This window comes from Thamnophis elegans, chromosome 9 (genome assembly GCF_009769535.1).
Source record: "Thamnophis elegans isolate rThaEle1 chromosome 9, rThaEle1.pri, whole genome shotgun sequence".
Classification (NCBI taxonomy): Eukaryota; Metazoa; Chordata; class Lepidosauria; order Squamata; family Colubridae; genus Thamnophis; species Thamnophis elegans.
In genome coordinates this window covers 2,788-64,635 of record NC_045549.1, presented here as the reverse complement: position 1 = coordinate 64,635, position 61,848 = coordinate 2,788, and the positions used below count along the sequence as shown (strand labels likewise).

Here is a 61,848-nt window from a genome sequence, read left to right as displayed (position 1 = left end):
CCTCCTCCGTATTCCATCCGCCAGTCAGTGCCGACTGGCGACTACTCGGAGGAGAGCCTTCTCTGTTGCGGCTCCGACACTATGGAACAATCTCCCCGTGGAGATTCGCACCCTCACCACCGTCCAGGCCTTCCGCACAGCCCTCAAGAACTGGCTAGCCCGTCAGGCCTGGGGATAATCTTATTTCGCCCCTCCCGAATGCTGAGTGAATGTTGAGTTTTATTGTCTAATTTACTTTGGGCACATTTCTTTTTTTGTATTGTCCCACACTCCCCTTCCTTTTTTGATTGTAAGCCGCCCTGAGTCCCCTCAGGGAAAAGGGCGGCCTATAAATAAACTACAAATAAACTACAAATAAACTACAAACTACAAACACACCAGGGACCCCCTCCTCGTCCCCTCAGTCAGAGCCAGGGCTGCGTTTGGAGGCCGCTCATAGGGGGGCTTTGTGGCGGGGGAGGAAGAGACGCCTTTTCAGGCCCTGGTCCTCGGTGGGGCACAGAGGAGGGCAGCCACCTCACAGCCCCCCAGCTCAGCCAGCCCCGCGGGAAAAGAAGGCCCAACTCTCGGCCTTCTTTCGCCCGGCCTTCTTTTCTGCCAATCGGCGGGGCTGCTGCAGGCCCGCTTTCTCGGGATCGGCCTAAAAATACCAGGGCTGGAACTGAAGGGGGCTCCGGAGGAAGGCCCGGCGGGAGAGGCCCTCCCCTCCGCTGCCCTTTGTAGGACCCGAACCCAGGAATGGCGGGAGGGCCTCCTTTCCACCCCCGGGGAGGGCGGCTGGGCAAGCGAGGCCGGAGACCCCCCCTCCTCCTCCTCCTCCTCCTCCTCCTCCGGGGCTGGGCGGAGGGACGAGCAGGGGAGTTGCGGGCGAGGAAGGCCCGGCGCCCCCCGCCCCCCCCTGGCAATCGCCTCCCCCCGCCGAGGCCTCCCCCCCGTTGGATGGGGCGGGGTGGGCGCCAAGGATACGGCCGGGAGCGGCTGCCGGAAAGCGGGGACGGGGCTCTGACGGGGCCCCCGAAGGGAAGCCCTTGAGCTCGCAGGGGGGAGGGAGGGGGGAGGGAGGGGGGGGCCCTCGGGGGGGGGGGAGGAAGATCCCCGCAGGGGAAATGATTGACAGCAGCAGAAGGTTGGGAGGGGGGGAGGGGGGGAGGGGGAGGCCTGGGAATCCCAAAGAGCCGCGGCTTTCGGGGAGGGGGGGGGGGAGGCCAAGCCCCTCCTGGACGCTGGGCAGCAGTTGGCCCAGGAAGGTCCCGGTGCCTTCCAGGATCCCCGGCTCCCCTGGCCGTCAGCGGTGCTGGAAAGGTGAGCCAAAGCCCTTCTGGGCTGCTGCAAGCGGCGTCCCAGGAGCCGAAGCCTCTCGGGAGAAACCCTCACGCAGTCCTGGGGAAATGGGCCCCGACCTCCTGGAGGTTCAGGCCCCTGTGGGGATGGAGGGGGGGGCTGGTTCAGAGCCCTTGCAGAGGGTGGGGGCGCAGGGCAGCCCTGAGCTCCAGTCCGTTGGGGCTCCTCCTCCTCCTCCGCAGCAGCAGCAGCAGCAGGAGCCAGCTGGGACCCTCTGCCTTGGGGGGGGGGCGGGGGGAGGGGATGGGGGACCTTCCTCTGCCAGCCAGAGGTTGCGATGCAGCCTTCTTCCCGGGGAGGGGGGGGGGGGGCTTTGGCCAACCACCATGAATTCCAGCTTTTAGCTTTGGTTCCTCACTGCCTTTGCTTCATCAACAACACTGCAGTGAGGGGAATAACAGGGCGGGGGGTGGGGGGGACTGAAGTTCCCCTTCCCGAGGCTCTTCCTCTGAAGTGGGGCTCACCCACACTGACCAACCTCCCACTTCCTAGGAAGGCCTGGGGGAGAGGAGGGGAGTTGCAGGGCTGCCCTGTTGGTGCTCAGAGATGGGGGACGGGGGGGGGGGGCAGGCTGTGGGGGCGGCTCTGGAGAGGGGCTCTCCCCACGTGCAGGTGACTCTGGAGCCAGAAGGCCCTGGAAGAATGTGTTTGCCTTACAACTTGAATATCCGTGACAGGACTTGAATTAAAACATTGAGTGAAGTTACAGTGGCACCGAAGAAATTGATTTATGGCCAATTTTCACATGTGCCACCATTAAAAGCATCCCCATGCATATATGACCAAAATTTGGGCACTTAGCAACCGGCACGTACTTGTGACAGTTGCGCTGTCCTGAGGTCATGCGACCACCACCATTTGTAACCACGGGGAGCCCTGAGAGGCTTCCAACAAGCGAAGTCAATGGGGGAATTTGCTGGATTTGCTTAACCACCAGAATTCACTTTAAGCCAGATGATTAACAGCCACGGGATTCACTTAACTGTGGCAAAAAGGTCATACAATGCAGTAAAACTCACTCAACAATTGCCTTGCTTAGCAATGGAAAGTTTGAGTTCAATTGTGGTCATAAGTTGAGGACTACCCATATGCTTTGTGCTTTGTTTTGTGTAAGACCAAATTTTCTTATTATGCCGGAAGCTTTTTTGTGTTCAACTTTAGCATTTTAACCTACAATTAGATCTCATTTTTTAAATGTGTATTGAACTGATAAGGTCTTGTTGCCATGTTGTTTTTGTCCTTTTGCTCTGGGCATTGTTCCCACCTCAACCCAGCCACATCGGAAGCCCCTTGGAGGCCTTCTGACTTGGGAGGGATTATTATATTGATAGTTTCCTGGATGTTAATATCCACCTGATTTTCTTGGCTGAAAACTGAATCCGTGTCCTTTTCTGGTGGATCATGTTTGATCTCGACTGTCTATCCTTCTGGATCATGAAGACTTTAAATCGCCTTGTTTGTTCCCTCTGCTCTACGTATTGACCTGTTTTTTTCCTCGTGGTTTGAAGCCACTGTTGTTAATCAAAGCAAGTAGAAGAGGATTTTGTTGCCTTAAATCGGCTTCCCCTGAAATTGCTGCATTTTGCAAAATGCTAGCTGGCAGAGTGCTGCTTCTGGCACATTCCTCCCATCACATCTGCACCGAGTTTACAACCACAACCATTTCTTCCTCTTTGTTTTCTCCTTGCTATTGCCTCTCGTCTCTGCTCTCGTAACTCCCTCTGTAGCGGTCCAGGCAGCCAGTGCTTCGCAGAGCCTCGCAGGAACACTTGCTTGTTATTTCCAAAGCCTTTCTCACCTAAAGCAATCCGAGCACATTGAAGATGGATGATTTTATTTGCAAGCCATCAATTATCCACGGCCACAGCAAAGCTTTCATGGCTACGAGCAACAACAGAACACAGTTTGTGAGCTTTCAGCTCCCCCTGCCTCAAGGCAAGGAAAGGCCATAATGGCAAAGGAAAAAGTAGACACTCAGCTGGACACCAGAATGTTTTGGATGAAGCCACCTGTGAGACGTTGTTTATCTCTTCTGACTAGGTCAGCATGTCAGCCCTCAGACTCTTTCTGAGCTACGGTCAGTGAATAAAAACTAGTTGGTTTACTGGGCCAGAAATCCCCGATTGAATTTTCTCCCTGATGCCACCCAGGATGACCTCAGCTTGCTGTGAATATTTTCCTAAGACTTAAGTTCACCATCCATCCCACAGATACTGATGTCACCCAAGGGAACAACGGCCTCCGAGGGGCCCCAATGTGGTGGCGGCAGTTGCCGCTTTGGGAAATGTGGGGGGGGGGGAGGCTATGAGTTGTTGGAAAGGGACACACGCAACCCACGCAACCCTGGAGGAGTCGTTTACCAGCCTGCGATGGAATATAGAGAGGGGGGATTTATGTAGGACCGGGCAAGCGACAGGCTCCGTGCTGAATTTTCCCTGGGAACCCACCCCCCCTTTAAAAAAAACATATATATTAATCTCCCCCTCTCTGTTATGGATTTGATGAAGCCGTCCCATGCAGTGCCGCCTCAAATACTTCGCGGAGTGCGTAGTAGATTTCTCGGAAGTGATTTTGGGTGGGTGGGTAAGGAAGAGCTCTCGATCACCTCGCGATCAAACCAGCTTCCTACCCCCACCCCCAAATTCCCCACAAGTGCCTCCCCAGATTCCAGCCTCCTCATTCTGCAGAACTCACAGCCCTCCCCTCCCCTGCAAGAAGGAATGCATTAAAGGCTTAACAGCATCTCCCCCCCCCCCAATTAATGCAGGCCTGGTTATAAGTACAACACTGTAAAATAGGGGTGGATTTGGGGAGGGTGGAGACGGAGAGAGGCGAGAAAGTTGGTGGCTCTTTGCAAGGCTGAGGAGGAAAGGGAGCGTGGGGGACCAGCCTCACAACCTTCTGCAGGCCGTAGAAGGGGCATCCCGGCAGGGAGCGCTCCGCGTGCGGCTGGTCCCGCGGGGCCAAAGGAGCGGCCGTTGCCGGGGCGACCGCTGGACGCCCGGCCGGGAGCATGGCGGCGGCGGTGGCTCGCAGGGTGCCGCTGGGCAGGGAGGCGCACGGCGTCTACAGCCTGTGCTTCGGAGCCAGCAGCGCGCAGCTGGCCGCCGGCTTCGGCGACGGCGCCGTGCAGGTATCGGGGCTGGGCGGCGGGCGCCCAGAGTGAGGGCCGCCGCCGCCTGAGCTGACGCCGCTCTCCCCGCAGCTGGTGGACGCCGGGACGGGCGAGCCGGGACCCTGCCTGCGACCGGGACGGCGTCCGCGGCAGGCCGTCACCGCGCTCGGGTTCCACCGCGCCAAGCCCGGGCTGCTGCTGGCCGCCGGCGCCGACGGGGTCGTCGTCCTCTACGACCTGCGCGCGGGGAGCGCGGCGGCCTCTCTGACGGGTAGGTCCGCGACTGGCGGGCGGGCTGGATGGCCTCGTGGGCCCCCCCGGCAGGGCTGCTGACCACGCGCCCCTCCCTCCCTCCCGGCCCCGCAGAGGAGGAGAATGAAATCCACGCGCTGGACTTCTGCCGCGACGGCAGCGCCTTCGCCACGGCCGGCAAAGACCGGCACATCCGCCTCTACGACAGCCACACTCACCAGGTGAGGCCCCCCCCGCCCCCCGCCCCCCCCGCCCCCCCCCCCGCGCCTCCCGCGCTCTTCCTCCTCTCCTCCTTTGCAGCTCGTCCACGTGGTGCGCGCGCCCGACTTCATGGCCGGGGATGAGTTCACGCCCTTCAGCGGCCACTCCCGGCGGATCTTCGCGCTGCGCTTCCACCCCAGCGAGTTGCACCTCTTCCTGACCGGCGGCTGGGACAACTCCGTCAAGGCAAGTGCTGCCCCCGCAAGGGCGGCTGCTCCCCCCCCCCACTCCCCCCGGTGCCTGGGTCAGCGATGGGCTCTCTGTCCCCTCTGCCAGGTTTGGGACAAGCGCGTGCCCAAAGGGGCGCAGAGCGTGATCAACGGGCCCCACATCTGCGGTCCTGGCATCGATATCAAGGTGAGTGAGTCCCGTAGGGAATGGGGCGGATTTCCACCTTCCCAACAGAAAAGGCTGCGCTTGCTGCAGGCCCAAGGGAGTGGGTGGGAGCCCTCTGGGGTAGGCTTCCCCAAGGCCTGGCCTGGCTGCTGAGCTGGAGCCTCGAAGCCAGATCCCCTGGGCTGAGCAGATGGCAAGGGGAGTGGCGCCTTGGGCCGGGCAGAGAGGGGGCCTCTGGCATCAAGCGCCAACTGATCTCTGCAGCTGATGGAGAGGCCCAACAGCACCGTCCCCCCCCCCAGCCTCCATGTCTTTGGGTTTAACACTCCAGCAATTTCTTGGATACTCCAGACAGAAGAAACTCTTGTGCCAAAGAGGGAGAAGTGAACCAATCTGCCTCCCCCCCCCCCCCAACTAGGGAGAACATATCCTGACTGCCTCCTGGGTGCCTCACAATGCTCTGCAGCTTTGGGACCTACGGATGTCCCGGCTGTGGCAAAACGTGCCCTTTCCTGGCAACCCCACCCAGGGAGAATTCCTCTACTCAGCCCAGTTCTGCACCGAGGACGTGGTGGTGGCTGGGGGCAGCGGTACCAGCGGGGCCGGGATTATCCACACTGGAACAGGCCAGGTAAGGGTTGAGGGGGGGGGGTAGAGTCTCGGGAGCAGCTGGCACAGGGGCGGCTGCCGATCACGGCCAGGATCCCCCCCTGCAGCCCTTCTTGGTTTTTCCTTGCTGCTCACAGGTGATCGGGGAGGTCCTGCTGTCCAACAAGCCAGTGCATGCTGTGGCTTCAGCTTCCGAAGGGCAGCCCGTGGCCGTTGCTGGCGCAGCGGGAAACCTCTACCTTGCAGAGCTGCACTGATTCACTCTGGCTGGGAGCCAGGCCGGCAGGAGACCGTCCTTTATAGCGGGGGCATCAGTTGCGCAACTGGCAGCTTCGCGGCTGTTCCGGCCTCTCACCCTGCCCCCACCTTATGCCCATTTGGCAACCCCTTCCTCCCCCCCCCTGCATATTGTTCTGACCCGCCCTTTGCAGTGTCAGAGGTGCTCCTGTATCTTCCCCGGGGATGGGACTCCACTTGGGCCTGAGATGTGTGGCGCATGGGAGATGCCACCTGCCAAGGGTCTGTGCAATAAAGCTTCCTAATGGCCGGCAGGACCTGTGTCTGAGAAACAGGTGCTGTGTTGCCCACGACCGGGATGCCTGTAGGAAAGGGGGAGGAGGAGGAGGAGGTGGAGGTGGTGGGCTGGGCGCTTCAGCTTTGCTGTTGTGTGAAGGTCCCATCCAGCCGTGCAGAGCCAGAGAGCCTCGTCGGGATCTGGACGAGGGAGAGGAACAAGTATCGGTGCAGCCTGGAAGATCAAGTGAGAAATGGCTCCACAGCAGGAGCGGCATTGTTTGAGCTGATCCCAAACCGGCTGGGGCTCAGCTAGTCTTTTCATGGCCGTTTCCCTGCTTTCCTGATCCGTAACTGAACTCAGTGGGGGCTTGAGGGGGTCTCTCTGTTTTCAAAAGAAGATGATGGTGAATAAGAGGGCCTGGCTGTCTTCGTGTTCTGAGTGCAGATGCTGCTCTCTCTTTCCTACCAGGCATCAGGTGTTCTCTAGAGCCGACTGCTGGCCTACCTGGCACCAGGGTTTTCCCTGCCTTTTCGGTCTGTTCGGGGTGGGGCAAAAAGGAGAAAGGCTCCCTCAAGGGCCCCCTTGCCCAGGGTGGAAATCCAGGTGGGTGCATCCTGGCATGGGGCTAACCCACCTTGCTCTGGCCAAATCACCATGGCCAGCTCGCCGCAGGACAAGAGTTACACTAATATCAGAGAGCTAGTGGAATAGAATCCTAAAGAAAAGTTGCAAAAGGAGGGACAGAATATGAATGGCGAAAATTAAAATGTTTAACTTATTTTAAATAATGAAATAGAAATGTTAAATTGTCCCGCAGTGTGTTGCCCCATGGTGAGTTGGCCGTGGTAAGTTGTCCCATTCCGTTTCGACATGGGGGACAATTAGCCCCTGAGAATACCAGCCCCACCCGTTCATCTGGAGGCACCATTGAAGGTGCTCCTGGTTTGAAGGGAGTAGCCTATGGCATCAGTGCTGCCCGGGAGATGCCCGTGGGGCCTCCCTTTCATGGAGCAAATGAGGACTGGGCTGGGCGCTTCAGCTTTCCTGTCAACCCAGGAGTGAGCTGGCTGGTGCCTGGTGGCTCCGGTGGGAAACCATCCACTGGGGTTCCTCTTGAGTCCACAGGGAGGATCTGGAGTCATCTAGCCTCAGATTCCCAAATGCACTTGAAAAGCTCAGCCCCTTAGTGGCAACAACCTAATTCTGGAGGAAACTTGGAAAAGAGGTTTTCGAGCATTTGCTTCTACCTCAGTTTACGGACGAAGCACTCCCACCCACCCCCCTCCAGTCCCCAACTCTGTCGCTTCCTGGCCGGGTTGAAGTGAGCCCATTGCCCATCTGTGGCGGCTGCCCAAGTACAGGCCTCCCTCTCTAAAGAACTTAGACCCCCTGCAGGGAGACTGGAGAGAGATTTATTTTAGACCAGGAACACCTGGATTTCCAACGTCTTCGGCAGCCTCACCGGCTGGGGAACCATCCTAGAGAAGGCCTGAGCAGCCCTGGTGTTCCTGGCAGGCTCTTCTCTTGAGGGGAAAAAGAGAGGCTTCCCGCCCCCTGGCCGTAATGCCTTGGAGGGTTCACTTGGCGGAGGGGAGGAGGGCCCGCAACAGACTCCTTCAAGCACCAGGCCAGCAATGTCCTTGGAAGGCAGCCTCGGTCTTCTCGGCCACCCGCAGGGCCGGCTCTGCAACCGTTTGCTTGAGATCAGCCACCGATGGCTTCTCGAGGCGGTGCTATCTGGCCGGTCCCCGCACTCATTTGGAGCTGGGGATCCTATGGCCTCACCTATCAGCTGAGCACAAGGAAGGGGATTTCAGAAGATTATTACTACTGCAATCCTGAGTCCAACCCCCTTCCTCCCCCTCCCCCTCCCCTCCCTCAGTCAGGTCTAGCATGTTCAGACGTCACATGGATGACAGTAACGCTTCTGATGAGCGGTCCCGTTTTAGGCCTTCGTTTCCAGGCTTGCCTCAGAAGCTTAGAAAAATGGCCCGGAAGGGGAGGTGGGGAAAGAGTTGTGGCTTCCCCGGGAGACTCTGCCTGTAAGCCCTGTCCCCTGGTGGGAAGGCCTGCAGGGCTCTCCTGGCGACTACCTTCATAGATGCTCGTCCAGCTGGCTCAGAGGAAGATGCCTCAATGCCGCGGGCTCCGCTTCCCACCAGTACCGGCAGACGTGGAAGGGAAGACCCTCGGGGGGGCTTCAATGGCGCGCACCCTCTCTCTCTCGCTGGCTTCGCTGTGCTGCTTGCCTGCGGTGGGTCAAAGGGTGTGGAGACGTTTGCCTTAGCGATGGGTCTTTTGAACTCCTGCCCAGGTATTGCATGAGAGCAGAACGGGATGACCGTCAGCACTTAGTGCCCGGGTGAGTTGGGCTGGGGATTTGCAGGCTGACCTCGCTGGGCAAGCGTCCGTCTGGTTTGCCTGGGGGTGGACAGGCTCAGAATGCCTCTCTCCAGCGTGGACAGGTCTGGGTGTGGGGAGTCGGGGGGCAGCAGCAGTGGGCTGGGAGCTCTGCTGTCACACTCCAGGAGTGATTTCTCTGTGATGGGAGGGGAAGACAGGCAGGGTTAGCTTTGTGGCCCCCCTCCCAGTACATTTGCTGCTTTGATGCACGAATCACACGCCGCCCTTCAGCCAAACCTTGCGATGCACCGGTCTTTGGAAAGCTGCTGGAGAGAATGAAGCCAGCCCCGAGGCTGTTCTGGAGCAGACTGGGAATAATGTGGGGTCCAGCCAGGGTGGCGCTCTGCCCTTTGTGCCCCTCCTATGATGGTAATTTGGGGAACAAGTGATCTTTGCTTGGCATGGCCATCCATGTGTTTTGCAATTATTTGGATGTTTCCCTCTCATTTCTGTGACGTCCTTTTTCTTTTCTTTTTCAGCAGTGTTTACCCTTTGTGAGATTATTCACATCTTCTACCCAGCCATTCCTTCTACCGGCCTGTGGGGGGCGTAGTGGGCAGCTCCAGTGCTTCCCCCGTCCAGCAGGCTGCTCAAGTCAAGGGCAGAAGTGGGGCAGAGGCAAGCTGGGGCCTCTCCTGCTCCTCGGAGGGTGGACATTGTGCACCCACGAGAGGGACCCCCCCAGTAGACCTAATGGCTCTGCCTCTGTGTGTGTGTGTGTGTGTGTGTGTATGTGTGGTGTATGTGACCGTGAGATGCTGCAACTGGTCATAAGGAGGGAAGCTTCTGGCCATCCGGTTATAACCCAGCAGGTGAGCTCCCCCCTCCTTTACCCTCTTTCGATAAAGCTTTAAAATTACAAAATAAGTTTAAGCTTTCAAGTGAGAATCCCCAGGCAGATCCAAGAGCTGGAGAGGAGCTGTTGCCCCTGTGTCTGGCCTGCTATGCTTTTTCCAAGTGGGGTTCTACTTGGGTGCCCAGGAATTGCCAATGTAGAAAAGTTTCTGTCTCGGAATTGGTATCCCTATTTCCGTGGTCCTGGCAAAGGGATCCTCCGTCATGGGGAAAGTCAGAATGAAACTGGGAGGGAGGCTTGGAGGAATAAATAGATGAAAAAGCAGTCGGTCAGGTGGGTCAGAGCACAGTCTGGGTGCCCAGGTAGCCCACTTGTCAACCGCCATTGGGAGTGACAACCCCCATCAGTCAGGGTCAGGAAGGTAAAGTGACATGTTGTTACTATGCCCAACTTATGTCAGTTTGTCAGTTCTGCAGTTCTTTAAAATATTTTCTCAATTTCTATAGCTGCCCAATTTCATCCAACTTGTTGAGCGAATACTGACAGTCATTGAGCAGGTCACTCAACTGTGATTGTTGACTTCCTGCTGGCTTCCCCATTGACTGTGCTTGTTGGAAGCTACCCGTGAAGGTCACAAATGGTGATCGTGTGATTGTGAGATGCTGCAGCCATTGTCAATGCTCGCCAGTTGCCAAGTGCTGGAATTGCAATCACCTGACTTCAGGGAGGCTGCAGCAGCTGCATCTTTGATACAAGTCTCCTTTTGAGCGCTATCATAACTTCTAGCAGTCACTAAATAAAGAGTAAGTTAGGACCATAAAGGGCCCACTGGCAGCCCATAATAGACTGTGGTCTTATGTACTTCAGTGGATTTTACTGTATGCAAAAAATCACCTGCCCCAAATACCATTTCATCAGTCAGTCTGTTTTTAATGGGGACTAGTTAAACAAACTTTCTTTCAAGGAGTAACCAGAGTGCCACTTTCTGGAAAAGTAGTCTGTCTCTGTGTGTGTGTGTGTGTGTTGTGTGAGCATACCAGTGATCATCCAAGGAAGGAACCTGGACCCTGACTCACCTGGAGGGTTGCTGTCACTTGTGTGGGGGTCCTTCTCTCCAGCTCCGGCCAGCCTGTCGGGGGCAGAAGGTTCTTAAGTCTTTGCTGTTCCCTCTGGCTTCTGCTCAGGGCTACCATCCCTTCCCCATAGCTGTCTCCTACTCTTACTGCTCCATTGGAGCTGACATTTGTTAAGGGCCTCCAGGGACCTGCAGGCCCCACATCCACCTCCCCTGGCTTTGGTCCTCTGTGCAGAGACGTATCCCCCATCCTAGTGTCGAGACCAGGTATGCCAGGAGAACGTGGCTTGCGTTTCCTTGCTTTGACTAAGATTTGAAGTTGATGCCTTCTCGTTCCTCACCTCCTTTTCACAGACAATTTCTGTAAAACTACCCGGTAGTTTTTTGCAAAATGGACCATGCTGGTATCCGAACCTGATTCCATCTTCTGAAAAACTAGAACAAAGGGAGTGCAGAGGTTACAAAGAGGGATTTCAGTAAACCCAGAAGGTTGCAGTGAACCTCAGTTCTGCTGAGGTTGCCGGGCATTTTCAAAATCCCAGCACCAAGTATTTTCTGGCGTTTGCCTAACCTCACAAGAACCGGGAAGAATGTTTTTGGAGAACAACAGGGCAGCTTATCGGAAGGGCTTTAAACTAAAACTGGAGGGGAAGAAAACCAAATTTTGGGACCTCTCCCCAAATATGAACCCGAAGGCAATCGGCCACGTGGTAAGAAGGCAGGGAAACTCGGATACAAAACAGGAGAGCCGCAGGAAGCAAATGCAGGGCCAGTCGAAAAGGACTTGGGCGCCTACACAACTAACACTTGAAGTATGAGGAACAAACAAGCTAGAAATCCAAGTGCAGGAGGGCAGATACGAGATTATTGCCATTACCAAAACTTGGTGGGATGAAACCCATGACTGGGACGTTCTGCCAGAAGGATTTATGTTGTTCAAAAGAAACCTAATAAAAGGAGGTATTATATATAAAAAATCAACTGCACCTGTACAGAAACGCAAAAAACGAAGAACAAGCAGCCCAACTCCTGAGTGCATTTGGGGTTAATGGAAAAAGGAAGAACATTGCCATAGGTTTTTACCCTACAGACCACCCAAGCAAGCAGAGAAAATGGATGAAGCCTTTGCTGGTGTGTGCAGGAAACACACTGCAATAGGAATGGGGGACTTTGGAGACAAACGCTGCCTCAAGTGGGAGGCCAAGCAGGTTCCTGAGAAACGTAGCAGGGAACCTTTGTCCCTCCAAAGGCAGAGGAGGGAACCAGAAAGTCGGCTGTCATGGACTAATTTGGATGAAATGGTTGAGGAGTTGAAATTGTGGGAACTTTGTGGGAAGACTGACCAAGTTCTGTTGGAATTAAACTCTTTGTTCATTATTTATCAAATTTATTGGCTACCCATCTTGCCACAAAGTAATTCTACAAAATCAGATGAGCATCTTGGACTAAGAGAGCTGATTTCAACAAACACTTCCATGAATGGAAATCTTAAAGGGAAAACCAACTCAAGAAGCTTGCGAAACTGAATAATGAGATTATAAAAGCCTGGTCTAGCATAATACTATTGAGAAAGAAAAATAAGAGATGCCGGATGAAACCAGAATGGTTGCATAAGAATTGATAAACAGAGTCAAAAGAAGGGACAGATAAGTAAAGCAAAATACCAGCAAATAACTCAAATCTGCAAAGATGTCAGGTTTAGGGTACAATGGTGTGTCTTCAGCACATTGGTGTCTCACTCCATGCTGTAGACGGCCCCTCCCAGCAGCTCTAGGTAGATGCTGAGTGGGAGGGAGGGTGGGCCTTCATAAACGAACTTCCCCTTGGATGGGGTCTGGGAGAGTGGCCTGGTCAGTGGTACTGAAGGGGCTGAGGGTTTCAGCAGAACCAGGAGAGTTCCCTTCATCTTGGAGCTGTCAGCAGGAGTGACTCATACAGTTTCTGTCCCATGCTGAGGCCTGAATCCTGACTGACCAAGGGCCTCGGTGGTATAGTCCAAGAACCTGATTAAGCATTTTCCCTAGGAAGAGAATAGGAATCTGGTTGATATTTTTCTGAAATTTGCACCTGGATGATGGTCTCTCGAGGAGAAGGAACTCTTCCCCGTCTCATTTCCAGGGTGCCCTAAAGACACCAGAAGATTCCCTCTGTCTGCTCACCTCAAAGGGCCTTGCTGTCCACCCACCCGCCAGGCCCCTGCTATGGCATATTTTCATGCAAGAAGCATAGTTCTGCTTCTAGGTTTGAAAAAAAAATGTTTTATTTGTTGAGATATTAGTTTTGTAAAAAAAGTTATGCAGATGAGCGGACACTGCAAATGGCAAGACTGTGATTGTCAGGAATTCTGGCTGAATGTCTGTCCCCCTCTTGCAAAGCGTGTCATGTGGGTGGGTTATCTAAGCAGAGATTAACACCACCAAGGGTGGAGCTTTATGGACCTCTTAATATTAAGGAAATTAAAAGCATATTTTTTGCCCCATGTAATATTTATGATAATACCCCAAAGCATTTTTCCATGGCAGATGAACCCAGGTTAACAAAAGAACCAACACAGGTGGGGTTTTTACAAAGGTAGATCCAAACTTGAGGTGTAAAGTAATTTTCTGACCGTGTGTGAGCTATTGTGGAAGAGATTCCTGTGGTTGGGGTGTGTGTGTGTGTGTGTGTGGGTGGGTGCTTCATCCTTGGAGGTTTTCATCATCTGAGATGATCTGAGGCTTGGACCAGAAGAGCCCTTCTAACCTAGGCTTCTATCTTTTATACTCTTAATTATTTTCAATATTTCTTGTCAATTACTGTATCATTATCTATGAACCTATTATTGCTGTAAGCCAGGGACTTGAAGTGGCATAAAAGCAGGAAACCATAACTGTGGGGGAGCCTGGTGGCATTTAGAGGGCAACCCCAGGCGCCCACCTCCCATGAGTCTTCTGCAGAGGGGGGGATGCGTGGGGGTGGGGGAAAGCACCTGGTCCCTCTGGGCAAAAGGGGAGCCTCCGGGTGAGCTCAGGCAGGGCAACCGTCCCTCTTTTCCTCTCCTACCTTTGCTCAGGTGGGAGAGGTCCTCCTGTTCCAGGTTTTTAGACAGTTCTGAGCTGTAATAGTTGAGTGTGTAGCCTAAACAAAAACAATTTCAGAATTTTGTTTGTTTTGTGAACACCTAAATAACCTCTTCCCCAAGGCCTGCAAAAATATGCCAGGCAAGAAGGGTTTTTATTAAAAAGTAGGGCGCTAACCAGTTAGGCGAGTGGCGAAGGTTGGGCGGTAAACATGCATCCTACATGCATCTTGGCAGGGTTACGGGAAGGGAAGGTACAAACCGAAGGCCACTCCTCACTTGCGCTTTAATTGAGCAAACTCGTGTCTTGCCAACACCAATTTCCTCTTTCCTCCCCTGCCCTCTTTGTGCCCAGAAGAGACACAGAGCTGTCCCGGCATCCCAGATTGGCAGAGGATTCTCCTCCTGCTGGAGGTCACTGACCAGTGGGACCATTCAGCGGAAGGGAGGGGCGTCTCGAAAGCTGACCTGGCCCCTTGGGAATAATTCGGGCAAACAATGCGGACTGAAACTGACAGTCAGAATTGTTTTGCTGGCTGGCTGGGTGGCTAAAACAGAAGGGAAACAAAATTGCAAGTGGTGTCTGCCCCAAACCTTGTGAATCCCCAAAGCTTTGTGACTCCCCGTTTCACCTCAGTTTGCTTATTGAACAAGTTGGGAGCAAATCCCCCCCCCGCCCCCCCCCGTCTGAAAGGAGTTCGGAGACTTTCTGCTGATCAGACTGGCTGATCTCTCTTTTTCAGCCCGGCCATTCGGGTGGGGGTGGGGGGGCTGCGAAAGCTTGGCCTCAGCCTCTCCACAGGCTTCCCGTGTCAGAGCGGGACAATCTCTGGAAGGCTGATGCCAACATGGCCGCCCACTGACCCACTTCCAACATGGGCTTCGTTTGCAGCAAAATGTCCACTCTGCCCTCCCCAGCGACCTCTGGCCTTTCTCTGCCACTTCCTTGGGGAAGTGTTCCCGATTCAGCTCTCCCTGGGCCCCTCCACACCCCATCCCTGCCTTGGGAGGCATTGCGCTGCCTGTCCAGCAGGCCCTCAGTTGGCCTTCTGCCCCCCCAGAAGCTCAGGGGAAAAGGACTGGGGAAGGGGCTGGGATTCACGGGAGGGAAAAGCATTTCCTCATATTTACCCATGAACCGTGCGGCACCGTTCCTGATTTCGGTCTGGGCGTGATGGAGGAACCCCAAGGACTGGGATATGAAAATGTGGATATTGTCATGATTGTTCCTCATCTGCAGAGGGAAAAAAAGCACAGGGATTCATGGTAGAGAGGGGGATGTAACCCATTCGGCCCTGTCCTCCTCTGGGCCAGGTCTCTCCATGCCTCCCCCTCCTCCTCCTCCTCCTCCTCCTCCTCCGATTCTCTGAGCTGCTCTAGGCTCTGGCTGGGGTCAGCTGTGAAGGCATCCAAGCGTCGCGTTCTTTGACGGCCTGATTTCCTTTTACCACTAACACTTCCAAGCATCGTTGCTTTCTCCAGTGAATTTCACTGCATGACGTGGCCAAAATGGTCAAGATATAATTAAAAGTAGTTCTCATCCTGCAACGGTACATTTAGTGACCCTTCAATGTTACAACAGCACTGACTTAAGACCATTTTTCACAAAACCGGAGCAGCATCTCCATGGTCACATGATCAAAATTCGGACGATTGGCAACCGATTCATATTTATGGCGGTTGCAGTGTCCCGGGGTCATGTGATCCCCTTTGCAGCCTTCTGATAAGCAAAGTCAACGGGGAAGCCAGATTCACTTAACAACCATACTAACTTAACAGCTGCAGTGATTCACTTAGCAACCGTTAAGTGATATACTTAAGGTCATAAAATGGAGCAAAGTTCACTTAACAAATGTTTTACTTAGCAACAGAAATGTTGGCTCAATTGTGGCCATAAGTAATTATTTGGCCAGACCTTGTGCTTCTATTTCTCCTTTTTCTGATATCCCTCGAGCTGGGTGAGGGGGCATTTTCCTAAAGCAGGGAGGCCTAGCGGCCTGGCTTCAGACCCCCCCCCCCCCCGGGAAGAATTGGAGGGAAATGAAAACGGCCTGCTCTACTTCTCTTGCTGTGCTCAGGCCAGGCCAGGTTGAGAGCTGGGCACATCAGTGCATGACTATGGAAGCCTCCATGCAAGAAGTGCATCCTCTCTCCATGGATGGCAGACTTTTGTCTCTTTTTTATGTTTTGCTCAGTTCTTTGGTTACACCTCTTCCATGGTCAGTGCGGCTTGGAAGGAAACCTTTCCTGTAATTCAGGCACAGAAGCCGTGGAGAACAAGGGAGCTGTGGAGTCGTGAGGCTGACGCAGAATTTATCTCCACTCCCTCTCAAATTCAACCTAGTCTCACTCCGCATTTTCCTGTGTGTACAGGCAGTCCTTGCTTAATATTGTTCTAATAGCCGTAACACTTAGACTTTTTACAGCCCTCTTTGAGCGGTTTACAGAATCAGCATCTTTCCGACTGAAAGGGGCTGATGTCATGATGGCACGGCATGCAATCTTGGTGCTCCGTGATCACAGTCGATATTTCTGCCGCTGGACGGTCCATTCGGACTTAAATTGTCCCGCAGAGATGGTGACTGAGAAGGGCACCTCCTGCTGATCTCAGGCACACTGCAAAGTCCCTGAAAGACCCAGGAATAGCCTTTTTTTTCCGGTGACAGAAATACAACTAATGAAGCTGCTGAAGTTGGGACAGCTCCGGAATGGGAAGAAAGCAAAAAGAGAAAGTGTGTCGAATTGGTGAGGAAATTTTATTATTAGAAAAAGAGACTACCCAACAAAAAATTAAATTAAAATTGAAGATAGAAGACTGTAAGTGGCAAAATTAATCTACATTAAACTTAGTGTGTTATCCTGTTTCTAATTTTTTTTCATGGATGGAATTTTTGCAAAGGATCCCTATTTTTTAAACTGAATGGATTAATTTTTCTTCTTTTTTCACTTTTGCTTACACCTATGGATTAAAATTGTCCTTTTTTTATAATGCTTGATTGGATTGATTGGATTGTTTTTGATCTCTATTTAAGGGTTTTTTTCTTTCTTAAGCTTGGAATATAAAAAATATAATAAGAAGGATTATAAAGAGGGTTGTAACAGCAGAAGGAAAAGCAGTTACACTGCCACTTAGAGGCTGGAGGCTGGATACATTGTTTTTTTCTTCTTTCTCTTTGATCACTTGAGATTCAAGGTTCTTTCAGTTTGTTTACTGAGAGAGATAGTAGGAAGAGCATGTTGTTTATAAGGTGCTTTTTGAGAGTTCTATCACTAGTTATTGGAGGGAAGACAACATTTTGACTTGAAAGATAATAAATGAATCTGTTTGAAGTTTATTAAAATAGCCTTGAATCCTATAGTGTCAGTGCTTGCAAAATTGGAAGAATGGCGCAGCAGGAAAAAGAAGCTGCAACATTACAAATGATTATGTTTGAAATTCAAAATCTATTAGTTGTGACAGAGAGAATTGAAAAGAGATTGGAGAATATGGAATACAAAACAGAAAAAAATGATGGAAATGTTTATCAAGTGAAGAATGTGGAGGACAGAGTTCAAAAAATGGAAGGAAAAAATGAGAAAAGAGATAAGAAAACTGGATACGGATAACAAAGTGACTGTGGTTGATAATGGCAAGAGCGGAATATGGAAAGAGGAGATAGATGGATTGGAACTCTACCCCAGACTTCAAAGCACAGTAGAAGAAAAGAGAGAAAAATTGACGGAGATAAGGAGAGAAATTTTGACAGAAGCACCAGTGATAATAAAAGATAAGCTGATGGAAAGAACAGATGCTGGCTTTCGAGCTTTTATGAGATACGAAAGAAACAACATGTTGCGAAGAGAAGATTTATTATGAAAGTAACTAGAATATTAATGCTACAAATGGCAAGAGATATAAGACTGCATTATTACTGGAAAGATACAGGTTGATGCAATGAAAATGTATAATAAAAACTAAATAATGATTGATGATAACAATACATATAGATATATTAGTTTGATAATATGAAATTTTATATAAACAATATATGGAGAATATAAGAGGAGGTTTAAAAGCTTATCAAAATATGTTATAAAGATGTATTGTGATTGGATGATTTAAGAATGATATAATAGAATGTTATCATATAATCCTATTCTAGAGTTTGAATATTATATATAAAAGGATATAAAACAATTATAGTCAAATTAATGTTGAGATATAATAATTGTGATATACATGAATATATGTGAATTGATGTGGAAAGCAGATGATGACTATGGAAGAGATGCATGGAAATACTGTAACCAACTGACACACTTTCTACAATTTGTAATGGAAGATTTTTTTTTAATGTTTGTTTGTCTTTGTTCAAAAATAAATAAAAATTGTTTTTTTTTAAAAAAAGAATCAGCATCTTTCCCCCAACCATGATCCTCATGTTACTGACCTCGGAAAGATGAAAGGTTGAGTCAACCTTGAGCCGGTCAGAATCGAACTCCTGGTATGTGGACAGAATTGGCCTGCAATCCTGCACTCTGAGTCACCAGAACTCTTAGTTGCAACATACTCGACAAAATACACCTCTGAGCCACCCTCAAAGTCTCGGCTGCTGCACAGAAATGATGGCATTTGGGGTGCTTGGCAACAGGTCTCCACTTGCAGTTGTTGCAGCATCCTGCAGTCACATTTCTGGCAAAAATGGCCATTGGATACGCCGGGTTTCCTTAATGAGCACAATGACTCTCATATCCATTATGGAAAAGATCGTAAAATTGAATTAGGTCATGTGGTGACTTTCTTAGCAACCGCTCTGACTTACAATCCAGATATTGGGTCCTTTTGTGGTCATAAATTGAGGTATAGATGTAAGGGCAATCCTATCGGTACAATACAAATATAAATCACATAATCAAATAATTATTCTGCTTTTTGTCTCGGAATTCAAGATGACATTTCTTCTGCCATTTCATTCCTGCCCCTTTCTCGGGTTGTTGGGTTGTGGGAGGGAGGACAATGGAAAAGAGCCAAAAAAGGTCACTAATTGTGATTGTGGGCTTAGGGGACACTGCAACCATTTGTAAATACAAGCCATTGGCTGAGCACTGCAAACATGGCCTCCTGACCAAGGGGGTCTGTGTGAAGTTTTATGACAAACGATGGTTCCAAGGCTGCTGTAACATCAAATGGTCATTAAGCAGCTGGTTATTAAACAAGGACTGCCTATACCAACTTCGTAAATGGCTTCCATTTAAGGAGAAAAAAAAACATCTGCCAAGCAACTCTTCACTGACCAAGTATTTCCAAGCATTCACCAAGCAGCTCCGGAGATCATCCCAAGCGAGACTGCGGAACATCAGCTTCAGGTGGGCCCACCCAAGGAAGACTCCGCAGTGCAAGAGAGTCAACTTGCAGCTCTGCAACCAGGAAGAAAGGGGTGGCAGGTGGGTGAGTTGCCCCCTGAAGAAGAGGGCATCTTCAGACCCCCCAAAGCCATCTCGGCCTAGGAGGGAACGTGCTGGGGCACTGATCAATGTCCCCAAGCTCAACGACATCCCACCCCTTAAATGACAGAAGGAGCCACTCTTTTCTAAACCTTGAATGCCTGTTAGAGTCCTTGCTCTTCCTAGTGGTGGGACATATTCATGCGGCAGAAGGACGGGGACGAGTGACCTGCGTCCAAACTCTCATGTTTGCCCTCTGTCTGCTCTTCCAAGGTTGCGGGGCTTCTCTCCTCAGTTATTGTGTAATTGAAGCCAGGGGTTCCATCGCGATTATTGGCTCATGACAACAGACGCCACCACGTTTGTTGAGTTTTACTGTGCCCCCTTTGAATCCTCTTAATTCTACATTAATGTTGGTGCTACTGAACCCAGTTCAACCTTCACCCTCTCAGAAGGGGGTTTGATTTGTTCATAGATGCAAGGCTGTACAGGCAAGACTTTAGGACTTCCTGTTTGCCCTGATGATAATCAGTGTTTTAGAAGGGATCCTTCCCAGGCCAAGCTGGAGATACCAGCCAGGATTGAAGCTCTGTGCCTTCTGCTAGAGTAACAGATATTCCACCCCTGAACTTCCACCCTTCCAAGTGCGAGAGGAGAGCCACCTCTGCAGGTGTCTGAACTTGCCATGGCCACCGTGGTCTCCCGGTCTTTCAAGTGGAGCAGCAGAGGGAGGAGGCTGTAGACCACTTCCTTTTTGAGGAGGGCCTTCTCAGTTTCCTTGGACCTCATCACCAGCTGCCCAAACAAGGAGATGGCCGTTGCCCGGACGTCCGCTCTTTCCTGATGGAGACACACAAAGAAAGAAGCTGGTATGAAGTGCAGCTTTTCTGTGATGGCGGTCCAGCTTTGACGCTTTTGGGAATACCAAAGAATTTCACCTGTCAGCAAAAGAGTAGAGAGATTTTAGTGGATTATCTGGGGATTGTTCAAGTTCTTTCAACACCCCTCCCCCCCCCCCGGAAACATTCTTCCATTCAAAATAGAGATTTAGAAAATTGCCTTTACTGGTTTCAAAACTCCTCCCCACTTTAAAGGTGACCATTTCAGAAATCCAAGTGGGTTTTTTTCTTCTCTGAATTTACTAGCCTTCAAGGGCTTGATACCCCTGGGGGTGATTCAGCAGGTGCTCATATGTTTTTATGGAAGCCCCAACCCCGGTTCTTCAAAACTTACATCCTCAAAAAATGAGCGGACATTCAGAGCAAGGTCAACAGAGATGAGCCCAATTCCCTGGCCATCCATTTCATAGAGTGTGGTCATTATGTCATTCAGCCCCTCCAGAACGTCTTCACATCCACTGAAAATAGAGCTGATCATTGTGGGAAGCTGGTCTCGCAGGGACTTAACCTGAGCAGACAAGAGGGAGGCAAAGACATGTTTGAGAGGGAAGTTTGCTGTGGGTCTCAAATCAGGAACTGCAACCTCTGCCTATGATGACCAGGATGGGACCTTCCCTGCCTCTTCTTGCCGCCTTCTTTGAAAAGAAAGAGCATGGAATGGGGCTCTGCAAATCCTCTGGTTTTCAACTATGACAATTTGCATCTGGATGGCAGTGCAATTGCCTGCCCATCACAGCCACCCAAGACTCCTGCCTCCTCCTTATCAGGAGCAAGGGGTCTGCCTTCAAAGTTAGGGGTTGCCGCTTTTGTGGGTGGCCGTGGGGCGAGGCCTGTGAGGTGAGCAGGACCATAAAGACTTCGAGGGGAACTGGTGGTGGCCACTTTCCAGGGAGCGAACTCGGGGAGCCTGGCAGCAGTTGGGCAAAAGAGGGGAGACACAGATCCTAGCCCACCCTGGTGATCCCCTCAGGCCAAACGACCAGAGGAACCGCTCTGTAGGCCCCTCGGATACAAAAGCTGGGGTATAAATCAGATCACCCCCCTCACTAGGGACCGTTGCTTCCTGCCCCCGCCCCACTTTCTACCGTGGTCCGAGGGGGACGCGGTGGAAGCGTTCCAGGAACAGGAGCAACGTCTGGGAAAGGAAGCCCTGGAGGAGGCAGGGAGGCTTCTGAGAGAGCAAACCCCGGACCCCCCTGGCTGGGCCTTGTTGTGCTGAAGTCCCTCTCTGGACTGTTCTGGGGTGGGGTGGAGAAAACATCCTTTCTGAGTGGGGAAGGGATGTCCTCAGCTTTTTTACACCTTGGGTTTTTAATATAGTTTTTATTAAGAATTAAAAGCAGGGGGAAATGAACAAATCTAATACAAAAAAGCAAAGGAGAAGGAAGAAAAAAAGTCAAAAGTGCTAAAAGAAAATTTCTGTTCAACTTCCTTCAGGGCAGGAATAATTACAAATACAAAATCCCCCCCTTACTTTACGGTTACAGGAATAAACTCTCTTTTTCGTATTGTCTGTTTTTTTCTAATCCTAAAAACAGTAAGTCAGGTTCATTTTTTTCTGTTTCACGGAAAAGCCAAACAGGACTTTCAATTAGCAATAAACACAGAAATTGTCTTTTGTCTAATTAAATTACAGAATCTAATCGACTTGGTTCCATCATCTTCACCAAATATCCTCCCATTGCAGCTGATGTCAAGCCTTTGTCCATACAATAATTTCGCTGTGGTTGTGTGTGTGTGTGTGTGTGTGTGTGTGTATGTGTGTGTGTATGCATGCATGCATATATATGTATGAATGTATGCATATATGTGTGTGTGTGTGTCTGTAGTACGCCTATGAAGGGAGCCTGCTCCCACCCCCACCATCCTGCGATCTTGCAGCTCCAGCCGGTGTTCCCAGGACCATCCTTTGCCCCACCTCAGGCCTCCCTCACACGGTACGCAAAGGGAGCCTGACTAGGCCAGTGCAGGGGCCTATGAGTGACCATGCAGCTTCCGCACACAGTAGGCCTTTGAGGCCTCCCTCACACGGTACTCGTCTGCCAAGGGCCGGGATCGTAGACAGGGCGGGAAAGAGGAGCGCATGGGAGGGGGAGAGGGCAGGGATGATGGGCATGGGAGTAGGGGGAAGAAAGGCCCCTCTTAACGGCTCCCTGTCAGACAAACGCTTTGACGCCTACAAATACCCGGTCAACGCTGGGTCCTCAGGTGGTACTGTTAGTATTTCCATTGGCTGTACGTTTGCTTCCGATATGTTCGCCATGCTATTTGGTGCCTTGTGGATACAGAGGATTTCCGGCCTTCTCGGGCGGTCCTGCTCCTTTCACTTTTAGAGGTGCGTCTTCTCTCATCAGCTGCCATTCCTTGTTCCTCTTATCAACGCGATGATCCCACTCCCACCAAAGGCAACTCCTGGGCTGATGCGGTTGGGGCTGATCGACAACCTTCCTCTTTTTCAGTATCTGCATTTCATGTTCAATTTTCTCTCAGGCGTTGCGGCCGCCACCAGTCAACGGCTCAATGGTGCCTCTGGGAAAGGTTCCTTCCCGATGGTTTCTGACGGATGAGCAATTGTTCCAGACGCTCTTCTTCTTGTCTCGTCCGGCTCAGGAACTGTATATGCAGAAGGACTCTGTGGCCCCCAAGCTATTGCAGATGCCATCGAAAGGGGACTCTTTCGCTCTCGGAATCTAGGTGGAAGCCTCTGAAATGCCTTATGTGCCAAGGCTTCTAGCGCTTCTTCTCAGCCAAGGACTCGGAAAGGTCTGGCATTCACCTTCTTTTCCCGTATTTACAAAGTGATTTTATTTCTTTGGCTGGCACACATGGATACAAGATTCTTTAGGTGATTCCTGGCCCACTCACCTTCTGGCCTGAGGGCCCCTTACGACTCATGCCTGTAGCAGTGGTGGTGGGGGGGGATGGAGAGCCAACTGGAAACTTAAATTTTTACTGGGCAATTTTTTACTAAATTTGACAAGAGCCATAGGCTTTGCCTCTTGTATGTTTTCAATTGAGAAATAGACACCCCCCACCCACCCCCAGATTTTGGCCTGTCTTCACATGAAATGTTTGGTCATCTTCCTTGTACAACTCAAGGTTTGGATGCTCCTTCCTTGGCCTCCATTACAGGAAATTACTTTTTGAATCCATGTATTTTGCCTCTGAGCAGGCAAACCAGGCTCCTTGTAAAAAAGGAGGGAAGCCTCCCTTTTGGATGGTGAACTGCCTCCACATCGACCAGGAGGCTGGGTTAGAGCTGTTCTTTCTGGAAGACCACATCGTGGCAGCCCAGCTGAGGTGGGCCCTCCCAAGCCCCATGAATCGCCTTTGGGAAGGTGGCTGAAGGGCCCTGTGGTCTGTCACACCTGCCTGAAGCCGCTTTGGCCGGTCTTGACTGCAGTCCGAGCAAACCTCCGGTACCAAAGACTGGGTCTCAGCCTGCCTGATTTTGGGTTCAGGTTAGTTGCCCTTTAGAAATGACTTTATGCACTTTGGTGACAGGGTAGCATTGGCTTGTCTGGTAGCCGTTATGTTTGTAATTTTGTGGATTTTGTCACTTTCAATGTCTAGGTGATTTATCTATTGTACGTTCCAAGTTTAACTGCCTTGTTGAGCTGGCTCTGTGCTTAAGCACACGCAGATTCAGAAAATTAAGCAGGTAATTGTAGGTGAAAGAGGTGCCTTTAAAAGGAATTTCTTGGGAAGCAATTCTCAGAAAGCTTCTAATGCCGTTTTAGAAGGGAGGTTAATGCACAAGTGAGAGGAACGAAAAGGAACCACGATGCCCTAGGAGGCAGACCATGCCTGGCAGGAAAAGTAAAGGATTTTATAGCTAAAGGTGTGCAAAATACCTGCGTATAGAGGGGATTGCACCTGGCCTGGGTCACCCTCAACGCTCTTGCCTTCTGTGCCCGTCCATCTTGGACTCCGATCTGTGGCGCCTGGTGTTTGGCCTGAGCAGGGCAGGAATCACAGAGGGGCAGTTTCTCCAGGCAGCTCTTACCTTCCCTTGCTGGAAGACGAAGCTGTTCAGCCCTTTCAGGCAGAGGTCTTGCACTGCGGGGTTGGGTGCTGCCAGGCCCTCCTCCAGGTGCTCCCGGAGGCTGAACCTGTTCATCATCTTGATGGCAGAGGGACTCTTGAGGAACTGAGGAGGCAAAAGGGCCTTTGCTTTATTCGCAAATGGTTCTGCTAGAGGACCTTTAGAAAGGCTAAAGGTCATTCGGCTCTGGGATATGGGAGGACAGGATATGGGAGGCTCTGGGATATGGGTGGGTGGGTGGGTGTAATTGTGTGTGTGTCTTCTCCCCCCCCCCCCCCCCGGGTGTGTTTGTCTGAACAAGCCCGGCTGGAGGTAGCAGCATCCACAAAGCTCCGCCTTGCTTGGTCAAGGCTTGAGGACAAGAGACCCACCACCACCACCACCACCACCACCACCACCACCACTCTGAGGCGAGTCCTCACCTCGATCACGAGCGCCAAGGCCGTCACCTTCTTCAGTTCATCCTCCTCACTGCTTAGAATGAGAGCAGCCTCCCCAAAGATGCCCGGGATCTGGGCACTGTTGCACTCAGTCATGGCCCTGCTTGTTGGGGGGACAGCAGAGTCAGAGGAGTGATGGCTGTGGTGTGAGAGGCAGGGGCCAGAAGGGGGCAGCTGAGAGAACTGCCTGGCTCTCCCCCCCCCCAGCCCCACTCACTTCCCCATCCCCCTTTCAGGGGCAAAGCCCCCCCCCCGAGAGCCTCATCTGGCACCAGAGGGCTTTGCTTGATGCTGCTCCCTTAGGGGGGAGGGGGAGAGCGATGACCATTGTCCTGTTGTGGCAGGGCACCCAGGAGGGCCCCAAGAAGAGCCCCACACAGGCTATCCCCCCACCAGTTTCCCAGGTGCTTGGAAGGACAGGGAAAGGGTGCCCTCCAACTTGTCTCGCTCTTCCATGCTGGGCTGATTAAAACGGATCCTTTCCCTCAGTCCAGTCCAGGGGGGGGGGGGCTGCCGAGGGAAAGGGACGCTCCCCACCCCCAAATCCTGGGGAAAGGATCTGAGCCCAGAGACCCTGTGCCTGGGAGAGAGGGAGGACCCCTGGGTGGAGGAAGGGAAGCCGCAGGAGGGGGGGGGGGCAGTGCAGGACTCAGCCATCCTTGGGGGAGGGGTGCAGCGCTTACAGCCAGGCCTCTTACCGTGCCAGCAGACGTGTGCCCTGCAAAAAGCGCTGGGGGTTGCTGAGCACCACCCAGCCTTGCTGGAATTCGATGCAGGCATAGACTGCCCAGTCCCCGGCCACGGAGAAGAGGCTCTTCACAATCTCCACTGAAGTGCTGCAGACAGAAAACAGGCGTCACTGGCGCTGCTCCCTCCCTCCCTCCCTCCCTCCCTCCCTCTCTCTCTCCTTCTCTCTCCCCCCCCTCTCCCTCTCCCTCCCTCTCCCTCTGTGGGCCTCTGGGGCTCACCAGGAGCAGGCAAAAAGCGGGGCACCCCATTCCTTTGCTGTAGCTTCAGCCCTTTGCCCCACTCACCTGTTTGGCAGCACAGGCACACCCACCGCAGAAAGCCCACAGTTGGGGTTGATCTCAGGACGGCCTGGGAAGGCTGGGGAGGGGGCTACTGAGGAGGGGCTTTCCTTGGGCAAACAGAACAGCATAGTGGCCCAGGCTTTCCACGGTCGCTTCAGTGAATCCGGCTGGCTGGATTTTGGCACAAAGACCTCCCTGTCGTCCCAAGGGGGCTCAGGACAGTTCCCTTTTCTTTCATTCTATTTGCCACAGACCCTTTCCGATTCCCGCCTGCTGGTGCCGCTAACAAATGCCCTGAACCGGAGATCAGGTTCAGTGCAGACTCTGGGTGCTGAAATTCCCTGGGTCTGAAGGAGAGCCAAGGAGGGCCAGAGGAGGTTTGGTGAGTGCAAAGTTAAGTGTTGTCCATGCATTTCAACCTGTGAGACATTTTTAAAGGGGGATCCGACATCTTGTCCTACCTGGCAGGGCTGCAAGCGGAGACATTTCAGCTGGCAGGGCAGAGACCGGCCCTTTCCTTGGTCTTTCTGCAGTGCAGCGAACCAAAGGTGGCCCTGACTTTCATTCCCAGCCACAGCGCTCCCTGAATTGCCTTTTTGGACTGGGATTTGCTAGTGGCCCTAATGTTTGGCTTTCACCATCAATGGCATTATTAATTTCCATCCTTAGCTTTAGCTGTTTATATTCTGCCAAAGGTGTTTTCCAAAAGCAACTGGGCTTTCTCGGTTCCCTTTCCTTGAAAACGTTTCATTTCCTCCATGCAGGCTCCCAATACAGGAGTCCTGGACTAGGCCCAGCAGGGAGGTCTCCCTGCTGTCCTGAAGCTCACAGCCCCGCCTGCCCTTCTGGATCCTGCTCTTTCCAGGGGTGGGGGTGGGGGTGGGGGTGGGGAGTTAGGGCCCACCCGGTGCTGAGAGAGGTGGCCCTCTTCCTTTGGGTACCTCTGGAAGGTGAGTGCGGTGGGGTTTTCTCTCAGAATGAGATCCTGCCTGGCTTTCAAGGCCTCTGGCAAGTCCAGCTGCATCACGTAGAGGACCTGCTTCAGCAGAGGGATGAAGAGCTGGAGGTGCATCTCGCCCAGGGCTGCCCGATAGCCGGGGATGTGGAAGGTCTCGTAGATGACGTTCATGGCCTGGCAGGGAGAAACGTGGAGACGCCGCCACCCTCAGAGAAGGAGCCTCTGGGCAGCCACTCCTTTTTATCCTTGCTCGCTCCCCCCACCCCTTGATTACAGCTGGTCCTTGACTCACGACCGGAATGGATGCCAACATTTGTGCTGCTAAGCAAGACCCTTGTTAAGTAAATTTTGCCCCCCCCCCACTTTATGGCCTTCCTCACCACAGTTGTTATTTATTTAGAAGAGTTTCATGGCTGACCATTGTTCTCAGTGACTCTGGTTGGTTTAAACACAGTAAAGAAGCCAATATAAAAAGAATAAAAAGCATTCAAAGGAGGCCCTGGATGGGCTCCATCCCACCCTGGGTCCCCCAGGCCCCTTCGAGGCCTTTGGGAAGAGGGTCAAAGAGGGAGCCAGTCTAATCTCTGCAGGGGTGAGGTTCCACAGGGAGGGAGCCCCCATGGAGACGGCCCTTCTTCTGGCTCCCACTGGATGGACCCCTTAAGAGAGGGGACCCGGGACGTCTCCGGCACAAGAGTGGGGGTGGTGGATATCATCGGGAAGGCTAATTCAATCATTGCAGTTCTTAAATTAATGACACGGTTGTTATAGTGCTTGTCAGAAGGTTGCAAGAGGCGATCGCATGACCCTGCGACACGGCAGCCGTCATAAATACATGCTAGTTGCCAAGTGTCCGAATTTTGATCACGTGACCAGCGGATGCAGCAATGGTCTTAAGTATGAAAAAGTCATGTCATCTTTTTTCAGTGCCATTGTAACTTCGAATTGTCACTAAATGAATGGTTGTAAGTCAAGGTCTGCCTATATCAAGATCAGAGGGCCTTGCACCTGAAGGACACGTGAGGAAACGTCTCTGACAGACCCCTCCCAATTCATCCGGAGATAAAGTGAGAGCTGCTTGCGGGGACAAGCACAGTTGAAGAGACTAGAACCTGTTGCTGTATCTCTCCCACAGTGGTGGGTTCTGGATTCCATTCCAACCGGTACGGTTGGAATGGCCCCGGCATCATCCACATGGATGCGCGTGGTGCGTGCACGCACTGTGCGCTGGCATCATACTTGCCTGCGACACTTCCGCAAGCCTCGGTGATGCTCCAGCTGCTTGGTGGAGCGTCATGCAGGCGCCATATGTGCCATGCACGTGCGCGGAAGCGCCAAAGGCTTAAAGGACAGGTAAGGCGCTTGGGCGGGCAGGTGGGCCCTCTGGAGCACCGTACCGGAACGGTACCCGGTGCGCCAGGCAGGCTCCAGTATGCCCATAGCGGGGCAAACCGCCTGCAACCCACCACTGCTGTCCAAGCAAAAATAGCCCTGATCCCCCCTGGTGTCGCTTTCTTAGTCTGGTCTAGTTGACCTTGAAGCCCCCCTGCACAGAACCAGGATTCAAAGGCGTTTTCAGTAGGAAGGCAATAGCAATAGCAGTAGACTTATATACCGCTTCATAGGGCTTTCAGCCCTCTCTAAGCGGTTTACAGAGAGTCAGCATATTGCCCCCAACAATCCGGGTCCTCATTTTACCCACCTCGGAAGGATGGAAGGCTGAGTCAACCCTGAGCCGGTGAGATTAGAACCACCGAACTGCTGATCTAGCAGTAGCCTGCAGTGCTGCATTTAACCACTGCGCCACCTTGGCTCTGGGGCTGAAAGATTACCTGGACCGTGAGTGGTTTCCAGTGCCAGAAAGATGTTGGCCTTGGATGGGGAAGAATTGGCTTTGGCTCAACCCTGGCAAAGCTGAAGGGCGGTGGGCTCTCTGTGTCCTGCCATCTGGGAGACCAGTCATCTGGGAGACGTCTCCTGGCCTCTTGGCACAGCAGGTGGCAGCCCTGGCCAGGGGGCCTTGGCACAGATTCCCAGGCCGGGAGACCTGCAGCTTACCATCACGCCTGGTTTACTGTTTTCAGTGGTTGTTTTTACTATATTGTTTGCTTTCTTTGCTACTTAAGCTACAAAAAATATTTAAAAAAAAAATGTTATCAATCTATCATATGTTAACATACATAATAGGCTTTTGGGGAAATCCTTTAATGTTAATGCTAAATTATTTACCAAAACCTTTGGGTTTGACTATTTTTGAGGAGCTACGTTCGTATCAATTCCAAAGCGCTTCTAAGCGGATTATTTTGAGAAAAGTGAAAAATTATAGTACTCCTGAGATGCATAATTTATTTAGTTTTGAAAAAGCAATCTTATCTATAACCAAACATTGAGATAATAAATTGTCCTTTGGTGTAAATGCTATGATATTTTGTAACAATAATGTATTATTATTTATTTCCTTTAATGCAGATTTAGAAACTTTTCTATTGTTTGATATTGAATGGATTTCTAATACGCATGAATAGTTTCCTCCTTTTTGCTGCTTTTTATTTGCATAGAACAGAATAGTGAAACTCGATATCAAGGTTTTGTTTGACCTCAGGAGGGGCGGGGCATGGCCCAGGGGGGCGTGTCCAGTTCATCGTCACTCGTGTCACGGGCACCTGTGGGGGGGCTAAGCGCTCTTTCAGTGAAAACGGGCCTCCAAGCTCCGTTTTGACTGCGATGGCCTCCTGCGACCCTCTGCCAGTGAAAAGGGGGCTCAGGAGGGCCGTTTTTGGTGGCAGAGGCACCGCGGGGCCAATCCTGCACTGTTTCCAGGGCAGCCCCGCGGGCCAGATCTAAGCACCCTATGGGCCGGATCCAGCTGCCGGGCCTTGAGTTTGGCACCCCTGGAAAAGAATAATAAAGTTGGAAGGGACCTTGGAGGTCTTCTAGTCCAGCTCCCTTGTCAGGCAGGAAACCCTATTGTTATAAGTTATGGTTACATACTGTATAATACAAGCTACATAGTATATAGGTTATATAATACCTGGTTATATTATGGGTTACTATTACTGCTCTCTTTTGTAGACCTGTGCATTTCTTAACTTTAAAAAAAGGCATTAAAAAGGTGTTCAGAAAGGGGAGGGCAATGAACCCTTGGCTGCACCTGGCTGCACCACCTTGCAAGTCGTGGCGCTACATAAGGGTCAGCAGCCGGGAGCCTCGACCTGGAGGGCAGGCAAGGCCGTTGTCCCAATCGGGACAAGAGCAAGTGATCTTCATTGTCACCAGGACTTTGTGTAGCAGGGAGGGAAACCGCTGAGCCCCGGAGAAGCTTTGAGAGGGGCAAAAGGCAGGCAGCTTTCTGCTGACTCTGGGTGAGGAGGGGAGCCCTTTAATGGCTCTTGGAGGAAAGGCCTCCTGGAGGAGCCCCCCCTCCCCCCGGGGCCCCTTTGCCCAGATCCTGGAGCCTCCCCGGCATGTACCTAGCGGCACCATCTGCAATGTAAAATGTGCTGATTCACTGGCCAAGAAGGTAATTTGTTGCATTTTAAGGATGAGATTTAGTTACCAGCTCAACTGAGACGGGAGTCTGGGCAGGGTTCAGAACAAAGGGTAATGGTAAAATAATTGCTGCCTTTCCCCCATGAGGAAAGCAACGAGGGAGGGGGGAAGGGAGAGAGGGAGAGGGGGGAGAGAAACAGGGAGAGGGAGAGAGAAGCTCAGAAGAGGGACTAGGGCCTGGGGCTCCGGGTGGGATGTCACCTACCGCCAGCGACGTGGTTGTGCTGCCTTCTCTGTGCCCAGAAGGGTCCTTCACCTGCAGATTCTTCAGTAGGAGGTGCAGGATCTGCACAGCCACCTTGGGGCTGAAAGCCATGGCTGTCCAGAGCTCAATGGCCTGCCTGGAAAGTCAGCAACATGAGAGTGGACGTTGCAAATGGGGAGGGGTCTCAGAGGAGAGCTGGAGCCTGTGAGGGGATGTAGGGGCCCTACCTGTTGAGGGGTATGGAATAGGATAAGCAGCTCTGGATGACCTCCTCCAGGCAACATGGGATCATCAGGGTTAGAGCCCTCAGCACCACCTTCCGGGTCCAGCAGGAGCCATGGCCTGGCTGCAAGCACATGTAGATGCCTGCAACCACATCGTTGACCTGCAGCCATAGAAGAAATGTTTAGCTGCCCCCTCCCCAAAGGGCTCGTAGATCCCTGTGTTGGCTGCAAGGATTGCGACCTTCAGCCACCCTGGGCTTCTGGGTGGGCTGCCTAACCCACTTCTGCCTTCTTTTCACGGCCGGGTTAGTTGGGGATTGACATTATCTCATGCTGCACAGGACAGGGGCTTGCTGGGACTCTCTGTTGACTACTAGCCCTGCAGCCTTTGGTGTCCTGCTCTACTTCAGAGGCCACCGGGGGGGGGTTTACCACATTTGCAAAGAAGATGAAAACAAGTGCAATGAAAGCAATAAGCAGGACCCATCAGCACAGCAATCAAGGCTGCTTCCGCTTTTCCAGGCAGGCCAGTCGAGGATGGAGTGACCACAAGCAATTCCAGTATCTCCTTTATTGAGGGAGGGGCTTATAAGAAATCCTCCAAAGGTTGGCAGGACTTCTCCTTCCCTCCCTCTGGTACCCGAGAAGGTCAAAGGAGCCTCTCACGTTTCGTCCTCCCCCCCCCCCCCCATCTTTCCAGGCTAAACTGATGCTCTTGTCACATTCTCTTCCAGTCTCCCCCTGGATGCAGCTGCTTAGGTCACAGCCTAGAGGCACGAGAGTCTGTCGGGTTCCAGACGCAAAGCGTGGGCAATTCACCCACCTGCTTCTTCACCAGGGCCACCCAGAGGATCGGGCTGCCTGTTAACAGGGTGCCTACCCAAAGGCTGTTTGCGGCCACGGCTGCTTGGAATGTGCCACCAGTGGCGCTTGAGAACTAGGGCAGGGTGGAGGTGAGGGAGCGGTATAAGGAGGCCTGGCAACTCACAGAGTGACCTGGTCCGGTCTCTTTTCGCCCCCCCCCCCAACGCCCCCCTTTACAGGTCCTATGCTACGGCAGGATCTGGGCCACCCCCAGGTGAGCTTCTTTCTGGAGGAAAGGCGGGGCATCAGCAAGTAGATGACAGGCAGGATCCTGTCGTATATATAGGACCTGGGAAGGCATTTCCTGTGACCTGAATCCGTTACAAGGGAGTGGAGCCCAGGGCTGCTCAGAGTAGGAGAGACCAGAAGGCCAAGGGCTTCGTTTTGTTCTCCCAGGTGGTGGGAACAGTGTGGGGATCAGACTCCTGCTTGGAGTCACTCACAGTCGGAGAGAACTCTAAGCTCAGGGCAAGCAACCAAGAAACAAATGCTGCATTTCAAGTAGCAGGGAAAATCTGAGGGAGGGGATGGGCGCTGCAGTTGAAACCCCTCACCCTTTCCACCTTCATGGCGTGGTTCTGCAGAACTGCATTGAGGACCTCTTCTGCTGCCACCAGGACCTCTGGACCGGAGCCTCTCAAATAGTCCAGAACGGAGAGCAGGAGGTTGGTCAACTGAACGGAGAAGAGCTGGTCACCGCAATGCTACAAAGAGGAGCACAAGATTTGGCAGGCATTCATCGCCTCCTTTCCCCCAAACAGGCGGGGCCAGAGAGCCCCCAAGCAGCCCTGAGCCCCTTCCCTGAGAGTTTCTTCCCTGAGAGATTCAGAAGAGCCTGTAGGCTGAAGGAGACTTGGGATGGGTAAATCCAGCCTGACAAGATGGAGTGGCATTTACAACTGGTTGTAGTGTCCTGCGGTCGCACAACTGCAATTTGGGACCATTTCTGCCTATTTCCAGCAACAGAACGCCCATTGGGGAAACTGCTTTTGCTTAATGAATGTGGTGATTCACTTAATGACCGCTGTACAAAGTGTCATAAAATTGGGCCTGTCTCAAATTATGACTGCAATGGATGGAAAATCTGGTCCCAATTGTGGTCATAAGTGGAGGACTAGTTAGCACTTCGCACCCCTCGAAGGCAGCCACGGTACCGTTGCTATCTGCCAACTGCCGCCCGGTGCTTGACCAGCTGCGCTGTCTTCTTCCTGGCATTTCACGCTCCTCTTCATCGGCCACTTCCGCTTCTTCTGCTTGCTTGTCCTCAGACCTAGAGCAGAGAGAGCAGCTGTCGTTACGATCACGCGTGTCGCTCAGGACTGGCAGGTTGGGTTCTTGGTGCCCCCTGAGGTTGGCTCTGCCCTCCCGGAGCCTCCAAAGTCTGGCTGCGGAATCTGCCCCAGGCAGGTTCCCTCGAGCAGCAGCAGCAGCAGCAGCAGAGAAAGAGGTGGCCAGAATGACCAGCCTCACCTTTACGGCGCAGTAAGATCTCATAGAGACAGCTGACTCCTTGCACGGCGAAAGAACTGATGCAGGGCTTCCGGTCATTGCACAGGCCAATCAAAAGGGCCGTCAGGTGGGCCAGCTTGTTAAATTCCCGAGAGAGCTAAGGAAACAAGAGGGAGGAGTGGGAATAATGGAGACCGAAGGGGGTTCTGGATGCTCCTTAGCCGACTCGGGTGTGAGGCCGGTTCTTGCTCTTCGTCAGGCAGACCCAGAACCTTCCGAAAGAGCATCCCGCACACCCACCATGCACCGTACTGAAAATCTTCAGACAAGACTTCTGAGTTGTTGGGTTGTCAGGAGAAAAACCCACAGGAGGAGGGCCTGGAGGGGAAGCCTGGCACGGGAGCCTTCCTGAGCACTTTGCCTCCTCAGTGGCACCACCTGGCAAACATCCTAGGGGCACAACAGAGAGGCTGGGCTCAAAGGGCAACATGACGCGTAGGATGGTGCGAGTAGCATCACTACTCCGCCACCTGCATCAGTTACCAGTCTGCTTCTGAATTCGAGGTGCTGGGGATCCCCTTTAGAGCCCTTCACGGCATGGGCCCAGGTTACTTAAGGGGCTGTCTCACCCCACTGGGCTCGGCCGATCCCACTCGGGATAGCAGGGTGGGCATGCTGAGGGTCCCATCCGCCTGATTATTCTGGTTGGCAGGGTCCAAGGAGGAGAGCCTTCTCTGCAGTGGCTCCTGCCGTCTGGAATATCTTGCTTCCCGATGTGAGGTTGGCCCCAACCCTCCTCTAAGGGCCCCAAGACATGGCTCTGCCAGTTGGCCTCGGCCCCCAAAGGGGGAACAGTGCAACTGAGTACGAAGAGGTCCCACCTCCTTCTGCCACCTGACCTTGATTTTAATCCTGGTTTTAATTAATTCATGATTTAATGTAGATGCATGTTTAATGTCTGTAAGATGGGCGACCAATAAATTGTATAAATAAACAAACTCTTGCTGGGCTGGCTTGTCTTTGTTTATATAGAGAGCCGAGGTGGCGCAGTAAGTAGAGTAGTGGGTAGAGTGCAGTACTGCAGGCCACTTCAGCTGACTGCTAGATCAGCAGTTCAGCGGTTCAAATCTCACCGGCTCAGGGTTGACTCAGCCTTCCATCCTTCCGAGGTGGGTAAAATGAGGACCCGGATTGTTGTTGGGGGCAATATGCTGACTCTGTAAACCGCTTAGAGAGGGCTGAAAGCCCTATGAAGCGGTATATAAAAATCTGCTATTGCTATTGTTATGCCTTCAGGCTGCTCATGGTCGAATCCCCCCCGCCCCCCCCCCCCCGTGTCTTTGTGTGTTTTCTTTCCTTCCTTTTTAAATGGCGAGCTGAGTCACTGGGAATTGAGCAACCTGTAAATTGTATGCAGGTGTGTCTGTGTGGCCAGAGCTGGGCCTTTGGGGCCCCTTCCTTCTCCTGCCAGGGAGGAGACCTTTCTCACACACCAAGCCCTGCTTCATTCTGCTTCAGCCCCTAACTCCCCCAACGCAGATGGGCCCTTTTGCAGATTGTTTTGATTTATAACCCTGCTTTTAAATTGTTTTGCAGTCTGTGAGATAAGAATCTTAATCACAAATTTATAAACTGGAGGTGGTTTGAGTTTCATGAAACAGGAACTTCATAAAATTGAAATTAGTTTATTATTATTTTTTTCATTTATGAGCTCTACAAAAAGTAACTGAAATCCTGGTTTTGAATATAGTAGTTGCCCATCCAAATGTTGACCGGGCCCGATCCAGCTTAGTTTCTGACGCCAGACAAGAGGGGCCAGGTGCTCATCTGCAGGGCAGATGGTGGCTGGGTGGGAAGTGGGTCCAGACTGGAATGGCAGCTGATCTGCCTTCTCTCTCGAGACGGGGGCCCTGCTGCTGTTTGAAGGAGTGTGCCCTACTGCTCAGAGCCAGGACCCACTCGAATGGCCGCTGGATTTTTATATGGCCGTCTATCGGAGATAACGATCCTTAGGTGGCTCTCAAAAATCCACCAACGCACAGCTAAAACCGAAGGGGCCCTCCTCCCTAGGCCCCAGGCCTTCCTGGCTCAAGCCCCATCCTAGTGCAAAGCTTGGGAAAGAACCTGGTCTTCACAGCCCTCTAGAAAGGCGCCCCCCCCCACCCGCAACCTTTTGGGTCCCAGGGACCGGTTCCACGGAGGGAGTTCTTTCCGCAGACCGGAGCGGGCGTAGTTTCGTGAGCTGCCTGCCTCTCACGGGTGGGGCTTTGCTTGTTTGCGTGGACCGGTTACTGGAGCCCTGCTCTAGAAGGCAGGGGAAAAAGGGGGCCCTGTGGACATGAGGGTGTGGGCTGGGGCAGCCATGGAGAAGGCCGCCCCTGAAGTCCCACCATGTGGTAACTTTAAAAGGATGCCCACCTATCTAAGCTAATAGGCTTTGGTCCTTGTGTCCGTGTCCTGTCCTGGACTGAGGAGAGGAAGCTCCAGTTAGGAAGGTGAGCGGCGCAGTTTATGGATACTCACATCGAGGTGGAAGCGGTCAGCTACAAACTTCAAGAGCTTCATTGCTGTCTCCACGGCTCTTTCGCGCACATGATCTAACTTGGATACCATCCATGGTTCTATGAGCTGTGAGGAAAGGCAGGCACAAAACTGTGGCCGTTACGTGAAGCATGCAGGGCCAGCTCAGGGAAGAACAGGCCCTGCTTTAGAGGCACACTTTTTTTTGTGGGGGTGGTGGTGGCAAAATTGAAAAAAAGCTTCCATAAAACAATAAAACCATTTCCATTTTTATTGCTTTAGAAATATTTAACATTTATAATTTTGATGCTTTTACTGCTGTAAGCAGCCCAGATTTGCTTCGAAACAATATGGGCGGCAAATAAATTTAACAAATAATTAAAAAAAAGCAAACAGAAAAGCATCAATAGTATGTCCTCTTGAGAGCTGAATGTAATTTTGCAGCGTAAAGAAGGTGAACACTCCAAGAATAAAAAATGGTCCTGGGCTGAAAATCTAAAGTATAAAGCTAAAAATCCTGAGGGAAAAAAGGAAACAAGAGTATGTCTTTTTGAAATTGGCAACAAAACCAGAAGGTGCCAGAATATGACTGTGCTTTGGGTCCAACCTGCCTAGAGCTGGCCTCGGGGTGCGCCTTGAATCTACGGAACTGGTAAGGTAATGAGTGCCGGGTCCCCCTAGGACCCAGGATTCTGGAGCTATTCCAGAGAGGCTACTCCGGTGCAGGTACCAGACTCTTGAAAGCTTTCTGCAAGGAGCAGGGACCTCTCCCCTTCCTCATTCCCATACTCCTTGCCAGGGGCATCCACTCAGAGTGGAGGCTGGACTGCTGGGATGCCTGCCTCCACACCTGGACAGCTGCTTGACACCTGCTCTGTGGGCTTGAGGGAAGCACCCTGACCTCCTTGACGACAGTAAATAGCTGATGCGAGATTTCCACAGAATGCCCTAAGAAGAATAGAGTTAAACCTGATCTCACAGATTTTATAGGCCCGATCTGGTTTTCTCTGGAGCGGCTATTGGTCAGAAAACCAAGAGAAACGCCTCTTCCCTAATACCCCAGGAGCCATTTGGGTCATCAGGTGGGGTGATCAGTGCCAAGAGCGGCAGAGGCAACAGCCCCCTGTTCTATACGGCTTTAAAAGGGACCCATAACTCTGTGCCGGCAGCAGTTGTTCCCATTGCCTGTGAGATTGGTGGATGGATTGACCGGCATCGATTTATGCAGCTGCACATTTCACTAAAATGACTAACAGGGATGGAAAAAATACAGTCTAATAATACAGACCCAGGCTAACGCAAACCAAGGGACCCCCGAAGACTCTTCCCCACACCCATGCCAGGGATGCTCCGAAGGGGCTCTGCTCCCCTCCTCCAGAGAGCCTCTCTTCGGGCGCCAGCTTTTCCCTCTGCCTACCTCCATCATGTGCTTGAGTTCGCTGGGCTGTGGGTTCTCCAAGAACAGAGCCTGCAGCATCTCCTCGAAGCAGCCGACCGTCTGCTGGTAGAAGGCCTGATGCACAAGCAGGCCAGTAAGACAAAGGCCTCCCCGGGAGCTTTTCCCAGGCGGGCAAACAAGACGGACTGTGGGCAGGGGCACGACCCCAGGAAGCCTCCTGCACCCTGGAGGGCTCTTCAGGACAGAACCACCGGCAGCTGCAACCCCTTTCCCCAAAACAAACCCTTTGCCTTCACCCTTCCCTCCCTGTCAGACCAATTCATTTATTCAGTAGTGTGCTGTCCCAACAGTATATAGCGAATGTAGGAATTAAGAACTGCCTCCTTTAAGAAACTAACTCATGGGAAATGTAGACAGAACTGCCTTGTGGGAAATGTAATTGCATAACATGTGACCACACCTGTGTTCCCTGATTGGGCAGCGGGGTACTCTGCCCGGGAAAAGTGATTTATTACTGGTCACTCTCTGAATCGCCCTTCGTCTACCAGAAAGCAGCCTTGCATTGCAGCATGGGTTAGAGAAAATTAATGTCTTTTTACAACACGTAATGGAACCAGATTCAAGAAGTATCTTAACACACTGAACTGTGTTTGCTATTAAGAATGGCTGATAATAAACTTGATCTAAAGAGATTCCTACGTGTGCAGTTAACTGGCTGCCCGAGTGAGACCTCATTGCCCGGGACAGAACAAGTAGAGACCACGACTTTCTGTCTTTTTCATGAGCGAAACTGCTCCCCATAATAGCAGGAAATAACTCGGGCACTGAGATGTTCAGACTGGAGCCAAACAGCAGCCAGCAAATCCACAAGTCCTTGGGGAAAGACAGAGAGCCCTCGTCTCCCACACCCCAGAGGTTATCGTCCTCCCGTGTGGTATTTATCCCAAGGCATCTCCACAACCAACCGTATTCTCCCCCCTTTTTCCTGCTCCTCTGTACTTTTTGAAATAATTCTATGTAAAGTTGGAAAATAAATTTGGAACTTATGCATAGATTTGCATCTGTTAGGCCAGATAACCAAAGCAGAGTCATAACCCCTGTGGTAACTAACCTCCAGAAATTAAAAAAACTCTGTCTGGGAAATAAGGAGGTCTTGGATAAGATACTCAAAGTGTTCACCTTTATGTCCGATGTCTTCTCGTCTGTGCAAGACTGTCCTTCCAGGATCTCCATTGGGGCCAGGCAAAAGACACTTTTGAAAGAAGCATGAAGTAGGCTGGCTTTCTTCTCTGGCTCAAGAAGGGGCTTCAGGTGGCTGATGGAACAGAAACACACCTGAGATTTAGCTGCTAGAAGAAATGATGAAACACATGACTTTGCCCAATGGATGACCTTGCTTTCAACTTCAAAATGAACAGAAAGACAATGTGTCTGAATCTGAGTGGGCAAAAGAGCCCCACTCTTGGCTTTGGAAACCCAGAATTCTTCACAGATTGGATTCTACCCTTTTGTCTCAGCAGGTTCTGGGAACGCATCGAGCCCCCCAGCAAGGGCCAGTCCCCAGGAAGGGCTCCCACCCCCCTGAGAGTCTGAAGGAAAGCGACAAGAAAGAGAAAGACGGAGCTGCCTCTTGCCTGGACGCCACACCAATTCTCTGCCTCATTTCGGTCAGGTCCCTGTCTGCTCAAGTCGCCATTTTCCCAGGTCTATGGGAAAATAATCTGAAGTACTTTGGACTCTCCCCATCCAGGAAATTGAGAACAGGTTTTATCTGTGGGCTGCCAGATTCCTGAATGTAAAATTACATCATAACTACATCAGTGGTGGGTCCCTACCAGTTCAGACCAGTTTGGCCGAACTGGTAGTGGTTTGGCAGCCTGGGTCGCTGAAACTGGCAGCAACCCAGGCCTGCCATGTCCCCGAACTGGTTCTCCTATGGTGCTGCCATTTTGTTTTTTGCTTCTATGCACACACAGAGCAATTTTTATTGCATGTGCATGCACGTGCCGTGTACATCAAGCGCACAAATGCACACGGAACACGTGCGCGCAGTGCACCCAGGAGTGAACCAGAATAGTGACTGTGGAACCCACCCCTGAACTACACTGTACGATGGACCTGCAGGGCCGGCGCAATGTGTAACATGTTCATACTGGTGCAATAGGACTGGGTGTTTGTTAATAGGATTTATTGGGTTAGGGACTTTTTGTCTTCACTGTGAGCTGTATTGTGTTGGGAGGTGCACTGAGGGAGCTCAACCAATCTCATTGTACATATGTTGTACACTGACAAATAATAATAATAATAATAATAATAATAATAATAATAATAATAATAATGGAAATACAATCAAGGCCATAAATACCTGGGCAATACCAGTTATAAGATACACAGCTGGCATAGTTAACTGGACACAAGCTGATTTGGACCTTTTGGACCGAAAAACCAGGAAACTAATGACAATGCACTACAGTTTACATCCACGTGGTGATACTGATAGACTATATCTGCCCCGAAAATCAGGTGGCAGAGGATTATTACAAGTGAAGCAAACAGTTGAAGAGGAAAAACATGCACTGGCTGATTATTTAAAAGAAAGTCAAGAACATCTATTAATCGAAGTAAAGAACAAAAATCTACTGAAGGCCCAACAGACAAAACAAGAATACAGAAAAGATGTGACAAAATCAAGAATGGAGAGTTGGCAGAACAAAGCACTGCATGGTCAATTTCTGGAAAAAATAAAAGATAAAGTGGACAGTGAACAAACTTGGTTATGGTTAAAAACAGGTACATTAAAGAAAGAAACAGAGTCACTAATCCTGGCTGCGCAAGAACAAGCTATCCGCACAAATGCCATTAAGGCCAAAATCGAAAAATCCTCTGATGATGCCAAATGCAGACTTTGCAAAGAAGCTGACAAAACTGTTGATCACATACTCAGCTGCTGTAAAAAAATCGCGCAGACTGATTATAAATTGCGGCACAATTCAGTAGCACAAATGATCCATTGGAATTTGTGCAAAAATTATAATATTAAAACAGCAACAAACTGGTGGGAACATCAGCCTGAAAAAGTCACCGAAAATCAGATGGTCAAGATCTTGTGGGATTTCCGTATACAAACCGACAAAATACTGGCGCATAATACACCAGACATCACACTGGTTGAGAAAAATAAGGTCACAATCATAGACATCGCAATACCGGGTGATAGCAGGGTCGCCGAAAAGGAACATGAAAAAATCGCAAGATACCAGGACTTAAAAATCGAAATTCAACGACTATGGCACAAACCAGCAGTGGTAATTCCAGTGGTAATTGGCACACTGGGTGCTATTCCAAAAGCACTGGAATTACATTTAAAACAGTTAAAAATTGACAAAATCACCATCAGTCAAATGCAAAAAGCCGCACTGCTTGGATCTGCACGCATATTACGAAAATACGTTACGACGTCCTAGGCCCCTGGGTGGGGCCCGACTAGTAACCAATGCCAAATCCGGCGAAACAACTGGCCGCTGTGATACAATTGTATTATTATTATTATTATTATACAATTGTATCACAGCGGCCAGTTGTTTCGCCGGATTTGGCATTGGTTACTAGTCGGGCCCCACCCAGGGGCCTAGGACGTCGTAACGTATTTTCGCAATATGCGTGCAGATCCAAGCAGTGCGGCTTTTTGCATTTGACTGATGGTGATTTTGTCAATTTTTAACGGTTTTAAATGTAATTCCAGTGCTTTTGGAATAGCACCCAGTGTACCAATTACCACTGGAATTACCACTGCTGGTTTGTGCCATAGTCGTTGAATTTTTATTTTTAAGTCCTGGTATTTTGCGATTTTTTCATGTTCCTTCTCGGCGACCCTGCTATCACCCGGTATTGCAATGTCTATGATTGTGACCTTATTTTTCTCAACCAGTGTGATGTCTGGTGTATTATGCGCCAGTATTTTGTCCGTTTGTATACGGAAATCCCACAAGATCTTGACCATCTGATTTTCGGTGACTTTTTCAGGCTGATGTTCCCACCAGTTTGTTGCTGTTTTAATATTATAATTTTTGCTCAAATTCCAATGGATCATTTGTGCTACTGAATTGTGCCGCAATTTATAATCAATCTGAGCGATTTTTTTACAGCAGCTGAGTATGTGATCAACAGTTTCATCAGCTTCTTTGCAAAGTCTGCATTTGGCATCATCAGAGGATTTTTCGATTTTGGTCTTAATGGCATTTGTGCGGATAGCTTGTCCTTGCGCAGCCAGGATTAGTGACTCTGTTTCTTTCTTTAATGTACCTGTTGTTAACCATAACCAAGTTTGTTCACTGTCCACTTTATCTTTTATTTTTTCCAGAAATTGGCCATGCAGTGCTTTGTTCTGCCAACTCTCCATTCTTGATTTTATCACATCTTTTCTGTATTCTTGTTTCGTCTTTTGGACCTTCAGTAGATTTTTGTTCTTTACTTCGATTAATAGATGTTCTTGACTTTCTTTTAAATAATCATCCAGTGCATGTTTTTCTTCTTCAACTATTTGCTTCACTTATAATAATCCTCTGCCACCTGACTTTCGGGGCAGGTACAGTCTATCAGTGTCACCACGTGGATGTAATTATTATTATTTCTATTTCTATTTCTATTATATTATTATTATTATTATTATTATCATCTCTTATTCATTACATGAAACTCAGTCAACTGAACATTAAAAAATGTGTCACAAATACCATTGACTGGTGCTAATGGTTGATACGGGTTGCTGCCAGCATCCTAGGTAACATCCAAGTACCTTCTTAAGATGTACGATGCACCGAGTAGCACAGTTTTTTGCAGTTCCGCTAGTGTTATTGCAGGAAGCTGCAATTTCTTGATGTGTTTTATAAAATTATTAAAATTATTATTAAAATGGGGTCCACACACTTGAAACTGCACTGGGGTTCACTTAGCAGGCACAGTGGACAGAAGAACCTCCTGCTGCTCAATTCATGGACGATTTACCAGTTATGGGAGGTCATCAATCTTTGCTCTAATTAATTCATGTCTTATACTTCGATGATTATGAAAGAAATGGATCAATTTAAAATTTCACTGTTTTTCTCTGGCTTATTGCCAGCTGGTCCATTGCCCATGGAGATGCCCAGCCATCCCAATTACTGTGCTCTTGAAAAAGCACCTTTGAGACAGCTTGTCCATTGTTGCAATGATCTGTAAATTGGTTTTTCTTTTTTTTCTACAGTTTTGCTGGAGCAATTCAGGATAAAGGACATAAAAATGTTGTTCCTCTCCCCCTCCCAGACATCCTAGATGAGGTGCTAAACTATATTTAGTCTCCTCAAAAGAAGCCATTGTGTTATTATGCAGGGCACTCTCGAATGTACAGAATGGGCAAAATCGTTCCCCACCATCCCACCCCACAGGACGTGAGTACCCTGCTCCACTACCTGAGTTCTTTGGCGATATACATCGCATCTTGACGCACTGTGCTGCCCAGAACGTGGATGGGCTCCCTTTCTATCAGCACCTGCCAGCCAGTGTGGGAGAGACAGAACGAGAGAGTGAGGGTCAGTCGGAGAGGCCCTCTCACTTGGGTAGCCTCTACGGATCTGGAGACAATCAGGGGACGTGGCCTTACTGGAAACTGAACTGCTCTGAAGAACAACCGCTTCGTATTCCGGAGGGTGGGCACTTAGGGCCAAGGCCTTCACCAGGTGGGAGGTGCCCTTCTCTGCTGTCTCCCATCTGGCCACACACCTGTCATCAGTATGCATTCCTTGCCCAGGGGAAGACATACAGGAGGCCTCTGGTCTCTGCTTTGGTTTCCGGTTGCCTCTGATTGCACAACCCCATTTCCCCCTCTCCCCTAGGCTAAAAATCCTGGGCTGAAAAAAATCAATGCCTCCCGCATTTGTGATGCTGAGATTCTTCTGATCCCTGAACAGCAGCCCCCCCCCCCCGCTTTCCTCAGTCTCCCAATGGCCAGAAGCTCATAAGGGACACACAGCTTTTAAGCAGAAAGACCTCACTGGCAGAGGATCATTCCAGAAAGAAAATTATCCTCCTGAGCTTCATCTTGCAGCAACAGTTTTGCAGTGTGGGACCCCATAGAATAATATTATTAAATCTTAAAAGTTACTATCTAAATGATGTATCCATAAAATATAAAAATTAAGAATTGGATCAAGCCCAAACGAGAAAGAAGGTTGTTATAATGCACTATAATGACTAAAGAAATAGAAAGGCCTTCCTTCTTTCCTGTCTTTTGTGCATAAATAGGTGAGCAATAGGATTTTAAACTAGACTGGCAAGGTTCACCTGCAGGCTGGCTCCAAAGCGCAGCTGCCTGCCCAGACAGGCTAACAGGGATAACCCAGCACCTCTGTAAACTGTGTTAAGCTGAAATTGTATCTCTATACTACCAAGACTCTCTTCTTTGTCTGTGTGTAGCCTTTAAGTGGGCAAAACAATGCGTTACAGAGCAACCATTTTTGAACCAAAGTACCTCAAATGGGCTAACTTACAGAATGTGTCCAAAGTCCTGGGGACATGAATGCTGTGGAATTGAAATTTTGCAAATTTTCTAAAACATTTTATTAAAATTATCATTAAAACACTTTATGACATAATGCAAATTTCATTTCATGTTGCCAACTCCTGATGTTTGAGTGTGCTACACAGTTCAATATGGATTACTTGCAACCACAGCAAAAGACTGGCAATAACAAAAAAACTTTCTTTCAACATATAAATAACAAGAAAAATGTCAAGGAAACAGTTGGTCCACTACAGAGAGAAGATGGCAAGCAGGTTATAGGGAGTAGAAAGAAAGCAGAGCTGCTTAACTCGTTCTTTACACCAGTCTTCACACAAAAAGAAACTGTAGCCCAACCTACCAAAAACATAACTGTTAAAGGCAGACTACAAATAAAAATTAAAATAAGCAAGAAAATGGTAAGAGAATATCTATCTGGCCTTGATGAATATAAATCACTGGGGCATGATGGATTACATCCCAGAGTTCCGAAGGAACTGGCAGATGTTATCTCAGAACCATTGTATCACGTCTTTAAAAACTCTTGGAGCATCGGGGAATTATCAGAGACTTGGAAAAGAGCTGATGTGGTTCCCATCTTCAAAAAAGGAAAAAATAAAAATGAAAAAACAGACCCAGGGCACCATAGACCAATCAGTCTAACATACCTGGGAAGATACTGGAAAAAATAATTAAAAAAACAGATCTGTGAACATGTAAAAACAAATGAAGTTATAACTAGTAGCCAACACAGGTTTGTTAAAAATAAATTATGCCAAACCTATCTTATTTCATTCTTTGACAAAGTGACTAAGTAGATCAGGAAAATGCTGTGGACGTAGTATATTTAAATGCAAGGCATTTGATAAAGTGCCAAGGTGGAGCAGTGGTTAAATGCAGCACTGCAGGCTACTGCTAGATCAGCAGTTCAGCGGTTCAAATCTCACCGGCTCAGGGTTGACTCAGCCTTCCATCCTTCCGAGGTGGGTAAAATGAGGACCCAGATTGTTGGGGGCAATATGCTGACTCTCTGTAAACTGCTTAGAGAGGGCTGAAAGCCCTATGAAGCGGTATATAAGTCTACTGCTATTGCTATTGCTAAAGTGGACCACAACCCACTTCTTGGGAAGCTAGGAAAATGTGGGATAGACAGCTTCACCACCAGATGGATTTGCAACTGACTGACAAACCGTACTCAACGAGTAGTCCTTAATGGTAATGAGTCTACATGTTGGGAAGTAAGCAGTGGGGTACCACAAGGTTCCGTCTTGGGCTCAGTACTCTTCATACATGACTTAGATGAGGGAATAGAAGGGGAACTCATCAAATTTGCAGATGACACTAAGGTGACAGAAATAGCCAACACCCCAGAAGAGAAGCTCAGGATCCAAAAGGATCTTGACAGACTTGAACAATGGGCTCTATCCAATGCAATTGAATGAAATTGAATGTGGAGAAAAGCAAGGCTTTACACTTGGGAAGAAGAAGAAGAAGAAGAAAAACCTGGCTCAAAAACAATCTGTGAGAGAGACCTCGGGTGCTAGTGGACGATCACTTAAATATGAGCCAGGAGTGTCTGGCGGCAGCCAAAAAAGCTAACACAATCCTTGGTTGCATAAACAGAATCAAAACCAAAAAGTATTAGCACCACTTTATAAAGCCTTAGTAAGACCACACCTGGAATACACCTGTATCCAGTTTTGGTCACCACGTTACGAAAAAGATGTTGTGACTTTGGAAAAAGTGCAGAGAAGAGCAGCTGAGATGATTAAGGGGCTGGAGACTAAAACATAGGAAGAACAGTTGCAGGATTTGTGTTTGGCTAGTCTAGAGAAAAGAAGGACTAGGGGAGAAATGATAGCAGTATTCCAGTACTTGAGAGGTTGCCACAAAGGGGTGTGTGTGTGTCATTATTTTCCAAAGCATCAGAGGGCGGGACAAGAAACAATGAAGTGACTCAAGGAGAGGAGCGACCTGGAATTAAGGAGAAACTTCCCAACAGTGAGGATAACTAACAGCTTGCCTTCAAAGGTTGTGCTTCATCCCTGGAGGTTTTTTAAGAAGACATTGGACAGCCGCTTGTTTGAAATGGTATAGGGTCTCCTGCTTGATCAGGAGGCTGGACTAGAAGACCTCTAACGTCCCTTCCAGCTCTATTCTGATTGACTTTCCAGATAGATGCGTCTCTGAATACCTCCCTGGATTTTTAAGAGCTTTAAGAGCTGTACATTAGAAGCTCTATCGTTAGTGAAAGCATTGAGAATTTGGTACAGAAACAGCTGTGAAACGATGACCCAGCAGGTCATGGGTTGCCTAGTCTCTGCTGTGTGCCTCCAGAAGCGTCACCAACCATTCCAAACTGAGTCAACCTTAAGTCCCATCGGGATCAAACTCCAGGCTGTGGGCAGAGTCAGCCTGCAATACTGCATCCTAACCACTGCGCCACCATAAGACTGGCCAGGGCAAGTCCTGGGATTTTTTGGCAGGAAGTCAAGGCAGCCTACTTACTATTAGGCACTCCACTAGGCGTGCTTTCGGGTGCAGCCTTATTGCCCCGGCTTTGCCCGTGGCTGTGATGGCTTCAAGGAGCATGAGCACAGCAATCAGAAAGCTCTTCTTCAGATTCAGGTCCTACAGCAGAGAGCGGGAAATGGCTCAGCGGATGCAAACAGACACTCAGCCAGGCTCAGGATCTTCCAACCTGGCACCCTTCAAAAATGCAAGTGACTTCCCAGAAAGGGTCCTGCTGGCTGGGAAACCCTGGAAGGCTAAAGGCCCACGTTGCACGAAAAGTGTTGGTCTTTTCCTCTTACTGCACGGGAGCCTTGTGGGTCTGAGGAGGAGACTGTGTTGGGGGAGCCACCCACCCCCGCCCCCAGCTATGCATGGCTGTTTCATCAGGCCGACAAGAGGAAGGATTAATATTAGGAGGGGGTGCTAGATGTTTCCCTCCTTTCATTTTACTCTTCCGGCCCCCAGGAAATGGGGATACCAAGTGGATTTTTCCTCCCATGGGGATGCCAGAACTGGAGGCTTCTGATGAGGCAGATTGAAATGCCAGACATTATAAACAGGAAACGTTTCCCAGAACAAGAAAACAGACAAAAGTCCAGAAACCACTGTCCCACCCGCCAAATGGCTGTAAGGGGCACCATCACAGCCCCACTCAGCTCCTCCAGAACCTCTGGCTTCCCCCGGCTGAGCTGGGCTGCTTTTCCCCCTGGCCAGCTCCCTTCCCCCCCTGCCTTTCGGCCAAGGAGAAAGGTTGGGTGACCAGGGCAGTTCCCTGGTTCAAAGCCTGAAAATGTACCGAGGGGTCGATAAGGAAGTACTCGATCAGCCTGGTGATGATGAGCTCCACTCGTGGCAGGACTTCCTCCTTGATCCCCAGAGCCACCCGGCCGTAGCAGAGCAGAAGTGTGTTCCGTTGGCAGAGCTGTAGGGAAGAAGGCCCAGCCCTCCATCAGCTCCCCCAGGCAACGGGCTCCCACCCTTCTTGTCAAGGGCGCCCGCCCGGCAGCTGTGAGGGCACGAGAAGCGGTCCGGCCAAAGGAACCGTGGATGGACCGCAGCAGAAGCGGGGAGGGCAGAAGCCGCAAAGCCCCAGGAATGAGCTCCCCTTACGAAAACAAGGCTTCCCTACCCACAATTATATCCCCCAACCAGCAAAACAAGAGGATTAATGATGTTCTGAGCGTTAACTTGATGCTGTCTAACATTACCTGGTTGGTTTTGGACACGGGGATCTCTGCGGTGGAAAGAGTCCTGCCGAAATTGTCCAGCGCCTTAAAAACTTCGTCCATGTGGCGAGAAGCAGCCAAGCCACAAGCAGCAGCGATGCCCTACGAAGGGAGAGCAGGGTGAGGGGCGGGGGCGGGGGGGGGGAAGCAGCAGTTAGGAAGCGCCTAGCAGGAGCTCCGCTTTGCTCTCCCAAGCAGGGAAGGCAAGGCCCGTCTGCTCAGCCGCAGGGCCGGCAGGGATGCGCTGCTCTGCTTCTAGTCCATCAACTCCGCTGGAACCGAACAGCAATGCGAGGTGGGACTTGTTCCAACCAGGACAGGGCAACGAACCCGTGAGCCCCTCACAGTCGTTAGCAGATGGTGCCACAGTGTCCTGGGCTGCCTGGTTATACTGTCCACAGGAACACCTGCAAAGCTGCTAATTGCTAATGAACAAGGAAACATGTAAAAATCTCTTTTATGCATCGTGTTCCAGGAAATAATTATTCTGAAGAAAATACCTTGCTTGATAGGACTGGAAACTCTCCTCCTCCAGGATCTGCAATGCCCTAACCCTACCTATATATATTTTAGGAAATATTTTATTTACTTATTTACTTACTCAGCTGTTTAATTCACTTTCATGACTCCAGGAAGCTTACAATAAAATAAATACATAAAATACACAATATAAAAATAAAACATAGCAGCTGGGCATCATCCAACCAAATATTTATTTACTGTTTGAAATAAAATTACAAGCTGGTTTTTCCAGTAGACCCTGGGTTGGGGTAATTTGTGAACTTGCATAAGTGATATGATTTAAACATACTTTTCATATTTCCTGGAGAGATATGTTTTATTGGGTTCATTCTTTTAAATCACATAGTCTTGAATAGTTTATGATTTAGGTATAGAGAGCTTATAAATAAAATAAAATAAAATCTATCAAACCAATCATAATAATTCAAGCTAAAAATGACCAGCTAAGCAAGGAAGGATGGTATGTTAATACCTATCAGTTTGGAAATGAATATTGTTTCAAGAGAGAGAGGGAAAGAGGGAGAGAGGCTGAGAATAATGGTTATGTAGCTTCTATTTGTATTTTAAACAATCCGACAATTTTTCCAATCTACAGATTTCATATGCAGTTGGAGACTTTCATTTTCTGACTTTAAATGTAGCAGTTTGTCAATTTGTCTAATGTGGTGGCATTTGGGCAAGTAATGGCAAACCGAAAGTGGAGTCAGCCAGCCATCCTGGTGGAATCATGAGTGATGGGCAGACTGGCTGCTCATAACTCCTCTCCAGAGAAAGAGTGGGGTTGAGATTACCCACGGGTGTTCCAGGTAGCCACTCTCCATGAAGGGAGCCCAAGACGGTGATCTCCTGCAGGTTTACCGCTCTGGGAGACATCTTACTCAAACAGTGATCGGCATGTTTAAAAGGACCCTGGGTTCATAAACTACCTTTTCTAATTACTTTTGAAAATTTATTAACTGCTTTTCAGCTCTTAGGAACTTTTGGGTTAACAGATTTTACAGCACCAGGTAAGTTTCATTCAATCCTCAGTGAAATAAATTTAAATACAAGTCTAAGAACTTTTTTTTCTGGAGTAAACAACAATATGGTGACTGGTTTTAGAAAGTTACAAATGGATTAAGGGTCCAGATAAATTTTAAATAATACTTTGGAATTAATTACAAAGAAGCCTTCCTATGGGAAAATGCTATTGTTTCTTTAAATTCTTTAAAAAAATAAAAAGATTTTACAAATTGAACACTAGAGAAAACTAGAAAGATTAAGGATTGCAACTAAAGGAGAAGAACGGTCAAACTTGACATACTAATACAAAGTGAAGCAAAATATTTTGACGTTTGATGTACTGTAGGATATTTTTGAACAGAAGTTAATTTTAAGGATGTCTGCCTAAATAGATAGATTGAGGTTAGATAGATAAATAGATAGATCCTCTAGAGGGTCCTCCTCTGCGATAACCTCCTGAACTGTTTTCCTTCTCTCCAGCTTAGAGGCAGCAGAAGAAGGAGGCGGACTAAAAAGTGGCTGCCCTCTCACCTTTGCCTCCAGGGCTCCTCGCTGGCACATGGCCAAGAGGGTAAAGAGCTGGACCTGGATTAGCTGAGGGTCATCTGAGGCACGCAGGATGGCTCCGCAGTACTGATACAGGAAGATCTGCATAAAGAAGAAATAGCTGTAGCTCTCCAAAAGAACTGGAACAAATTTCACTCTGTCTGTGTGTGTCTGTGTGTGTGTGTGTGTGTGTATGGCGCCCCATGTTATTCTAAATTCTGTTTGTGCTGCTGAGCTCTTTCTGGCTCCTGGCAAAGAAGAAGCATTCTTTTCTACCTGCTCACAGACGTCCAGCATAATAGTGAATCTACATAACAGCAGAGATTTAAATAAGGTGGTGGTGAGGCCAGATGGGAGAGGGGTTATCGGCTGAGGGTTCCCATAGGGAGAGAGAGAGCCAAACCACTAAAGAAACGGTTGACCTCTAACCCTGGGTGGGCAGGAGGGTGGCTGAGTAATACGAAAGGAAGGAGGGGATCCTACTAAGGACAGCCAAGGGGCTAGGGTTGGGGTGGGTCCATGCTCTGTGGAGCTCAGGATGGGTCAGTACATTCGGGTGGTGACGGTCATAGGATGCCATGGGATCCTGTTTCAGTGGGAGACAGAGGCCAGTCCAGTGTTTAACTGTGCTCGGGTCCTCTGCGCTCAGGTCGTCAGGCCTACAGGATGACAAGAGGACCAGAAAGAGCACAGAGAAGGATTTGGGTCATCAGAGGAAGCTGAGCCACCAGGGTTCCTGCAGCTGCAAGAGAAACGAATGCCCTCCTGGGCAGCTTGAGTTCAAGACCCGAGTGGAGCAATCCGGGCAAGAAACACTGAGTTGAAATGGCTGCTGATTTTAGTGGGTGCCGAGAAAGAACCTCTGAGCAGAAGCATTCTGCAACAAAATCGCCAGCCTCAGAGGTGGGCAAGCCTTCTTCCCGGGACAAAGGAGTTGCGTGGCCCATCCTGGGGGCTGTGAGAGGCCGGCTGGGTGACTGAACGCCCGCTGGCCTTCCTCTCGCACAGGGGGCACCCCGGTCCTCCGTTCTGTGGTTTTGGGATGGAAAACAAAGAAGCCCCCCACTCACCCTTTCAGGGCTTTGGGTGCTGCATTGCTGGTCCACTTTCCTCAGCTCTTGATTGAGCTCATCAAAGCAAGCTTTGTCGGTGACGTCAATTAACAGTCGCTCTGCAAACTGTCAGCGGCACATGGAAGAAGCAGAGAGAGGGACGTTGTTCAGCTCAGCAGCCTGAGAGAAAGAGACCGACATTTCCAGAGAGACAGAGAGGGGAAGCCGGAGGACAGAGGGGCACCCTTTGCCGTTGCCCCCCTCCGCCTCCCCTGAGGCACTGCAGTTGCTTGGCCTGCTAAGGTTACAGGGTGGGGTGGAACGATACAATAAAATCATGGGTTTTGCTTTGCTTTGATACACAATCGCCAAAGCGCATTTTGTTAGAATCCAACCTCCTCTGCCCCATTCCCACCCCACCCCCCACCCCGCCTCCCTGGAGCTATTTTCCTGCCTTTCATAAGTTTTTGTAAGTACCTAACAGGATATTAGTTGACCACAAGAAGCTAAAGCAGGAAGCTAGCATCTGACCACAACCGGTCACTGGGGTGAATACTTGTGCAAGTGGAGAGGAGGAGTTTCAAAGGAAGGAGAGAGGAGGGAGCTCGCTTTAGGAGGAAGTGGGCAAAGACCCAACGAAAAGAGAGAACCAAGATGTGGCACATGCTTTCTCAGCCATGGCGTGCACTCTCTCTCTCTCTCTCTTTCTTTCTCTCTCTCTCTCTCACACATCCTCCCCCCTGAAATTAGTTCAGCCCCATCCCTTTTGACACTCCACAAGCCACTCAAGACCTGGCTCTGTTCTCAGCCCACCCCCCACCTCCACCCCCCCCCCTGCAGCCCCAGGCAAAAGGAGACTGGCTTAGAGGTGGCCATTTTTATCCTCTCTTTGCCTTGGGTTTGTATGCCTATATTATAATATTTATTTTACATTTGTATTATAATATTGACTGTTATTATATCTCTTTGTTGTAAGGCTCCCAAGGTTATGTTTGGGAAGATGGGCAGCTGTTTAAATTTGGTTAATTAATAATACAAGCTTTAGCTAAAGAAACATGGCATACTTTTTAATTCCTATGGGCACAACTTCCTTTAAGAGCAGGAAAGGTATTACTGGAGGGACATACAGGTGGAGTGGGTTGATTAAGAGATGCCCTTAAAATACTTTGGACCCTAATGTGACAGAGGTTCTCCTGCTGAGGGATAAGACAGGTGGAGGGCCTTGGGATCTACCTGGTAGAGATATTCTCTGGGGCCATTTTGATACTATCCTGAAGTTCAGAATCTGCCAAAGATGGGAAACCCTTCCTGGGCTTTGGCCTAAGTGATGAGCTCAGGGCACGGCTGTCCCAGGGAGCTACGTGAGCAGAGAAAAAGGAAACGGCCATAGATACGGTCTGAATGGGGGAACCAAGGCCAGCAGCAGTAGCCACCGGAACAAAGAGGGACCAGGACTTTTTACTCCAGAGGAAGGGAGGGAAGCGCTGAGAGGCAGCTGACCTTGTGAGAACCAGGTCAATCCAAGGAGCCATTTGCTGGGTTTTTTGCTTACTATCTTTGGGGTCAGCCTGAGAATTTAGGGAAAAGCACAATACGGATCATCTGCTTGAGCAGGGGGTTGGACTAGAAGACCCCTAAGGTCCCTTCCAACTCTGTTATTCTGTTACAGCTGTTATATCTGCTAATCACCAAATATAATTTTCCAATGTCACTTCCGTTACTTTGCTGGGAAAACTCTCCAGCAGAATGTTTACTGCATCCTGTTTCTAGGTATTCTTTTTTCCTGCTCCCTCCTCCTCCGTCCAGCTGAACCCGAAGACTGACTTTTAAAGGTTCAGCCCTGTAGCTGAAATGCCTAGACCTTCTAAACAGACCAGGTGTCAAGGTAGAAGAGTTCTCACCTTACCTCCACCAGCTTTCGTTCCCATACGTCAATCTTCAAGGCGTCACTCTCTGTGAAAGCTGCGCGCAAGAGAGAAGGAATCACTGAGGAGGAGGAGGAGGAGGAGGACCTGAGACCGGAGGCCCCCGGAGCATCGGCAGGCAGGCATCATGAAGACAAGACTCTGGTCGGAAGCTTTGAGTATTAAAGCTCTGGTCCTGTGGGGCAGCCGTCATTTTGGACTCTGGACACGGGGCTGGGCCTTGCCTGTTATCAATTGGGCCAATCCCACTCTGGCTCCAGCTTGGGAAAGTGAGGAACAAGTACTGGGCTGACAGCCGTAGGCCAAGGCAGTGCACGGGGGGGGGGGAGCAGGTGCAACTGGAGTTAATTGCCCCTTTCAGGTGACAAAAGAGGGGGAGCGGATCTTGCCACCTGGTCTGGTGAGGGCAAAAGGTCTCTTTTTCTTTTCCCGTGGATACCTGGATGAAAATGGGGTGGGTGGGGAAAATGTGGGGCTTAAACATGGAGTGGGAGGAGGCTCTCTCCCCCATGTTATAGATGCTGAATGTTAGGCAGGAGCATCCAAGTGCTAGGTTTCATTAGTAATATCTTATTTCTGTCTAGCATGGCGTTAAAAAGCTGGTGCTGGGGTCCTTTGATATGGGGATGGATCTTGACTTGAACCCTGGGCCCCATCTAGCAAAATGAAAATCAGTGTAGATTAAAATCCTATACTTAGATAAGAAAAACCCAAAGTACACATATAAACTGGGCGAAACCAGGCTTAATAGCAGTGACTGTGAGAGAAATCTTGGAGTCTTAGTGGACAACCAGCTAAATAAGAGCCAGCCGTGTGCAGCGGCAGCCAAAAAAGCCAATGCATTAGTTGCATTGACAGAGGGATACAATCAAGACCAAATGAGGTACTAATACCACTCTATAAAGCCCTAGGAAGACTACACCAAGAGTACTGCATCCAGTTTTGGTCGCCACAATATAAAAATGATGTTGAGACTCTAGAAAGAGTGCAGAGAAGAGCAACAAAGATGATTAGTGGACTGGAGGCTAAAACATATGAAGAACGGTTGCAGGAACTGGGCATGGATAGTTTAATGAAGAGAAGGACTAGTGGAGACGTGATAGCAGTCTTCCAATATTTGAGGGGCTGCCCGAGAGAGGAGGGGGCCAACTATTTTCCAAAGAACCCGAAGGCCAGAGAAGGAATAATGGATGGGAACTGACCAAGGAGAGATTCAACCTGGAAATAAGGAGGAACTTTCTGACAGTGAGCACAATCAACCCATGGAAGAGAAGTTGCCTTCGAAAGTTGTGTGGGCTTCATCACTTGAGACTTTCAAGAAGAGATTGGACTGCCATTTGTCAGAAATGGTGTTGGGTTTCCTGCTTGAGTGGAGGGTTGGACTAGATCAGTGATGGAGAACCTTTTTTGGCTCGCGTGCCATAAGGGGGGGAGCACAGGGGGGTCATGTGCGGGTGTGCCACACCCATAATGCAACGCACTACCCGCCCCAGTGTGTGCTCCCCCCATTTTGTGCATGCTTTTTTCACCCTACCCAGGCTCCAGAGACTTTATAGGAGCCTGGGGAGGGCGAAAACAGCCTCCCCCGCCCCCTGGAGGATCCCAGAGCCCCCCAGGAGGCCCCCCAGAGGCCCTCCGGAGCCCCCCAGAGGCTTCTGGGACCTTCACGAGGCTTCCCTGAAGCCTCTGGAGGGCAAAAAAAGACCCTACGAACAAACCGGAAGTCAATTCCAGTTTGCTTGTAGGGTCATTTTTAGTTCTCCAGAGGCTTCAGGGAAGTCTCCTGAAGCCTCCGGAGGGCCTCCAGGGGTGGAGTGGGGGCTCTTTTTGCTTTTTTTAAATTAATGTGCTAATGGTCATTCATGCCTCAGTCATTTCCCTGTTGGATCATTGCAATGCGTTGTACTTAGGACTGCACACAAAAAGCGTTTGGAAGCTTTAGCTAGTGCAGAATGCAGCAGCATGTGTAATATTGCAGCACCAAAGTTTGCCTAGATTACACTGTTGTTGCATGAACAGCACTGGCTCAGCATGCTGGTCCCGTATGGTTCCAGGTGCATTTTAAGGTGCCACCCATCACCCTTAAAAGCCACGGTGGCACAGTGGTGAGAATGCAATACTGCAGCTAATTCTGCTGGCTGCCAGCTGCCAGCAGTTTGGCAGTTCGATTCTCAAGATTCTCAGTCTTTCATCTTTCCGAGGTCAGTAAAATGAGGATCCAGATGGCTGGGGACAATAGGCTGACTCTGTAGACCACTGTCTAGGGGGTATGTAAGTGCCATTGCTAGTAAGCCCTCGTACGACACAGGGCCAGGTTACCCTGCAGGACCTGTTGGAGGGGTCTCTTCCATCACATATTTTGGGAGGCCAGGGGGTCTGCCTTCTCTCTTGTGGTGCCAGCCCTATTAAACAGCCTTTCTCCCTCACCCCAGAGATCTGCATGGCCACAACCCTTCTTAACTTCTGGAAGGGTGCCTTTTCCACGCCAGGCATTAGGGTCAGAATATTAGTGGACCCAGATATGTGTGCTTTGGTGCACTGAGTTGGTTGTGTGGTACCTCAAATTATTTTATCATCATTATTGTTTTTTCATTGTACTTTTGCTTTTTGTTGTTTATGGGGGATTTGTAATAGTGGGGTTTGTTTGGGGGAGATGTACAATATTGGTTATTTGGTCAGATAGGTGGTACATAAATAAATAAACAAAACAGATAAGCAGCTCTGATGGACCGCAGTAGAGTTAGGGTCTCGCTACACAATTTTGTGAAACCTTCCCTCCCTCTGCTTTTGGGACCCTGAGTTGTCCCTGGAGAGGTTCTGAATTCAGGTTGTCTCAATTTTTCTCGGGCCCCCCTTTACTCCAAAAGATAGGAACTCTCTGTGGATCAAGGCCAACTTCCTTTCAATGATTCAGAAATAAGTTTGAAAAGCCTGTGGGAGAAAAGAGAGACGATACCTTTGTTTGCCAGTTTCCCCAACACACAGAGGATGCTGCGATACGGAATCAGCCTCCCTTGGAAACCCTCCAGCAGCTTGGTGAGGACCTCAGCTGGGAAATGGCACCAGAGGGCCACCAGGATGTCACCTGCTGCGTCCTGATACAAGTCCTGAAGATCCTGCAGCAGGAAAGGGGGCCAGAAATGAGGGCCTTCTCCTCTCTCTCTCCCTCCCCTTTTCTCTCTCTCACACACACAAATACACACAGAAGATTTCTTATTGCATTATTCTTCAAATAGCAACTGCACTTAGACTTATATACCGCTTCATAGTGCTTTTACAGCCCTCTCTAAGCGGTTTACAGAGTCAGCATATTGCCCCCAACAATCTGGGTCCTCATTTGACCAACCTCAGAAGGATGGAAGGCTGAGTCAACCTTGAGCCGGTGAGATTCGAACTGCTGGCAATTGGCAGAATTAGCCTGCAATGCTGCATTCTAACCACAACACTACCATCCTTTTAAAAAAAAGAAAGACGCTTTTGTAGAAGCTTTGTCTCGGAGGTTTTCTGACTTTCCTTCAAAGGAAGGGAGATTTGTTTTTATTTATATGCCACCCTATTCCCAGAGGGACTCAGGAGGGGATGGGAGACTGTCCAATAATGAAAAGTTCTCAAGCTTACAATATAACTTGACACCATCAAAGGTGAAAATAAGACAATTCAAATTAAGATGCAACACAGTATAAAAGCAGAATTGTATTTGAAGAAAACTGAGAGCCAGTGTAGCTCCCACACAATGCTGGACAAGGGCAGATGGAAGAATGCATAAATTGCAGCATTTTAGACCAGTTGTGCTTCTGTGTGGTCTTCAAGGGCAGCTCCAGGTACAGCGTGTTGCTGTAATCCAAATGAAAAGCAACCAAGGTGAGAGTGACTGGGAACAAGATCTCCTGGTCCAGGAAAGGGAGCAATTGGCCCATAAAGCAAATCCACCTCCTAGCCATGGCTGCACCTGCCCTTTGAGCATGAGTCCAGGTACCAAACAACCCAAACCATTCCCTCTTGCCAGGATTGAATCAAGGGGAGTTCCTCGCCATCCAAACCTTTGCAGGCCCCAGAAGTCCAGTCAACAACCCAGCAGCACCTCTGTCCAGCCAGATGGGATGCAGATGTGTAACTGGGTAACAGCACACTGGTGGTATTGCCCCTCAAACTGGCAAATTACCTCACCTGTTGGTTTCATGTCAATGTTAAAAAGGAGAAGCATGGCACCTGACCCTACATGGAGGTAGCCCTGAGGAATCCCACGTGGCCGCTATCCGTCCCAAGCACCAACTGAAATTAACCATGGAGAAAGGAGGGGCCTCCCACTCCCAATCCCCAAAGTTGGTTCAGAAGGTCACCATGGTTGCTGGTAGTGAAAGCTGCTGAGAGATCCGGGGCCACATGGAATGCTGCACACACATGCACACTCCCCATCCCAGTCTCTCCTCTGGTCACAACTGATGCAGTCACATGATCAGCCAGACTAAAATTAGAGAATTGGAAAAATCATTGAAAACCTTTAGTCCAGCACCCTCTAACTGGTGCAGGATCTACTAGATCAGGGGTGTCAAACCCAGGGCCGGAGGCCAGTTCTGGCCCACAGGGTGCTTAGACCTGGCCACGGGGCTGCTCTGGAAATAGCAAAGGACTGGCCCATAGGGCCTCTGGTAGCGAAAACAGGCCTCAGGAGGGCTGCACATGGCCTTCCCAAGCTCCATATTTGCTGTTAGAGGGTTGCAGGAGGCCACTGCAGCCAAAAGCGGAGCTTGCAAGAACCACATGTGGCTCTCCTGAGCTCCGTTTTCAGAGGGTTGCAGAAGACCGTTGCACCCGAAAACGGAGCCCAGGAGCCTGTTTTTTTCTGGTAAAGTTCTCGGGACACCACAAGCGTCCCGACATGAGTGATGTTGAACTGGCCATGCCCACCCTGGCCACTCCCACCGTGGTTCCCTGAGGTCAAACAAAACCTTGATGCGGCCCTCAATGAAATCAAGTTTGACACCCCTGTACTAGATCGTTGTCACCCAGACCTTGTTCAGAGGTCCCCAGTAATGAAGGAGCCACTATGAGATGTAGCTGCCTGTTTCATTGGCTTGCAGTTTGTATAGTCAGGAAGTTCCTCTTGCATCTAGTCTGAAATACCTTCTTCATACTTTTAACTCATTCCTTTTGGTTCTGTCCTCTTCTGTGTGACAAACACTTTGATGAGTGATAGAATCACTGGTTTGACTTGAAGGTCCTAATCCAAGCCCTTGCCCAGTACAGGAACACTCATACCATTCCAGACAAATGGCGGTGCAGTCTCTTCTTGGAAGCCTCCAGTGATGGAGCAGCCACAAATTCAGAAGGGAAGCCATTTCATTGCTTAATAGCTCCACAGGCAGAAAATTCATCAAGGCCAATGTTGGATCTGCCATGGGAAAGCTTTTCCCACTGGTTCTTCTCTTACCCCCAATCTCCCCTTAACCTTCTCCATCTTCATCAAGATGGAGCTTCTGTTTCCACAGAACCAACTGTGACCTATGCAACTATGCACATTCCTGGGGACTATGCACATTCTTGGGGACCCACAGACTTAGGCCTTCCTATAGTGGTTGGGTTAGATGTTCCTCTGGCTGCGAGCAGCCCAAAGGCTGGAAGTTCTACCCAAAGGGAAGTGGGGAGGAAAGGGGGTTCTTTGGTCGCCTTGGTCCTTACTGTGGTTCTTAGCATATCTTCAGCAGCCAGTTTGATGATCACTTTGGCTAATTTGTGGTCTATGTGACTGGCAGATCTAATCACAGCCTGCAGGATTTGGTTGATACGCAGCCGGTGTTTTGGAGAGATCTGAAGAAATACAAAAGAAAAACCAATATAGTAGTTTGAAGTCTGAAATTATGAGAAGATGAGAAACACCACTTCTTAGGAGTGTCTCCATCATCCAGGTCTTGATTGTCCCAAAGGTGCTTTTTGCAAAAGGCAACTGGACTTTCTTCGGGGGGGGGGGGTGGGGATTCCCTTTGAAAATGTTTGTAAACAGTTCTGAAGAAGCTTTTTGGATGAGAAGAGGAATGTTTTCAAAGGGGGAAAAAAACCCAGTCTAGGTGCCTTTTGGGATAAAAACACTTTTGGGTTGAGAAACATAATTTATTTCCAGATAAATATGCCAAATAATCTTGTATTTTCTATTTTAAATGTTATATCATATAATATGCCTTATTTTAATGGTGATGCTTCTGATATGAATAAAAAATGCCACTCTTCAGCTTCTCTTACCATTAAGAAATTTATCAGAAACACCTTTTGTTTTCCCCTAGATGATGGGGCTTGGGAACAGTATTGGAAAAGGAGGGATACGGCTGCCACCCCCAATTTTCTGGAACTCCTCCACCTCCTCTCTCAAGAGTCCTGGCCATGACATCCCCATGGGTATGGGTCTCTGCTACTGACGCCAGACTCCAGCTTTCTAACTTATAACTTATAAAGCCCTTCATGGTATTGGATCTGGGTACTTGAGAGACCGCCTGCTGCCAATTACCTCCCACAGACCCATTAGATCTCACAGGGTTGGCCTCCTCCGGGTGCCATCTACCAGCCAATGCCACCTGGCTATTACCCGGGGGGAGGGCCTTCTCTGTGGCAGCTCCGGCCCTCTGGAACGAACTCCCCACAGGGATTCGGATGCTCACCTCTCTCCAGGCCTTCCGAAAAGCCGTCAAAACCTGGCTTTGCCGGCAGGCCTGGGGGTGATGAGTTCCCTCCCCTCTCGACATGTATGGTTGTGCGACTGTTGCTTACTTTTATTATTGTATTTCGTTTTTTATGTTCCCCTTTTTCCCCCTTGAATTGTTCGCCGCCCTGAGTCCTCCTGGAGAAGGGCGGCATACAAATAATAAAATTCTATTCTATTCTATTCTTTCAGCAGAGATCCTGGCTGGGGAATTCGTGGCCATCTCTGGCTGGTGCCTCAGTTTTTGAACTGAGATGCCCTGACAACCCTGACTTTCAGTTCTCCTTGCTCATATTCAGAGCACTATTACACATCCTACTTGGGCTGCCTTTGAAGATGGCCCAGGAGATCACACTGCTTCAAAAGGAGGTCGCAGGTTCAGCAGAGTTACATCTAATTTGAGGAGCACTTCGAAGAGTGTCTACCTTATGGATGCTATGGCGATACTTGCAAATGGCCCTCAAGACTCCAGCTAGTTTAGTCTCTGCCAAGGTGCATAAATTGTTGGTGGACTCTTGCACTTGGGAAGGACCATTTTCTTCTCGGAGATTCCTCAAGTTGCAAAAGCAGACCTGCGATTCTGATAAACAGAAAAAAAGGGGGTCAGCCACAGTGTTTGATAGCCTAATCCTTGTCTAATATCTTTTCAAAGGGAGAGCAGTTCTTACATTTTACATTCAATGAATTCTACAGAAATGAAGAAAATATTTCTCCACACAGGCATAATTTTGTACTCTTCTCTAATTCACTTTCTAATGCTGCTCTTCCTCCCGCCCGATGATTCTCTCTTGTACGCATGTGGGCTTCGACCCTGAATATTCTCAGTTATTGTCATATTGGTTGGGGAATGCCAGAAGCTGAGGATGACTCTTGTTGTCACCTCTCTTGGGAAGTCTTTCCAGCCTCTGAGACATTTCACTCAGTCTTGTCTGGGTATTCTTAAGCATTATCCAATCTTCCTGACAGTTCCCAGAATGACACAATTTTCCAGTACCAGAAGTAGACACTTACCAGTCCCACCAAACCTGCCTGAGATCTAAGAATAGCTCTTGGGTATCTGCTCTACGGACTAGAGCCAGAGATTGGAGACTAATGCTGTAAATACTAGGAAATAAGATGTTATTCTTGGGGTTCCTGCAATAACCTGACTACCACCATATCTGCAGCAACAGTCAGTGAGTTTACATGCTGTTCTTGGAGTGGATTTCATGTCTTAGGAGGTCTAAGGCAAAGTTCATCATCACCATTTTCATTCAGCTCTTCCTCCGGGGAGTCTGCCTTTTCCTTCTGCCAGGGAGAGTCTTTGTTTGAATTGCAGGTCTCCTCCCTCAAAGGGTGAGTGCGGACTCTGTTCTTCTGATGGCCCACTCTCTTGAAAACCGAGCAGATCCTAGAACAAAGTGGAGAAATAAAATGTCTTCTCCTCCAAGGAAGGACATTTTATATCAGGTGACTCAGCATACTTTCCTTATATTTCCATTATAGATTGCCTGGCAGGTCCTGCAGCGCACACACACACACACACACACACACACACACAATGTATATGTATATGTATATGTATATGTATATGTATATGTATATGTATTATTATTAGTATTATTAGTATTATTTGGTTAATCTTTGGTAAGATTCACAGCCTTTGGGGCTGGTTGGTAGCTCAACAGCTCGAGTCCTAACGAAGGACTTAGGAACTGTTAAGGTAACATCGGAGGATATAAGCTGTTCCAAGTAGGGTGGTTTTTTGTAGAATCAGAATGTTCAAGTCTGATAAATTTAAAATTTCCAAAGAGCGAGGTAGCCCTTTAGGTATTGCTCCAAGGGCTCCAATTACAATTGGGACAACACACGATTTCTTTTTCCACAGTCGCTCAACTTCAATTTGTGATTTTTTCTTGCTGTTTATCTTCAATCCGTGCATCTCCAGGTATTGCAATGTCAATGAACCATACTTTTTTCTTTTCAACTATTGTTATGTTAGGTGTGTTGTGGGCCAAGTGCCTGTCAGTTTGAATTCTGAAGTCCCACAAGATCTTGACTTTCTCTCACATGCAGTGATTTTGCCCCGTTTTATGGATACAGTGGCACATTTTTCCATGCCAAACTGCATTGAAATATCAGTGCTGAATACTCGGACTGTGTTTGTCAATGATTGGATTTCTATTTCTGACTTTCCATAGAGTTTCAAATCGTCCATATATAGTAAATGCGAAATTTTTTCAGCTTCTTTGGCTGTTTGGTAGCCTAATTTCATTTTTTTTAAGATTACTGATAGTGGGATCATTGTGATTATTATTATTATTACTACTACTACTACTACTACTACTACTACTACTACTACTACTATCTCTTTTATTCATTAAACATGAAACTCAGTCAACTGAACATTTAAAAATAAGTCACAAATACTATTGGCTGATGTTAATGATTGTTATGGGTTGCTGTCAGTGCCCTAAGTATCAACCAAGTATCTTCTTAAAATATATAATGTTCTGAGTAGCACAGTCTTTTGCAGTTCCGCTGGTGTTATTTCAAGAAGCTGCAATTTATTGTTTATTATTGTTTTTATTTCTTTTGTTCTTGTTTTTGTTGATGTTATCATCATCATCATCGTCGTTGTTGTTGATTGCACAGTCATGTGGATGTTCAGACTGGATTTGGCAATAACACCTGCCTACTGAGTCATTCCCAAGGACTTGCGATAGGCAGATCTTGATGTTTGATGGGGTTAGAGGTCTCATCGCATGATGGAAGCCGTTCTGACTAAAGTGGCATTTGGCAAATGAATGATGTGAATTTGTTAACGCCTAGGGCAGCCCACCATGGCCAACTTGCCATGTCCAACTCACCACGGGACAACTCGCCGTGGGACAAGAATTTCATTAATATTGAAGAAATGGTGAAATAGAATAATTAAAGAAAGGATGCCAAAGGAGGGACAAAATGAAATGTGAATGACAAAAATTGGATATTTTAAAAATTATTGTTAAATTTTAAATTAAATGAAATAGAATTATTAAATTGTCCCCTGGTGAGTTGTCCCATGGCAAATTGGCTGTGTCGAG

The 61,848-nt window shown here is 49.5% G+C and overlaps 2 protein-coding genes across 2 annotated transcripts; one reads left to right on the top strand and one right to left on the bottom strand.

Annotated features, from left to right (window-relative positions):
• Positions 1-4,976: 4,976 nt before the first annotated feature.
• On the top strand, positions 4,977-6,456 carry LOC116513138. The gene is made up of 3 exons (XM_032224013.1): positions 4,977-5,326; positions 5,724-5,936; positions 6,052-6,456. The coding sequence occupies exons 1-3, from the start codon at positions 5,039-5,041 to the stop codon at positions 6,169-6,171; spliced, it is 621 nt and encodes a 206-aa protein (XP_032079904.1). The 5' UTR covers positions 4,977-5,038; the 3' UTR covers positions 6,172-6,456.
• Positions 6,457-10,261: 3,805 nt separating this feature from the next.
• LOC116513271 (maestro heat-like repeat family member 5) lies at positions 10,262-60,173 on the bottom strand (the record flags this gene model as incomplete). The annotated part of the gene is made up of 31 exons (XM_032224280.1): positions 10,262-10,422; positions 10,707-10,759; positions 11,047-11,140; positions 13,748-13,822; positions 14,895-14,997; positions 19,038-19,160; positions 19,872-20,027; positions 20,421-20,594; positions 24,093-24,236; positions 24,554-24,671; positions 25,270-25,407; positions 26,544-26,734; positions 30,315-30,450; positions 30,542-30,699; positions 31,957-32,106; positions 32,557-32,672; positions 32,873-33,008; positions 35,375-35,479; positions 36,789-36,884; positions 37,950-38,085; positions 42,218-42,297; positions 45,814-45,936; positions 46,616-46,741; positions 47,028-47,147; positions 49,101-49,217; positions 50,186-50,293; positions 52,074-52,129; positions 55,049-55,208; positions 57,772-57,900; positions 59,209-59,363; positions 60,028-60,173. Coding segments are annotated over 31 exons (3,883 nt in total), but the record flags the coding sequence as incomplete, so codon positions are not given.
• Positions 60,174-61,848: the final 1,675 nt, after the last annotated feature.

Excerpts from the sequence above, each read along its gene's own strand:
- LOC116513138 (XM_032224013.1), top strand. The coding sequence starts at position 5,039 with ATGGCCGGGGATGAGTTCACGCCCTTCAGCGGCCACTCCCGGCGGATC. Across the intron at positions 5,327-5,723 it reads GTCCTGGCATCGATATCAAG|GGAGAACATATCCTGACTGC; the intron begins GTGAGTGAGTCC and ends CCCCCCAACTAG. Across the intron at positions 5,937-6,051 it reads TCCACACTGGAACAGGCCAG|GTGATCGGGGAGGTCCTGCT; the intron begins GTAAGGGTTGAG and ends TGCTGCTCACAG.